This window comes from Uloborus diversus, chromosome 8 (assembly GCF_026930045.1).
Source record: "Uloborus diversus isolate 005 chromosome 8, Udiv.v.3.1, whole genome shotgun sequence".
Taxonomy (NCBI): Eukaryota; Metazoa; Arthropoda; class Arachnida; order Araneae; family Uloboridae; genus Uloborus; species Uloborus diversus.
The window spans coordinates 23,748,853-23,820,941 of NC_072738.1; the positions used below are offsets into that span (position 1 = coordinate 23,748,853).

The 72,089-nt window shown below is 32.6% G+C and overlaps 1 protein-coding gene across 3 annotated transcripts; it reads left to right on the forward strand.

Moving 5' to 3' along the window:
- Positions 1 to 5,775: 5,775 nt before the first annotated feature.
- LOC129227271 (inositol-pentakisphosphate 2-kinase-like) lies at positions 5,776 to 56,362 on the forward strand. 3 transcript variants are annotated; one of them, XM_054861791.1, is made up of 13 exons: positions 5,776 to 5,966; positions 6,668 to 6,712; positions 7,815 to 7,919; positions 16,759 to 16,825; positions 21,036 to 21,163; positions 24,926 to 25,018; positions 27,627 to 27,685; positions 29,371 to 29,526; positions 31,175 to 31,314; positions 44,575 to 44,698; positions 48,008 to 48,113; positions 53,490 to 53,563; positions 56,096 to 56,362. In XM_054861791.1, the coding sequence occupies exons 1-13, from the start codon at positions 5,889 to 5,891 to the stop codon at positions 56,247 to 56,249; spliced, it is 1,329 nt and encodes a 442-aa protein (XP_054717766.1). In that variant the 5' UTR covers positions 5,776 to 5,888; the 3' UTR covers positions 56,250 to 56,362. The 3 variants fall into 3 exon arrangements, with proteins under 3 accessions (XP_054717766.1, XP_054717767.1, XP_054717768.1); XM_054861792.1 differs by having other exon boundaries at positions 31,178 to 31,314; XM_054861793.1 differs by lacking the exon at positions 7,815 to 7,919.
- The last annotated feature ends 15,727 nt before the right edge of the window (positions 56,363 to 72,089 follow it).

Genomic DNA, 72,089 nt, shown 5'->3' on the forward strand with positions numbered 1-72,089 from the left:
CGTGAACACCGGAATTGGAGAGACAATGGATGGGGACGAGTACTCTTTACAGATAAGAGCAGATTCAGTCTGAGTAGCGATTCTCATCGCATACTCATCTGGAGAGAGCGGGGAAGCCGCAATCATCCCTCGAACATCATTGAGAGGGACAGGTATGGAGGTCGCGGTGTTCTCGTTTGGGGAGGCATCATGCTTGGTAGTCGTACAGACCTTCACATCTTCGACGCAGGTTCAGTCAACAGGACCCGTTATTGTAACGAGATTCTTCTTCTATATGTGCGTCTTTTTAGAGGCGCTATGGATCCGCAGTTCCTTTTCATGGACGACAATGCACCATGTCATCGCACAGTTGCTGCCGAACAGCTCTTAGAGAGTGAGGATATTGAACGTATGGATTGGCCGGCACGATCTCCGGATCTCAATCCCATCGAGCATGTATGGGATTTTCTAGGCAGACGCTTGGCAGCTCGTACCTTACCACCAGTAACGATTCGGGAGCTTCGATTGGCGCTGCAAGACGAATGGGCAGCAATGCCTCAACAACTCATTGACACCCTCATTCTCAGCATGGGCAGACGCTGTGAAACCTGCCTAGCAGTCGGGGGAGATCATATCCCCTACTAAAGACCGGATGTTTCTTGCTGGACACCCATCACAGGGATGTTTCGGCCTTCAGTCGCATTGCGCTCCATGTTACTTTTTCAATAAAGCTTCTTTTTATCCCTCTGATTTCTCTTTTAGTAAGTGTTGCTTACATTACACATGTCCTTGCGTATTGGGGATCTTACTGTATTAAATGTGTTGATTTGGAAAGCTTTTGTACAAAGTTATATTGAAAAAACCGTCTCGTCCTTAAGACTTTTACTAGGTACGTTGAATTTTTAAAATAACTATTCAATTTTAAAACTCGAAAAAAGAAAAATCGGTAATCGGAAAGTACCTTTGAAACTCGATAAGGGCCAGATTTACCTCTAATTTTGAAGGTCGTCTTCTCTCTTTTTTCAACAGCAAGAAACATTCGGCAGGTTTTACTCTTCTTTCCGAGCTTTTCGAGGTCTTTTTTTGCATTCTGCAACTTCTGCTTCTAGCAAAAGAGCATTTGCTCTTTGAAACTTCTAAAACTGAGAAACGCAATAGGGCAGAAGATAATAAAAATAATAATGTTAGGGCAAATTTTAATTTTTTTAAAAAAGAAATCCTTGAATTAAAAGTTTTCATTAGTTACGGCTAATTGGTCCCTTGTCCCGTACTATTTATTCCATCGTTTTTCAAGCTCGTCTGAAAATAAAAGTCTCTCCTCCGAACCCCTCCTCCCCCTCCAGTCAAAAACATTACGGAACATCTCAACTTTCACTTCCAGATCTTCAATTTCTCAAAATTTCCATTGAAAATCTCCAAATACCTTACATCATCGCTTGAAATTGAGTTTGAAAATCGCATAAAATTGTGTTTTTGGAGCTTCAATTTCGAAAGATTGCTGTCACTAATGTTACCAAATATGGTCCTACAATCGCGTTTTTAAGACTTAATTTTCAGAAAATATTCGAGCAAAGGCCTCGAACCAACTTCCTTTAACATATCATAAAAAAAAAAATAGGTTTTTGAAAGTCCCATAGCTCCATCCTTTACTCTAACGTCAATAAATATGGCCTATAACCGCGTTTTAAGGCTTAAATTTCTACAAATTTCGCGGAGTCCCCTGCACCCTTTTTTCCCCTAACATCACCAAAGACCGTCTAAAATTGCGTTTTTAAAACTATAAGTTTAGAAATTGAGAGATTTGATGAGCAAATCAATCAAATTGATGAGTTTTTTTCCTATTGTGCAACCCCCTCCCCCTCCCCTTAAAAATTAGTTTCTAGTTGCGCCACTGTTGTGTGTTGTGTTGTATGTACGTGTGTGCATATATCGTTACAAGATCATTTTTTTTAATTCAAAAAATGTCTTCCCATTGTTACACAAAAATTATTACTTGTTTTAAATTACTGCTCATATAGTTTTAAAGAAAATGTGACAAGTTATCAATTACTTAAAGAAAATAAAAAGAGTTCGAATGTAAATCGTTAAGATTTTTTTAAAACTTGTTTTTTAATTTATTAATTTCAGTTTTTTAAAATTTAGTTCATCTATTTTTATTTTATTTATTTTAAAGCAAATACCGAGATGTATTTTCATATTTGTTAAAGTTAATTATAATTTATAAGTTTTACATTTTTCTCTGATCACAATGTTTTACACTTTTATAATTTGGCCTTGCTTAAAATAAAATTAATTTTACTCATTCAAAATAATTAGTTGTTGAAAGATTAAAAATAGTGTTACTATTAAAAATATTAGATTCATTTTGCTTTTTAAAATTTATTTATTTTGAAAAGCCAGGGGGTGAAAGTGGCTCCGTTGCAGCCCCTTACCGGTGCTGCAAGGGCACTGCAGCACCGGAAATCGTACTGGAGATAAACCTGAGATTAATAATTTTCGTGACGTATTTTGTAGCTTTCCCCTATCTGATTAATTAGATTTTATTTTTGAAAGTCTTAAGGTGAAAGTGCACCACTCTGTTGGCAATTAATGGACATAAACACGAGATTAATATCTTTCCTGATTTTCTTAATAATTCAAGTACTATTTTATAGATTGTCCTGTGTTTAAAATGAATTAATTTTATTTATTTAACACAAATAATTATTTTAAGAAAGTTTACATATTTAAAAAAATATTTAAAAAAAAATTCTTTTTGTTTCAAAAACCGGGGGGGAGGGGGAGGAGGAGGCGAGTGCACTAATGGTCTGGCCCCCTCACTTTTTCAAGGCCTATATATATATATATATATATATATATATATATATATATATATATATATAATTTATACATGTTTTGGGACCTACGTCTCGTCGAGTCCTTTTAGCTATGCCACTGCTTTTGGGGGATGTCTTATTGCATTTCATGCACGATGATTCATCATTGTTCATGCTTATGAACTCATGAATTCTCGAACATCAGCATTACTCCTAAGAGCAAAATAAATTCACAGATTATCTGTTGCAATTCAGGAAATAAGTAATAACTCTTTCTTTTTTGCATTCCTTTTATCTGAGAGTAAAAATTAATTATGTTTAAAAGTTATTGTAAAAAATGTTAAACGTCTGCTTCTAAAGTAAAGTATTTGTAAATACTGAAAATTGTAGGATATAACAAGCATATCCGTTTGCTTAATTTCGAATGTGCACATTTGTTGCATTTGCGCTTGGTCATTCTGAAATAAAGCTTCCCTTTTGTTGTCGGTAAATAGTTACTGCATAACAACGTATTCTTTTGAATAACGATTTAAATTAGGACAAGTTTTAGAAGTAGAGCTTATACAAAAAGTAGCCACAAAAATCATGGTAGGGCTTATTTTTTGATTTGATCCTATTTTCCAGGAAGCACAGAAACTCGTCCCTCTCGCAACTTAAAACGGTAAAAGGAAAAATAAACAAATAAAGAAAATAATTTGAACTTTGAAGTCTTGAATTCAAATTATGTTTCTCGCAATCATGAAAAGCGATGGAACCCTGTGGGCTTCTCATTTCTACAAATGGCTCTTGCTCCCTGGTATTGACTTCATTCATACCCGACCCTCTCGACGTATACAATCCTCCGCCGTACTCGACGAGATCGAGGAAGCCGTCAAAGGCGGCTAGTAAATAATTAACTCCTGAATCGATGACCTCGAATTCAGTTCAAGTTCGAGAGTTCAACCTGGCAATTGAGACTTTCACTAACCAATTCGATTGATTCCTCTTTTTTTAAAAAAAGAAAGAGAATCCTTTATTATCCTAAAAGTTCTCTATTGACGTGTCCATAGCATATGTCCTAATTTCTGTGCTTTGGGAGTTGATCCGTTTGCATTGCCACATCCGCGTAAAACCGAAACTCATCCGCGTAAATTAAAATAAAGATGTCGAATCTTAAACCGCGTATAATCGAAACCGCGTAAAGCAAACCCGCGTAAAACGAGGGTCTACTGTACCCCTGATACGCCAATTACCAAAAAATGCTTCACTCGGGCTTTGTAGGCTGTAACGATTTCCTTTTTAGCATTAGATTTTTTCGCTCTGTCTATAGGGATCTTAGGGAATACAGCCGCAGAACCGCAGAGATTGAAAAAGCCAACTTTTTAAAATCTTATATTTGGAAGAATGATGCTAGAGTTCTTTCGTTTGTATTTTGGAAGTTCAATGAATTGTCGGACAATTAAAGCCTAATACATATATTATATCTCAAAACAGTGTTTATTTTATTTTATTTTTTTTTTTTGTGGCAACTCCATAACTTAATCAATACTCAATCAAAATTCATAAGTAGGTCCTGGGTTCGAACCTCGATGGTCGAAGACCCACCGTCGTCATTAAAGGGGACTGGGCGACGTTAAATATGCTCGTGGTCTCAATGTCCTCCAAGTGAAACGATAATTCTGGGAATGCTAGCACCAGGTAGCTATTAGCTCCTAGACTATTTCTAAATTCTCATTAACTGTTCGATCCGGTGATGGTGCTGCCATCTATCGGTATATAAAATAATGGAGGCAAGGCACTTAGTATGCAGTCCTCGACATAAATACAGTTGTAGTCAGTTGTGACTCTGAATAGGAATATGAAATTCATAAGTAAAGCAACATTTTTAAGATTTTTTTTTTTTTTGACGCTTTTGACGAAAAATAAAGCGACAATTTACATTTGGTTATCCCTCCTCCTCCCTAAAGCACCCATTTAATCTGTTTTCTTTACCATGGATTGATGCTTCAATGCATAGTATTCCGAATTGAATTGGTGACTCATTGGCTCAGTTGATTAGCACGTCGTGCTTATAATGTAAATTTTTCATCTAAATTTCCATGAATATAAAATCTCAGCTCATTGATTCTAAGCTGCAGTTTTGCGGTTGTTAAAGTCAGGAAACAAGACATTGACTTTAACATGGCAAATCGCAGTATAACTGTTTAAGAATATTTTAACAAAATAGAGGCATCGATTTTAATCAATTTTGTTATTCATTGCTTTAAAGCAGTGGTATCCGACTTCTTTTTTGACTCGAGGACGGCTCCTCATATTAAAATTGTTGTCTCGGGCCTGAATACAGATAAAATTTAAAAATTGTTCGAGAAAACATAGAAAAGAAAAGAAAATTACCAAACAAGAATTATTGTTATCATTACTAGATCCTTATTTTATTAATAAGCGAAGTCTGAATCTGTGTTTCAGAAACCAATACTTGAAGATTCGCCTCCAATTTTGTTATTTTCCAAAAAAAAAAAAAAAACGTTTTGAAAAGTTTAACAAACCAACAAGCCGCACTGGTCAGCTTCGCGGGCCGTAAGTTGGGCACCATCCACTGCTTTTAGTGTATAACTTTTCTGTCATCCCGTGTTTTCAAGCAGCTTGGGAATAACAAAAACGTTTGTTAGGGTTGGGGATTTAGGGATGCTTAATGCATTTAAGGAGGGACCAGTCCTTAAGGTCATTTCCTCTTTTGGTGAATTGGGTTAAAATCTCTATGATTTTCCTTAATTTTTTTTATAAAATACAGAATGAATGCTTAAGTTTTGCTTGCATCAGCTTAGTATTTATTTCTTTAGCATAACAAGTTTCAAGGAGCAGTACTTACCTACAGGATTTAAAAAAAATGGATGGATCTTTTTTTTTCTCCATAAAAAATAATCACCTCGGGCTAGACATTAACTGTGACTGGAAAAACCGGATGTTCTGTGGAAGGAAATGACGTCAATTGAACATTGATGTAAACAAACATGGCGATCCGGTAGCAAGCCGTTAGCAAAAAACCAAGGTTTTTCCTTGGAATAATTACTTATCAATTTCTTAATTCACTTGATATTATTCTGGTTCTTTCAAATGTCTCTCGATATTTCGCCAGAGAATTGTAGTTACCGTGGCGAAGGAAATGTTGGACTCGTGATTAGTTTGAAAAAGGTCTGTACCTACCCATTTAATCTGTAAAAAAATGTTAGGTAAACTTTTGTCAATCACATTTTTGGTGTTAGTTTTTAATTATCAGTTTGATAATGTAAATCAGCTTATTCATATTATCACAACGAATATAGCTTAAACGTTGACTTGTTAGAGAAAAAGTGGCTTAAATGTTGACAGACTGGAGCAGTTTTTCTAAACAACGATGTTCTTGTCCTTGCTCAAAAAATGACAAATCAACTTGTATAAAATTAAATATGCCGCTATAATTCTTTAATAATGTATTTTGATGCTTGTAAAATAGAGTAAAACAAACTATTTTATTATTATGCTTGTAAATCTATTTTCTTTTTTACATGATAATATCGTTCCCCTGTGTGTCCCTACCTCTGCTTTGGAGCAAAAATACTTCTAGAATTCAGGAATCTAAATATCACGGCTCTGCAACATATGTCGCAAATTGAGTATATAGTATTCTGCTTTCAGGGACAGGGGGCTAGTTAAAGGGATCTAAATAAAACCTAACGTCTAATAAAAAGTAGAGCGGGTAGTGTTTTCAATAATAAACTTGATAATTTTCTTGTTGCATTTTAGAATTAAGGGGGAAAATCTAAATGTTTACAAATTCAATATCATTTTACTGTTAAGTTTATCTTGCCTTTATATTTTATTTCTTAAATTATTAATTTTTTCTCTTCTTTCAGGAAGAAAAAGTCTTAAAGTTAATTAAGCAGGAGAATGGTTCTGTGGTATGTTTTTCTTTAAAGAATATGAGACATTGTACATACAAAGGGCATAACTCAATCCTTTAAGACTTCTGTTTCTTTCCTCTTGTCATTTGAATCTATATTTTAGAGAATTTACTGGGGTACTTTTCGCATTGAGTTCACACTTTTTTTTTCTTGTAATCTGAATCTATGCATTTCAGGGACCCCCCCCCCCTAGACACTCCCCTTGTGTGCGCCACTGGTACAAATGTAATTACCTAAGTGTAGGAAGCACTTTTGGTTATGGTTGAGGCAAACCTGACATGGCAGTGTCAGAACACTGTGATTAGAATCTGCGTAGCCTTCACAAAGCTTCCAGGTTAGGTTTGTTCCAACAATAATTAATTGTATTATGAGTTTTATAAAATGTAGATGAACATTCAGAAAGCAATAGATATTATATTTGGCAATTATTTTCATGGAAAACTTGCTCCCCCTCTCCAACCACCCATATCTAAGTATGTTCTCAATCATCTAGGGCCAGATTAAGGCATGGGCACGGGCCCAGGGCACCAACATTTTGGGGCACCAATTCTGTAGGTAAAGATTATGTTGAATTCATTGCATATCGCACTTTTGCTTTTTTAAAAGTTATATCATAGATAATTTTAATATTTGCGGCTTACAGCAACGGGCAAAACTTGAAAACATCTTATATCATAATGGATAATTATTGTATGCTATATCACTTCTACTTTTGTAGTGTATTGTACATTGTATTGTAATAAAAGGTACCGCCAAATTTAGCATGTGGCTGTGTTAACGCAAAGTATCAAAATATCTTCACTATGGGGGGGGGGGGGATTCTATCATGGGTATCCAATCAAGTAAAAGGAACAGCTTTCAAAATTTTGAAGATGACCAATGCCTAATATTTTGTGATTTCCCTGGTCTAAAAAAGGGCAGGGTTTTTTTTTGAAGATCATTACTTTTCATGTCTTAGTTTGTGAAACTTTACAACAGTTATGAATTTCAGACACATTGATTAAAATATAAAAGATGTATTAAATATTAAAGACGATGAAAAGATAAAAATCACATCTGAGAAAATTTACCAGTTTTTCACTGTTTTTCTTTCCTATAGGTTGTCAATCATGAGGAATCTTTCTTTAAAGAATTGGAAAATCAAGTTAAAATTGTTGAAAATGTTATGAAGCCTCTGCTTGGAAATGCTTTTGTCAATACTCCTGTAAGATTTAATTTAATTTGTTAGTTACTGTTTCAAACAATTATCAAAGGTTTGGAAAACATTTTTTGTCCAAAGGTCCTCCTTCTTTCTCTTTAATCTCCCACATTTTTGTCAATGTTCTGACAAGGGAGACACCCTTTCTTGATTTTTTTAAACAATTTTGTTGGCATTAACTCTCAAAAATGTAATGATCTCCTGAAATTTTTTTGAAAAGATATTGGTTTTGGCTATAGTTCACCAGAAATAAGTACAGTAGTTCAACATGTTCTTTAGTAAAAGTAATCTGAACTCTCAATACAGTCCTGAAAATATCCTACTATAACCAGAATTAACTTTTTGTACAGTCAATGAGAATATACCATGCCTTGCCTTCAATCTTCGAGTTGAACCGAACCATTGCTTCAGTCACTCATCTGGTCAGTGCTAATTCTGTATTAGGTACCAGTTTGTTTGGCACTTTTAGCTTCCTTAAGAGGTTTTTCACCTCCAGTTCAGTCACTCTTATGCCGGGCTGATGAGTGCTAATAAGCACAAAGCTGCAGTCCTCGGCTGGAATGACTGAGCTGGCGGTGTATTTCATGTATTTCTGCCTTAGCCTTGGTTGTAGGTGTAACTTATTAAAAATCTCACATGATGTTTGCTTTTCTTACTGTAACCGTACAGCTATCAATGTAAATTACTTATAATTACACTTTTTTTCTTTTTTGCAATGTCATAAAAAATTCTTGAACCTGTGAAGTTTGTGAGGTATTATGGGGTAAACCACATATTTATGCAGCAATTTGTTTTGCTTTTCTATGAATTTTTCAGACGGCTCGATAGAACTTTTCAGGCACCCCGCACAAGGAACAATCCGATAATGTCCCTATTTTATTAAGGCTGTCAACTGAAGCAGGGATCTGTCCAGGATTTTTGGCAGGGTCCGTTTTTTGTGAAAAATCAAATATTTTGTGAAAAATGGATTAATTTTATAAAAAGTCAAATAATTTTGCAAAAAAAAAAAAAAAAAATGTTAAAACAAAATTTTAGAATTTAGAGATGGCACAAACTGCATCATTCAAACTTAAAGTTGAGTGTTTTCCTTTTTTATGTTGAACATATCTCTCTGGGGTGTTTTTTTAGTATTTGGCTGGGGGGGGAGGCGGCATCGCTCTCTCAAGTATAAATATTTATCCACCATTCTACATTATGTTAAGTTATACTAGAAATATTTCTGTATAGTATTTAAAATAATTGTAACAAAAAAATAAAAATAATAACAAATAAAATTCAGACAAGGGTTCAGCATTTAACTTTTTGACGCAAGACACTTTTAAAAAGTACAGAATTTCTTTTAAAACTTATAAATTCCGTGATTTTTAAAAAGAGATTTTATTTGTTTACCATCCTTGTTAGCATCGAAAAATCAAACCCATATAATTTTCTCTCAAAATAACAGTTAAACATTGCACCGCACCCCTAAAAACGCAAATATTGACAAACTGGTAATATCCCTTTGCAGTTCTAAGTTCATTTCGCTGATACATATTATTATTATTATTGTTTATTAAATCATGAGCAGGGAGAAAAGTGCTTAGCAATGCCTTTTCAGAAAAGTTTACGACAACACCCGCTGCTAATTAGCTGTGATAAAACAAACAAACAAAATTATTTAAAACCAAACTTATTTTCAACTGTTAATTTCTTCCCAGAATACAAACAAAAAGAATTATATTTCTTTGGCAGTAGCAATTACTTATCGCTTGCAGGAGCATCACAAGAGTGCCGATTTTTTTTCTTTGCAAAATTAGCAGATATTGTATAAGCTGATCCCTTTAATTTGACTTTAAAAAAGGTTCCAAAAATTATCGATTTTATACACCGAAATATGCGTTATTTGCTTTCAGATTTGCTCTTTCAATAAATATTTGTGAAAGATCCGTTCTTGTTTCAGAATTTTGTGAAGGGGTTCGTTTTTGTTGATTGGGATTTTGTGAAAGGTCCGCTTTGGTTGATCTGATTTTTGTGAAGAGTCCGTTAACGGACTCAAATATCCTCTGGCCAGACCCCTGTGAAGATGAAACAAAATAATTTTTTTACACACTATCTGAAATTAATATTTTGTAAAATGGCGACCTATGGGGGAGGGGGTATTCACTAAAGCACAAAAATGGAACAAGCATAGGCAGGAGAGGAAGAAGCTGAAGCCGGAGACAAGATCCCCTGGGCTGGCTATTCCTGCATTATCTGAAATTAATATTTTGTCAAATGGCAACCTATAATATATACTTAAACTTATGTTTGTATTAATATTTTAAAATTTAATCCATTATTATTTTTTTTAAAGTTTATGCTACAATTGAAAACAAATTGTGAAAGTCTAGCAGATAGGGCATAATTGTTTTGAGGATGTCGTTTGAGTACATATATAATTATCGTATTAGTTAAAAGTGAGTTTTAATTAGTTGTTTGATTTATTTATGCAGGGTGGCGACAGTTCGGGGAGATCAGGGAAAAGTCAGGGAATTTTATCACTCAGGGAAATATCAGGGAATTTTGAAAAAATAACAAAAAATCAGGGAAAATTGATCAAATGAAATTTTTTCCCCCCTTGCAAAATGAATTACTTTGATTCCCTATGAGTTTTTCACCAATATTTGTTTTAAAGAAGTAAAATTAATGAGTATACAGTGCCGCACATTTGTGTATCTTTTTTCCTCAAGGTCAAAGTATTCAATCTAAGGGTGAGCTTCCCAAGATTGCGGCTGTGTCTGTAAAGTTGTTTATTTTACCTAGCTTGAATTTCCCTTTCACGCATTCCATGCTACATAAAATAAACAACTCCTACTGGCAAAGAGGAAGCGGTCATTAATGACTTGACTCCCTCCCCTTTACTCATTGGGTCATTCCGTGTCAAATCAACACAGTGATCAGACCTCACCTTCTCAGATTTTGATGAAATTTGGTACAGAGTTTGTCTTTATGTAGACATAGTACAATATAAAATTTTTTTTGAAAAATATGAAACGGTTTTGAAAATACAGCGCTGTGAAACTACCAAAAAGGGGTCGAAAAACGTGAAAGAACCAATTTTCAAAATGACCTAGAATCTTTTCTAATTAAGATAGAGAGTTGAAACAAGTTTCATTTGAAAGCATTTTTAATGACCTTTTCAATGATATGCAACATGATTAGGTCTAAGAAAAAAATATTGTAGTTAAATTTGAATTAAATTTTAAAATTTAAATTTCTCAAAATGCGCGTCTTCAATTTTTTTCAAAATTTTTTTAAAAAGTGCTTATGCACTACTCAAATGGCTGTAGAAGTTTCAAGATGGGCTTATAATGGGTTCATGTTTAAAAAAATCATTGAATAAACAACTGTTGGATCTACAACACAATTATACCTTATAATATAACATGATTTTAGTGTTAATAAAATATTTATGAATAAAAAATAAATAAATTATTATAAATGTTTATTCAGTGCTGACTAAAATGTCTGAATGAATTTGAAAGTGGGCTTATAAGTGGTTCATATTAAAATAAATCATTGAATAAAGCAGTGATAGCACAAAATAGGTATTAGATAACATGCTTTAAGCTCTAAGAAATAGAAGGAAAAAATTAATAAAGCCTATTGTAATTATTTTTCTAGCAAATAATTTATTTTGTATTAATTTTAAATATAATTATTACCAGAGCATACCTTTACTTGAAAGTTTTGAATATTTCAATAACTTGTAGAGCTTCAATTTCTGGCAGTGTGTATGCTCTACCTGTTGGAGTCATTGGGTTTACTTTACATAATATTTGAGTGACTGATACCTATAGTGTATCTGGCTGTGTTGGAAAAGAAAAAGAAGATGAAGGTCTTGCTGGATGAAGGAAAGTTACTTTGACTTCATCAGTATCTTCATTTTTCTGAAGCACATATGCAAGTCACCAGTTATGTTCATATATTACACATACATAACCTTGTATTTCTGAAAGTTTGTGCCTATCTTCTGAAGAACTTACTCTCTCAATAACAAATTCTGCTGAATGAGAAAATGTTTTGACTTTGACTTTTGATGTTGTTTTTGTAGACGCTACGGGAATAAATCCATGTAACTTCTGTGTTCCTTTAATGGTTATTGACTTATTGAAACGATTTGCAAGGAATTGTTCAGTGTTCATGTATTCATTTGGAGTGACATAAACGAAATTGACAGATGGAGCATTTTGTACAGCCCATTCATACAATTGTACTGGTGTTGTAATTTGATTATCATAAGGTCTCTGTAGGCTTGCCTTTGCTGCTAACCTCTTTACTGTACCACCAATAGAATCACATGGTCCCTTACCATGTGCAGTGGCTGAAAAGTGCCACTCAGTTTCTATATTAAAATCCTCTTTGTGGAAACACAGGTTGGTAAAGTTCTTCTTGTTTTTGAACTGAGCTGCTGAACCGTCTGAAAAGTAAAAAATCTTCCTAATCTTGTAATCAAATTTTCCTTTTAGAAAATCAATCGGCTTTTTCTGAAAGCAATACACTGCCATTGTATTATGTTCTAAACATTCAGTTATAACAACTAAACTTATGTGTTCAAATTTTCCTGCACTAATATAATAAATTATGAATGGGTGAATTGTGGTTGGTTCACTTACCCAGTGGTAACTTTGAGCTTCATCTTGTAGGACAAATTTATAGTTCTCAGAAAAGTCGCACATTACTATAAATTCTGCATCTACTAATTTACTCTTAATTTCATTCAAAAATGAACTTTGCTGCTTTGCAATAAAATCATGCCGAGCAAGAGCAAAAAGCTTTTCACAAAATAAATCTGTGAAGTCTGTTGCAGATTTCTCTATAGTTTCCAGGTTGCAACGATCAACTGATATCCATTGACGAAAAGTTATTTTTTCTATCATGTTTTCATCAAACGAATATTCCAGCATGTCTTTGATTTCTTTAGTTCCTGGACAAAAAGAGCATTTTCCCAAATAACATTCTATCGATGCAGGATAACATATAATTTTAGCTATGCAATGTTTATAAGTCTTCAGCTCCGTGTGAGTTCCACTCTGGCCAGCAAGTACCTACACAATTTTTCGGCCTTAGTTCAGCAAATTTGGAGAAACTTATCTTTAAGTTGGGATATTTATCTTCATAAGATCTATACGCCTCCATCAAATTACAGAGAATCAACCATTTGGATATTTTTACTTTATCCTCACTTTCGGTGTGAATAGATATACAATCTTTCATTCCTGGTAATATTCTACTAATTTCATCACTTTCATAGAAAGCTCTTATATTATCTGCAATTTTAGGAGGAAGACTTTTCCCTGGTTTTTGATTCGGGCTGGCCAGGATACCTTTATCTTGTAAGAGTTTTTCTGATTTTCTTACCATGTAATTAGGAGCATTGAATTCCTGCATAATTTTTCGTATACTCCATGACTCAGGCAGGCAGGTAAGTATCATCAATTTGTTAACATTAGAAGAATTTGTGAATTTAGTTTTCAAATTATTTAAAAGTGTTTCTTCAGCTGTTTTAGGCTCACTCTCAGAAGATGTTTCAATATTAGTAAACAGTTTGCATTTTAATGCAGTACTAATCTTTTTCATCTTATTTGCTGAATAACCTTTGTTTTCTGATTTCCTTTTATCAATCGGAGACTCTCCCAATTCTTGTAAAGACACATTTAAGGTTTCAACAATTTCCGACTTAGGGGCAAAATTTGGATCACAACTTTCAGAACATCCACTGTCTTCAATATGCTGGCCTAAGTCTTCATTTTTCCTTAAAAGAGACAATTCTTTTCAGCAAGTATGGCAAATTTTAGCATTTTCTGAAACTCCACTCAAGTATTCTGTCATCCAGCCTGCAACTTAACGTAATTTCTTTTTGTCTCTAACGCAGTGATTATCCTTTTTTAAATGGATTAAAACACTGTGCAGTCAAGTATCTTTGATCAGCCATATCTTAAATTTTACATAATATTTACATTTTACTCTATATTTACAAAAACTTAATACTTAAACAGCTTTTGTGATTAATAAATACATTAAATTTGGTATGTACAAAATAATAAGAATTTAAAAATAAGAATTTAAAACTAAAATTTCCTTGTATTCACTATAATACTGCAGTCAACAAAAACTCAATATATTCCCTATCTCTTTAACACACTCCAATAAAACACACAACTGAATTGGGGCTGATCAGAATTGACACTGAGCTTAAAACAAGGAACTGTGGTGATATACAAAATCTATCCAGACATGCACATTATAATGAAGCCCATATGTCAGACCTACATATGCCAGATGTAGCTTAATATAAACAAAGTTCTATTCCTTCTTGCATGGTTATGCCTAATGAAACCTTATGGAGATCTGGTAACTAAATTTATTACTTTTTTCATCTTTCTTTCTCAACTATGCGAGGTCATCTTAATGACTACCAAATAGCTACATACTCCCCCCCCCTATTTTTAAATCTAGCAAGTTAACCATTCAAATAATTGATAACTTGGTTTTAATCAGTTGTATATATATATATATTTAAATAATAAGCAAGCATGCCTCAAAATTAATTTCATTACATTTCATAAGGTTAATTTATGTTTCAAAAAATTTAAAAGCATAAAAATTACTTAGAACAAAATATTTATTGTCTAAATTTCTTACATTAATTTATTTTAAAAAATGAAGTAATGATAGATTTAAAATTTGAGGTTATGCGACTGACAAACTTTTACCCACATTTACCAGTTCAAGTATGTTTCAACAGGCAGTCCTGCCATTTAGGGAAGGTCGGGGTGGGGTGATATTCCTGAAATAGGAAGATTAACCAACTTACATGAAAATGGATGTGGTTTTTGCTGTTTCTTGGTGTAATTTACATTGAGTATCAAAATGAAGAACGTGACAAGTAAATAAATAAAAAAATACAATTAAATAAACTGCAAAAACTCTTAGAATCAGCTACTTGGCATTTAACTAGCAAGTAAGACCGAATTAGTTTCATCGCTTTAATAAATATTTTCTTAAAACCATGCGATATTATACGTGTAATTGTGATGTAGATCCAGCAGAGGTTTATTCAATGATTTTTTTAAACATGAACCCATTATAAGCCCATCTTGAAACTTCTACAGCCATTTGAGTAGTGTATAAACCTTTTTTAAAAAAATTTTGAAAAAAATTGAAGACGCGCATTTTGAGAAATTTAAATTTTAAAATTTAATTCAAATTTAACTAAAATATTTTTTTCTTAGACCTAATCATGTTGCATATCATTGAAAAGGTCATTAAAAATGCTTTTAAATGAAACTTGCTTCAACTCTCTATCTTAATTAGAAAAGATTCTAGGTCATTTTGAAAATTGGTTCTTTCACGTTTTTCGACCCCTTTTTGGTAGTTTCACAGCGCTGTATTTTCAAAACCGTTTAATATTTTTCAAAAAAAAAAAAATATTTTATTATGTCTACATTAACACTACCTCTGTACCAAATTTCATCAAAATCTGAGAGGGTGAGGTAAAATTTTGTCAAAAATTGTGTTGATTTGATGTGGAATGACCCCATTGTCTTGAAGTAATTAGCATACTGTTATCACGATTTCAAGAAAAAAATCTTTGTTTTTTAAATTAATGCTGAAAAAATCATAAAAGTTATCACTTATTTTTAATTTAATTGCTAAAATTGAATTTTGACTGAAAATTAAATTTGCTTTTTTTCCATCGTATTATTCGCTGTCACTTCAGATTACACGAAGGGTTTTTTTTTTTTTTTTTCAGACTTTAAAATTCTTTTATTTTAAAACCATGTACACATAAATATTGAAATCAATTATTATTTTTGCATTTCAATGTTGTTTTTTACTAAAGTAATCTAAGATTTTTTTTCAACTAATGAAATCATTTGAAATTGAATTATAGACATAAGTAAATATTTTTATTGTTTTTTAATTGTTAAAATGCTGTATTCATTCATTAAAACCTAAGTCCTTGATTAGAAAATAGCTCAAAATGACCGGTTGTTGAAAGATTTTAATTTGTTTCACATAAATATGTCTATTCTGTTGTGTGTAGGTCTTGGGCAGTAACTGCACATTTTTCTTTTTCTTTCTTTTTTTTTCTTTTGCATTTTTCTCATCTATTGTGCTTTATCTTTATTGTACATGCTCGCTTATTTGTTTTCCACTGAAAAAAAGGTGTGAAAAAAAAATGTCTAATTCCAACATTTTCCTTTTGTTACTACTGAATCCACCACACATTTCTTCAAATATCTCGAAAACTAATTTCTGCTGATACTGCCGTTTACCTGCACACAGCAGTATTATTTACGTAAGTAAAACTACATTACTTCTATACTTTAACTATAACTTGTTATTCTTGCAGCAACAATTATACTGCTTGAAAATTCAGTTCAAGATTATTTCCATTTAATTTTTTTAGTTTTATCATGATTAGATATGTCTTTAAGAGTGATTTCAATAATTTCTTAGAATTCTTATGTTAACTGTTTCCTGGAAGTTAAGTATTTGTTTTTGATTTCCTGCAATATTTCTCTGTCAATAATTTAATATGCTATTTTTACCAAAATAAATAAATAAATAAAAGGAGCATCTTTTCAAAATATATTTTTAATTAACAGCTTAAACCGTTTTAAACGCAGCATTTTATTTAAATTGCAATGCTTTTCAGGTAGGACAAAGAAAGCGAACCATTGTCATTGGTAACGTAAATCAGGGAAATTTGGTGAACTTAATCAGGGAAGTCAGGGAACTTTTTTTTCTATTTCCGGTCACCACCCTATTATAACTTTAATTGTTATTTTGAAATTCATTACAAAATTTTGTTTTTCAGGTGATAGTACACTTACAAAAAGATGAGATTAAAATGATCAACGGCATGGTCGACAAATTTAGACCAGGTATGGTTTCTCTATAATTGTAACATATATGATGCATATTACTGACCCAGGTTGTAATTTTGTCAATGTATAGTGTCTGTATGAAACTTTTGACGAAGACTGGCAGTGGCACTAAAAAAATTTCATACTTTGTTAGTATATCTTTATACTATTATCTTATTTTCTTTATACTATTATCTTATTATCTTTTTACTATTCTCTAGAATTGTAACATATATGATGCATATTACTGACCCAGGTTGTAATTTTGTCAATGTGTAATGTCTGTAGGAAACTTTTGACGAAGACTGGCAGTGGCACTAAAAAATTTTATACTTTGTTAGCATATCTTCATACTATTATCTGTAAATTAAATAACATATTTTTCCTATATTTTTGTTGTAAAATAAAATTTATACTAGTATAGTACCATACAAGAGAAAAATGTTTTGTTTACTGTACTAAAACTAGCTAAACCTCTCTTCAGAACTTTTGCGCTCTTAGTGTCTTTTCTTCAGTGATAAAAATACATATTTTGTAACCAGAGATATAGCTAGGTTTTTTCCTTAGCATGGAAACACTTGTTAACATTTTTAGGGGCATAAAACTATTTGAAAATATTAATTCTCATAGATTTTATTTTCATTAAAAAAATACAAAAAACTTACTTTATAAAGATGAAATGAAATGAAAGTTGGCAAACAAAAAATAGTACTATTTTGATTTTTAACATTCAGGATGTGTTTACTCCCCCAGTGTCTTACCTCCTTGTCAAATGTCATGCTATTTTTATAAGCATTTTGTTATAAAATAATGCATCCTGGGCCGCGCCGTCCCTATGTGCAAGGTCGTGCGGCGACGACCTTGCACATAGATGGCGCCAGAGTCAAAAAGGCGCTGAGCTCTATCAATCAAAAATGCTCTAAATGTGAGGAAACATCTCCAACCAAAAAAATAAAATGGAACTTTTCATTATATAGTGAAACCTGTGTAAGTTGACCACTTGGGGTGCCCTACTTTAGTGGTCAACTTAAACAGGTAGTCAACTTACAGAGGTTGATTTATATGATAAGGACTAATTCCGTGCCTGAAAAAAGCGGTCAACTTACAAGGGTGGTCAACTTACAGGGAGGGGGGGGGGTCAACTTCGCAGGTTTTACTGTATCTATAAAAGTAGAGATGAAATTATTATATGATCATTAAAACAAGCAATTCTCCTTGTTGCCTATCTAGTAGGAAAAATTGTCTTCTTGTGTCTAAATATGCTATTCAAAAGCGCACTCTTTTACACTGAAAACACATGATGCTAATTAATTAGAATTTTTTTCATATGTAGAGACAGGAATGTTTTCGGTATGTCTATAATTTCACAAGAATGAGCCATACAAAACAGCGCAAGAAATTTGCTATTCCCCATTTTGGATCTTGCTGTGAATATATTATACATATTATAATTCGTGCAATATGTCTTTTTCGTGATTTGAAACTCTTGTTCGTGGTAATTCCACTGCACCATGTTATCATACATTAAAAAATACGGTAAGCACATTTGATATTATTTACTTGTGCGCAATATGCATATATTGTAGACAATAATTTAGATTAACTTTTTAGTTCTGAAAAGTAATGACTTGACCATAATTACTCAATTCCTCCACCTCCTTTTTCTTCAACTATTTTTGTATTAAATTAAAGAAATAGCTTTGGACAATGTTTGTTTTAGATATTAAATTCAATGCCTTTTTAACAATTCATACTTAAGAATTATTCATTTTACCATCAAGTTTCAATTTCAGATTTTAAAGTGGAATATCCTCTACAATATTATTCTTCAATTTATAAACATAATCAGTACCCTCCTGTTTCGTGGCGCAACCAGAGGAGGGTAGGGTAACAGGGCCTCGTGCCCCTTCCTTCCAGAATGCTTAGTTGAATGTTTTTGAAAAATATTTAAAAAGGCGGATTTGGAAAACAAAGTGATTCTAATAAGGAAAATGTAATGATGTTGGGGTAAAACTTTAATTTCTTTTTGAAAAAAAAATCTTAGAGCAAAAAATTCTCAATAGTTTCAGCTAATTGGTCAGCTAATCCCCCTCCGTCCTAATTTCTTTTCTTTTTTCCTTATTATTTTTCTCTTTCCTAGTTCTTTTGAAAATAAGAAAGTTTTCAAAAAGCTACTCCGCCAAATTTCTCTTCCCCACCCCCTCCTCCAAAAAAAGAAAAAAAAAACACCACTGAGCATCTCAGATTTCGTTTTCAGGTCTTCAATTTCGCAAAAGCTGACGAATACGAAACAACATCGCTTAAAAATCCGTTCGAAAATCACTTAAAATTGCATTTTTAGAGCTTCAATTTCGAAAGATTGCCGGCCCTAATGTTACCAAATAGGGTCTTAAATCATGTTTTTAAGACTTTAATTTCAGAAAATATTCGGGCAAGTGTCCCCGAACCTCCTTTTTTAAATATCATCAAAAATTACGTTTTTCAAACATGACTTACGAAAAATTTAAGTTAGTAAAATCTCTGAACCACTTCTCCTAATATCATAGAATGCTGCTTAGGTTTTTAGAACTTTAATTTTGAAAACTTTTTCCAGGGAGGAGCTTCAGAAGGGGGGGGGGTGCTTCTTGTAAAAATCTTCAAAGTTGTCTACAATTGCGTTTTTGGAATTTCAATTTCGAAAATTAGAGGTGAGAAAAAAAATTGAATTCTATCTATTTTTCAAAAAAACAAAAAAAGATCAGTTAGAATCTCAGAGTTCTATCCCTTAATTTAATGTCAATAAATATGGATTATAATCACATTTTAAGGCTTCAACTTCCGTAAATTTCCGCGGAGCTCCTTGTACCTTTTTTCCCCATAATGCCACCAAAGACCGTCTGAAATTACATTTTTCAAACGGGGAGAACCCAGGATCATTCTTATTAAAAGAGATATTTTCTTTTAATTTATGCCCCCCCCCCCCCAAAAAAAAAAAAAACTACTTTCTAGTTGTGCCACTGTTCCTTTTGTCATGTTTTGACCGGCATAAAACTTTTTCATCACTTAGAGATAAGATAAATATTCAAAGAGGCTATGACTTAGATATTAAAATATTTTCTTCATCCAAAACGTATTATTAGCATATCAGAGGAGCTGCTGAACTCGGAATAATTTCGAGAAATGAAGGAGAAACATTCATCATATTGCGAAATTAAATATTCACACAGTTTTTTTTTGTATAAATTAAATGCCAAACATATTTTTTTCTATTTAATATTTGTCTACAAAACCTCCCTCCAGGTGTTAACTATATTTTCCTCGAACGCCAGAGCATAAAGGCGCTCTAAAGATATTTGCACGACGGCACCAATCAGACTTGACGCGGCCTTGAATGCATCACAATTCTTGTTGCCCCTTCCTCTCCCGTGTCATAATTTTACAAGCCTCCCTCCTTCCCTCAAAGCATTGAGGAGTGGACGACACCTAACTTTGTTGAGAGAGTAGCACAGGACTCTCTTAATTTTTTTAAAAGTCTAATGCACTATAAAATAACCAACATGGCTCAAAGTTACCCTGATTAACTGTATTTATCATAAGTATATGAAAATTGTTGACATAATAAAGTAAAATACCTTTATAGTGCCGACCTATATGATGCAATTCTCTATAAAGGCACCCCTTTTCGGAAGTAAGCAATAAGTTTTGCAGTTAAAAAAGCCTTCTGCTCCGCCTTCCAAACATAAAAATTGTTCGGAAAATTATGTTTTTAACAGTTTTTCATATTTCTATCCTAATTCGAAGCTTTTAAATAAAAATTAGTACTCACAGTAAAAATTAAAAAAATTAAAAATTACTCTTGAAATTGCAGTTTTTTTGCAAACTATAAAGCTAGCAAAAGTGCAGAATAATTCACTTTACTTTGATCGTGAAGCATACTTATTTATACTGACAATATATATATTACTGTATAATTTGTGCTTTAAAACTCATTGCAGTTAAAACTCATTCTAAAGGACAAATATATAGATATATTCTGAATATTAGTTTCAAAATTTGTGAAATGATCTGTATAACGCCTAAACCCGTATAATGCAAAAGCTCTGGTCTCAAGGTGTTTATTATAATGGTCTTTTACTGTATGTTAATATTTTTCATTTGTCATAATTGCACATTTCAATATTGAAAAAAAAAGCACTCTTTAATGTGAATATTTAGTTAATTTTTTTACTATACTCTTTTTTTTAAACAGGCAGTAGGCAACATAAAAGTGTTAAAGAAGAAGATTGCCATGTTTTCATGCTACCTGACTACTGCTCCTTGCCTCCTCATATGAAAATGTTTCCCTCATTTGGGCCTGTGATAAGCATTGAAATAAAAGTAAGATTCATTTTGCTTTTAAAGTAAGGTATCTCATCATAAAACTTTGGTATTTTCCACGTGGAGGATTTTGTATGCTTTTATGAACGTTAAAACTAAAGCCAAATCTGTACTATTGTCATAAATCAGTTTCTGAAATTGTGTTCTGTGGAACCAAAGGTATCCATAGAGATCCTTCAAAGGCTCCACAAAACTTGCCTTTCTTCTTTTAATTCAAATTAGTCACTTAAAAATCAATAAAAATATTATTTGTGTGAAGCTACCAATTAGTACTAACCAGAGTTGGGCAAAATTGGACAATTAACGATTAACAATTGACTAATTGGTAAACGTAACCACAACTAACAATTAATCAATTGTAACTGTGGAAAATCACAATTAACAATTAATTAATTGTTAATTATAGTTCACTATAGTTAACAATTAATTGTTAATTGTAGTTTACTACAATTAACAATTAATTGTTAATTGTTGTTTACTACAGTTAACAATTAATTAATTCTAATTGTAGTTTATTACAATTAACAGTTGTCAATTGTTTTGTGAATTTTAGTTAAAACTAACTTTTGAAAAAAATTACTGGTTTTCTTTACTAATAATAAAGCTGAAAGTCTGCATGTCTGGATATACTACAAGTTAAGGTGCTGTTAAAATTTTCCTTTAATGTGACATAATCAATTGTTGTTGTCGTGTGCCAGTAAGGCTGGCAATTTGGGATGCGCTGCTTCACTTTTCTAACTGCACCATAATTTGGTGTGAAGTCCGACTTCCACAGTACATACATGCAAGGCCTAATTACCCAAAATGGCTCAGGAAGCTTGAGCTTCCTCTTGGAATTTTCAGGTGGCCCAAATATGAATATATATGCTTAACAATACGAGTTTCTGCGTTTAACTGCATTTTTAAAGAGATTGCTAACATCAGAGCTTGCTAAGTAAAAATACTTGGAAGAATTAAATAATTATAAAAGGTATATATTTCATTTCATACATTAAATGACACATTTAATGAAATGTGGTCACAAGTTACATTTTCAAATGTGGGATTTTGTTCAACTCTGTTACAATGTATATTTATGCCACTTAGTTTCTTTTGTGAAGTGTTAAATTTGATTCAATTTCTTACTGCCCTTATTTGCCGAGAATTGCGGTACAACAACTGAGGGCCCCTGAAATGAGACCTAGCTCCCCTAATTTCAAAGGTTGGTCCGGCTCTGCAGACATGCCATAAGGACCCATATATGGGATAGGCAACCATTCACTGCACAGAAACACATTCACACAAAGGACAAGAACAGGAGAGAGAAAGTACATCCATGCCCAAGCCAAGATTCAAACCCGGGACCTCCCCATCACAGTCAGACTCCTCTGACCACTGGACAGGACAGGCGATGATATAATCAATTTTCTAGTATTAAAATGTTCTGTATACATTAAATACCTAAAATTAAATAATTAATATCAATAGATTCGGCTTTATTACGAGTAATAAATTATTTACTGCAGCATATGACTTTTCTCAAAAAATCTTATGACTCCAGCAAAATTTCCTCAGAAAAAATATATTTCAATTAAAAATTCAAAAATATTTTTTCCCATACTAATAAAAGTCTGAAGAACATCTGAGAGAAATTACAGAAATGTGTCTTAACTTCACGATTTAAAAAAAAATGTAAAACAGAGCAGTCTTTGTTACCTCACGTCCCATGATATGTCCTTCTTTCTCACCTCTTCTGTTATGGGTTAAACTAAAACAATGATTTATACAAACTTAAAACACTTAATTAAAACACAAACATTCACATGTGGAAAAAGCTTGCCAAGACGAGACTAGTTCACGCTGCGAGCGAGCAACAAACACACTGAACAAAAATATGAAATTGAATAACATTTTGGACTCTGTACTAAATAACACTGTAACCTATTGATACAAAAAGTTAATTGTTAGTTTATTTGTTTAATAAAACAATTTAAAAATTAGTTGCAATTGTTTTAGTTGTGAGAAACAATTAACATATATTAATTCCATTAAATTAATTGCAAAGTGCAATTAATAGTTTAATTGCAATTACTTTTGTAATCAATTAACAAGGCAATTGAAAATGTAATTGATTAATGCCCAACACTGGTACTAACAAATAGCAGAGAAAATATCAAAATGAATTGTGGATTAAAAATCAACTTATTGTCAACCTATGACCTTCAACTAAGTCAGTACAGCAACACAGAATTTTATTAAAATGTCCTTTGAATTTTTCTTGCGACATAAGTTAAAACTAACGCTGTTATTGAAATTCTAATGCAGTTTAAAAGATGTATGTTCTCAAATTGTCACTATTGCTTATACCATTTGCAACTAAACAAGTGTGCAATGAGGTTCTTAACTTGTGTGTCAACAAAAAATAAATACTGTAGCCCTTCATTATATCGTTCTTTTCTTGTGTCTCCCGAAATATTACAGCGTAAAAAAAAGAACTTGCTTTAAGTTTAAAGCCATTGATGAAAACATATGGTATTACTTAGAAAAGGACTCTTTCTTTATTATTTTATCATTGAACAAAAGGAAGATGCTTCTGTTCTTCTGAATTCGCAAGCAGCAGCAATTCCTGTCGTCTAAAACTTACACACCCGCAGAATATTTGAGTTTAAGATTGTTAGCAAACTACTTGACATTTTTTTTTGTATTAATACCAAGAGACAGCAGGCAGGTGTCATACTCGCCCAAGTAAAAGAAAACATACACCCTTCTCTGATGTGCTTTCAGTACAGAAAAGATTTGTTTGGTTGCACAAATCAGGATTTGCATCAAAGAAAAGAAGAATGATCTGGATAGCCAAAAGAGTTTTCTGGAAACAATATGGTTACTTTTTCTTTTCACATCCTTTCTTGAGCAAATCGAAGGGATTAGAAACTCTGTTGGGGATAAGTGGGTATTGAAATGTTCACTCTTATCTCACAGCATCTGAGAAAATAATCTTCATTCGCCATTTGATGTTTGTACCTTTCTGACACTGAAATTTATTTACATTTCAATCTTGTTTAAATTTTAATATGTGAGATAGTACTATTTGTGAATTACATCGAAACCTTTTGAAATTCATGTCAAAAAGAACAAATGCTAATTTACTTGTATGTTGGATGGATAACTATTTTGAATGACCTCGGTTATATTGTGCTTTCCAATACCTGGTGCATTTCTTTTGTCCTCCTAAAAGTGCGATATAATGAGGGATTACTGTAATGCAACAGACATCCTTAACCTGATATAGAACTTCAGCTTTCATCCATAAAGCCTAGTTATAACTATGCCTGTGATAACAAAATAAATATTATTTCATTTCATTAATATTTCAGCTTAATTTTTTTGTTTAAATGGGCTTTTTAAACATATTTTGAGAAATTTTGTTCATTTGAAGTTAATTTTTGTAGTCGATAAATATTTGAAACAATTTTTACTTTAATTGCAAGTAAACTGTTTTTGAAATGCTGTATATAAACTATACTATTGAAGAAAAACCATGAGAGTGCCTTAAAAAAACACACACACACATATTAAAAAGGATTCCACCTTACCTATCAAAGAAATTAAGAAACTCCTAATAAAATATAGATGTAACACAAAATGAAATTAATTAAAACTAAAAAAAATTAATAGTGTAAAAATCAGTGTTAAAAATGTAGCAAAAGGTCTCGGGAATAACCCTTAAATTCATAAATTTTTTTAAACAAACCTATTTTATATTTCATTTTTAATCTGTTTTAGCCAAAGCAAGGATTTGTACTGAGTGATAATGATTCTAGTCTATCTCCAAACTCCTATAGTACCTGCCGGTTTTGCTTAATGCAAGGTTATAAAGTAAGTGATATAATTTAAATAATAATAATAATTGATATTGTGTTTTTTTACATTTTGGTCCAATTGGCAAAATTCATTCAAAACTAATCATTCCTTTTATTGATTAAAAGTATAAAATTAATGTACAAAGTTCAAGTAAAGAGCTTGATACAAATAATGAAATTTTATCAAATTAAGTTCTTTTTAGTTTACTAATGAAACAGGATATTGATTCTGCAAACATCTTTTATCTTTTTGAAAAGTTTAATTTTTTATTTTGTGTTAGTTTGCTCTTTGTTTCACGATTGATTAAAAATGTATGAGCGAAATTCAATTTGTTCTTTGTGGTGCCTTATGTGGCAACATAATAAGTACTTTTTGTAAATTGTTAAGAATAAAATTAAGTAGAATATCTGTCTTTAGCTTGTAATTGAATACATTAAATATGTAATTTTTGCATTGCTAAGATTGAAAATATCAAACATATACAGTAGTGATGTGCCGGATATCCTTATCTTTGGATATTTGAGAGAAAGTAAAGATCTGCACTCATACCCATTATGTTTTTGACTGATCTTTTATATTCTTAAGTTTTAACACATATTTGAATTTTAAATATAGGTAGGTCTAAAAAAACTCTTAAATTACATTTAAATTAGGATTTGTGTTTTTTTTTTTACTTAAATTATGTAGTATCATTTCTGAAATTAAAAAGTCAAACTTTAACCCCCTTACACACCAAGGAGTAATTTTAATTGCTGTCCATATTAGCTAAAAGCGAACTTGGTGTTTTTTGCAATTTTGGTAGTGAACACTTACTTGTATATTAAAAATATTGGTACTAATCTATTTAAAGGTTTTTTTTTTTTTTTTTTTTGCGTTTAATATTAGTTTGGATCTTCCAAGTTATACACAGTAGGTGTTATTATCTGGTTAAGTAAATTTTAGATACAATTCTACTCCTTTATACCTTTGTAATTGGTAACAATTTCACTGTTGAAAGATAAGGAGAAAAAGCTCAATGATTTAAAACTTCTATCAGCTGTCAGTTGTTTTTGTTCTGACCAGCTTGACTTTCTTAATATAGGATTGACTCTCCAGGTCAGGGTTTTAAAAAGTTTTAATTTAATATTAGTTCCTGTTATTGATTTGGGGTTTGTACTATTCTTTACTTTGGTTCTTCTCAGCTTTCTTGGAAAAAAGTGAGACAACTCTCTGTTTATTGTTTTGAAGATATTCCCATCTGTGTAATTTCATGGGTAGGGGCGAGTTGGAAGGAATGGAACAGCGTTGCATTTATGCCGAAATGAAATTATTTCTAGTCTGTCCAATATCAGCTTTAGACTCTTGCTCCTACATCCTACGTCTACCGAGCAAGCTATGAATAATTGTTCAAGTTTTAAACATAAATGCAGCACAATCCCATCCTTCCCAACTCTCCTCCAATCTTAGTGGAGACTTCTTTTAAGGATAAATCATATTCTTGATTATGTTTTCCCCATAGATGATATTAAAAAATAATAATAATGATGCTTTTACCTTGATGGGTACACATTCCATGACAAATTTTACACCTAAATAAATAAAAAAGGGTGAAAAAAATTTGAGATCCGTGTTCATCCAGATCTAGGCAATAATGGTACCTATCCCCAGATCTACATTTTTAACAATCCAACACATCTCTAATATACAGTGTAAGGGACACTAAGGGGACAGGACATTTTGTCCCTAAAACCAAGGTGTCCCTTCTTTGGAGGTATATGAGTTGCTGCATGCAGTGTAGTAACTCGGTTAATTATTTTAATAAATGTAATTTTTTAATATTTAAGTGTAAATACTGAAAATGTTTCATATAGTTACAAGTGGAATTCGGAATTTAAGTATTTTAAAAATTAAAATTTAATAAAAAATTTAGCTATAGCAAAATTATGTAATTTAAGAAATCATTTTCAGGTAATTCATTACGTAGTTTTGTTGGAAGATGTAATTTACAATGCAGTACAATGTAAATAAAAATTTGTTTCACATTTGAATACAGAGCTATTTGTCAGCGCTGAGCTCACATCAAAAAGTAGATTTGAAAAAAAAAGCATTCATGTAGGTTTCAGCTAGAGTTTTAGAGCATACCTACTTTTTTTACACATAAATGTCAAGCTTTCACTAGCTAATTTTTAGACAAAAATGATCCTTGAATTCCAGAAAATTCAAAATATCTTTTTTTTTTTAATGCATCTTTAGCAATTTTCTTCAGTCCCTGAATGAGAGGCAAATACATGGATGTCCCTATTAAAAGAGACTGAAACCAGAAAAAAATGTCCCTTAAAGGCGGTACTACTATATATTTTTCTAATTTTTAGTAAGTTAAATATGCATAGGACTTTTACTTGGGTTTTATAATTAAAACTTTTGCAAAAGATTGTAATGAAATTAAAAGTTATTTTCTTAGTATTCCATGTAATATTCACAGTTTAATAACTGTCTTGAATTGATGTATTTGACAGACTCATTATAACAATACGCAAACCAATTTTTTTTCTATGTAAAATAATCGTTTCATTAAATAATTAATTTTATTCACTTTGCATAATTTTTCTTTCATGTTTTTATTTCTAAATTAGTTGCTTTATAGATGCGAAGAGGAGTAATCTCAAGTCGAAGTGCATATTGTCCAACAGATTTATTTTCTGGGTGAGAAATTTTTAATTTTTTCATTTTGTTTATTCAGTTGAAAAATATTAATATATCAATATTTTGCAATATATGTATAGTACAGTTTCAAAAATCCAACTAATTGAGGCTCATATCATCTGAAATTGCTGAAAATTCTGATCACCAGGAAAAAATTTCTCAATTAAAATTGTACACTATTCGGGCGGCATAAATAAATGTACCTTTTATTTTATTGTACAAAGAAAGGGAAGTAATACTTGCACAACAAATTTATCATTCAACAGAAATTTCTATTTTTAATTGCCCCTAAACAATTTTTATTTATTTATTTATTTATTGTTACAGGTTGTCTCTACATATATGTAAATTTGTAGGCAACCAAAATTCATTTTGACCCTCCCCAAATCCATTTTGATGAGTTTTTTGTCGTAGCTTTTATGTGTATCTCATATAACACAAAAATGGTTAGTCGTAGGAACTTCAATTTACAATCACACAACTTGCACGGCTTCAAGTTCTGCACCTATTTCTTTGAAAACAAAGGTGTATTCCAAATGGGATTGTATACATATTATTTGCTGCAAATCAATATTAATTTCAAGTAATTTTATGTATCCAGTTATTATCTCCAAGACATCTCTCAATTGGCCTCTTGTGATTAATAGCTTGTGCCACTTGAGGGATGTTGTTGACATTATCCTCTCAATACTTTTTATTACATCTTAAAACATAAATGAAGCACCTCATATTTAACAGAACCTCAAACTTTAGAGACTCTATCATACCTTTTTCTAAGTAGAATTTTGATATTATATTTATAATTACCCTAATTTGTGACCCAACATGACACCCAAAAGTCCCCCGCACTTACCATTTTTGTGGTTCATCTGTTTTAGATGTCGGGGAGTTCCCCCGACAAATGGGACTTCAGGAACAATTAAACGCTGACTCTAAGCATTTAGTTGGGCCCTTAATCTGTAAGCGGGTTACACTCTGGACATCACTGACAATGAAACTTGTACCTAGCACTCAAGGCAGCATCATTTAAATTTTGCAGCACCTGGAATTCATTGTTTTTGTTCGCAGTTCAATAATATTTTTTGGCAATGTTTGACTAGCTGAGAAGTGCTTTATTTTGACAAGGCTGAACAAGATCCAGTAACTTTACTCTTTTACTGGCCAGGCTGTGCATTTTGAGAAAATAAAGAGTTGGAAAAATGGTCAATAATTAGTGTTGTTACAGTTTGGGTTACTTTGGAATATGTATAAAAAAATTTCTACTCTTATTTATCAAAACGTTTCATTATTTTATCGTAATCTATGGAAAATTAATGGTAACGTGGTCGTGGCGAGTTTTAAAAAATCCTTGGTGCGGCAGCCATTCTAAAAGTTCCATTAAAACGTACAAATTTCACAATCAAAACCTATTAAATGTTCAATCAAACAATTTGCACCCATCACACTTTTATGGATCTAGAAATTAAATATTATCCAGGAAGTATTTACATGTTCTGTTTCTCCTTAGTGTTCATAGGTGGGGTTACGTGAAATATTTTTCTGTCATGTCGATATTGCACAACCCTTATCTATGAATACATCAATTGAGAATTAAACCTCTCATTTTTTTTTATTGTTGAATTTATTCCTATTGCAAATGGTCCTTTTTAAAAGTAATTATTCATGAGTTTCATTCCAATTACTAGGTGCTCTTTGCGTATGCTCCATGCTTTAAAGATGTTGCTCAAGTCTCCCCAGAACAATTTTCGAATGTTCAAAGACCAAAAACTAGTCTATTCAGAAGAAAAGAAGGAAGACTTAAACAAATTGCTCTCGGATTTCTTTGATTCAGAAAAGAAAAGGTAACATCCGTCTCCCATTCTAATATTAGTAAAAACTTTAAAGCTATGCTAGTACAATTTAATCCTTTAAAATTGAGCTTTACAAATCTATATGTGTCAAAAAACACACAGTGCAAAAAAAAAAAAAAAAATTAGTTATTAATTGCTTTTAAAATAGTACAACTTATTTAACTAAGTGTTCTGTGTTCCTTTTTCTCCAGAAGATGAAATTAAATTGCATAGCTGCTATAACTAAAAAATCTGTTTTTTGAGGGCTTCCAACTGTTCCCTTATTTATTTTTTCTCTTGCATTATTTAATTCTGATGCACTATCAGGTAATTGCAGGTTTTGAATTTCGCTAATTTAACCGCCTTAATCCTGGCACCGCCTGCAGAAGACACTAACCACCACCTACAAAAAGTAAATAAAATGTTTCAATGCTAAAAAAAAAGGTGTTTTGTTAGCAGATTTTTATTCCTTGCTTACAGTCAAATGAAAATAGCATTCTAAAATACAAAAAGAAGAAGAAGAAGAAGTTTGCATGTATGCACATTAGTTAAGTATTTTTACTGAAAAAATTATTAAATCTGCTGACGATTTTTCTTAAGTATTGTGTTTTTTCAAGTAAGATTATTAGTTTCCACTCAAATCTTCCTTCTTTTGATTGACACCATTAACTTAGACTTGCCCCTCCAGGGGACACTAATTTTATCAAAAATAAAAATAAGATAATTTTGCAAACATTTTTTCTGTACTTTTTTATGTGTTTAGAACCAATTGATACAAACAATTTTGGAAATTATCATCTAAAGTTGGTCTTTGATCTGAGGAGAATATCACTCTCAATTTATACAGAGAACAGTAACAGTCAATTTTAACACTTGTACATGATATACAATTTTGTACATAATGTACAAATGCTGTACAACAAACCTGTAAGATGTTTTTTTTTTTTTTTTTTTTTTTTTTTTAAGACTAAGACAGTAGTTTCCAAACTTTTTACATCTGCACCATCTTTTTTTTCATAAAGAAATTGCTTCCCACTCCCTATCTTCATAAATAATAATCCAATTTCATAAATATCCTGAAATTGCCATTTATTTAACAGGTTAAGAAAACAATACCATATTTTATATAAAATAGTTTTTATGCACCAAAGCATATTTATTGTGGATTGTATTGTAACATGAGTATTCATACAAAATTATCGAAAAATAACACATGTGTAAAATATTGATATAATGTTAATGCAGTGAATGTCTTTGAAAATATATCTATGTTCTTAGAAATATTTGAAAACATAGCTATGTTCTTATATTTATGTTGCTCAAACCCAAATGGCGTAGCTATGAGATATTGCTCATTTTCTGACACTTTGACTGTTTTCTTATGTATGTAGCACCCCCCCCCCCCCTCCAAAAAAAAAAATGACTCTATGCCTCCTTAGAGCACATGCCTCAAAGATTGGAAACTACTGGAGAAAAATATGTTTAAATGAATTTTTTCTCTCTTTTTGTGATTTCGCAACAAGATTAATGTCTTCCAAATCACACTAAATTAAACCTTAGATACAATTTTTTTAATTTACAAGTGTGTTATAATATATATTGTATTTTGAAAAGTGAAGAATTTCCACACATCGTGCATGAAAGTATTTTTTTCTTCTAGTAGCTACTCAGACATGTTGTGCAATCTAGTCATCAAAGCATTGCTGGAACCTTTTGAAGAGGGATCATACAAATTTCTAGTCCACCTATTGAATAAAATTTCACAAAGATGTGCCAATTCTAACCCATGTGAAGAAAACGGTATTTGTTTTTGAATTTTTATTAAGATTGTGTAAAGTTTTTAATTTTAGGTGTGTCAGGTTCCTCGAAAATGCTTTACTTCTGTGAGCTGTTACAAAAAGTCCTTTTAAGTGCTTAATTTTGAATAAAAATTCTTAATTCTTTTCACATGGTGCTTTAATCTAATTTTTTTTCCTTCATCAAATATTCTTAATAAAGGAAACTGTTTTCCTTTTTTTTTTCCGTCCATCTCTCTCTCTTTAAAATATCAAAGATTTCTCTTACTAAAATTAGAAATTTTAACTAATTACTGTGAAAAACTACTGATGTTTGTTAATGTTTTGGAATTTTTTTCTTCAGAATATTTTAAATACTTATAATTAGGGTTTCCCCTCCTGTTTTCTCACTTTACTTTTGTTTTATTTTCCAAACTGATCATGAAATTTTAATTGCTAAGGAAATTCAGTCTTTTTTCATGGATTGAGCAGTTAAATTTAACAATTGCCTTTATGCACAAAGCTTTGGAATTTGACATTTTCGCTCTTAAGTGTGCATAGTCCTATTTTTTCAAAGTCCATTTTGTTAAAATGTATAATTTTATGTATGTTCTCATTTGTTACTGGAATCTTTGAACCAAGTGTAAGTCTCATAGAGGTCAAAGATACATAGAGGTCAAAAAAAGGAAACCACTCAATTTACCCTGAACCCAGGGAAAAAGCCTCAGTCATGGTGCTGGGAGTGGAGAAAAAAAGGTGCCTTTTTTTATTTTGGTATTCCTAATAGTCTTTAGAGACAGGGCCGATCCTAGCAGGTGTGCAGGGTGTGCACCGCACAAGGGCGGCCAAAGCAAGGGGCGGCCGCGGGCCGCATCATATAGTTCTAATAATCAAGCAAAATTTCTCAAAAATTTCTCACAAGATAACTTATAATAAATCGAATCAATATGCTGAATTTTAAATGTTCAATTATCAAAGTACGTAAGTTTCGATTTCCTGTCAAAATAGCATAATTTAAGAAAAATAGAATGTTAGGGAACATTTTGTTGGTTTATTGTCCATTAATATCTACTCTTTACACACATGCTTCATTTTGTTGCAAAATTTGTGACAGAACCGTTAATCAGGCATGGATACAGGGGAGATGAAATGAGGGAAATGCCCCCCCCCCCCCTCCTGAAGCATGAAAGGGTGCCTTCTAAAAGGAGCACCGAGGGCGGCCACTCCCCGCCCCCCAAACTTTTATAGACCTAAACAATGAAGACATATTTTATTTATAAAAAAAAAGAAGCTATACTGATTAGATACTCTCGCAAGCATTTCAAACAACAAATTCTGTGTTTAATAATCGTAGGTGCGTGGAGAGAAAGTGGAAAATTGCGACTCCCCTGGGAGTCAAACATATTTGAATGACAAACAAAAATTTTGTAATTTTCCCCCTTTACGGTATTTTTTTCTAATTAAGATCCCGAATGAACTGCCTGGTTTCTGATCAGGTAGGAGGACAGGGCTCTTGCATCGGGAAGCAAATTTATATGTAACTCCAAAACGAAGATCCAGAAGAATGCCATGTCCTCCTTGACGAGACTAAAGAAGGCTTAAAATTGCGTTTCTGAGACTTAAATTTCGGAAACTTTCGCTGGTTGAACCACCGATCTTAAGGACCCAATGTTGGCTCTAATGTCCAAAATGTGTTTTCAGAGGACAGCTTTTCCTAATGTCATCAAAAATTGCTTAATGACATTTTTCGGATTTCTTTTTCGAAATTTTTGCGATGGAGGGCCCCGAAATCCATTCCCAAACATTACTACCAAAGACAGTCTCAATTAGCATCTTTAGAGAGGCCTCTAATCCCACCCCCTTTCACTTAACGTACTGAAAAACAAACTAAAATTGCGTTTTTCAACCATCAGTTTCAAGAACTTTTGGAGAAGGACCCCGGATCCCCCTTTTCTCCAACACTATCACTATACACCCCAAAATTTCGTTTTTAGACGGTTCCGTGGAACCACAGAACCCTTCCTGCCTAAACTACCCTGAAATTGACTTCAGTTTCAAACAACAGTTCGTCAGGGGACACTGAACCCCCGCCCGCTCTTTTAGTCTCATTGTTCTCAAACAATGCCTGAAATATGACTTTGGGATTTCAATTTCTACGAAATTCCGGATTAGAACTGCCTGGCTTATTTAACTTTCACAGCTTTAGGGCATACCCATCAATGGTCGAGGTGAGGTGGACAAAAGTCAATAGTTGTATTTTTTAGATATTAATATCGAAAAATATTCGAAAGATCCACCGAAGCTTCCCAATTTCGTTAACGTCACCAAAGATAATATATAATTGCGCTTTTAGAAATAACCGTTTGGGAGCCCCAAAACCCTTCCTTCCCAAAAATAACCCATAATGGATTTTAGTTCCGAAAAATATTTCGGTTCAGAACATTTTCACGTTACCTCTACCGTTTTCAAATATAGCCAACAATGGGTTTTTGAAACAATAGTGCCGAGAAACACCCGGAGAAAGGCCGCCATTTCCCCTACCGTAAGCAAAGGCAGCCTAAATTTGCGTTTTAAACTTCAATTTCGAAAACTTTCGATGGAATACGATTGAATCTCCCTCCCTTTGGCAACGTCAACAAAGGTAACCCAAAATTGCGTGTTTAAAATTTCAGTTTCGGAAAATTTTCGGGAAGAGCGCCGATCCTTTCTAAGCTACGGTCTTAAAAAATAGCTTCAAATTGATTTCAATTTTGAAAGAATTTTAGGAAATAACTGCAACATTACTTTCACCTAAAGTCTCGAAAAAGTTCCTAAAATTACGATATTTGACGTCGAATTCCGAAAATTTCTCCATGCACCTTGAATATACCCGACTCTTTCGTCCTTGCAACCGAACACAACCAAAGATGAACTAAAACTATTTTTCATACGCCAATTTCAATAATTTTTTCGGAGCAATCCCCCCTCCTCCATCCTTCCTCTGATGTCACCGAAGACAGTTTATAAAATGCGTTTTTGCGACGAGTAAATTTTGGCATCTATTACTTTCTTCAAAGTATAAATTGTACCTAAGGAGTTTCTTATTATAAAACTTTTCTTTCTTCTTATAAGTTCATCATTCTTCTGCTTTCTTTTTTCTTTTTTTTTTTAATTAGAACTTCGTATAGAAGTTTGAAAAAAGATTTATATGGACAAGATTTATATTAGTCAAAATATGCAAATTACTCTTGAGGGGCGGCACATTAAGTCTTTGCACACGGGCGGCCGACACCCTAGGATCGGCCCTGTTTAGAGATTGTCTGCAAATGATGTGGGGGGGGGTGGAGGGTGGGCATAACAAGAAGTACTGTTTCATATCAAATAGAGCCCAGGTGCCTCCATCAAGTGGGGAAACTGGGAGGCAAAATTCTCATGGCAATGGCATCCCACTGATAGTGGTACCATGTGAAAGAGTTTTTGCTATGCTGGAGAATCGCACTAGGTCTGCAAAAGACACTACCTCTACTGCAGCCCCATTAGAAAAAAACATTGCTAAACAACATGCCTAACAAGCTGTTTGGTATCTGCTTGCGATTCTGCCTTAGCTCAAGCTATGCTGCCGTGCTAAGCACAGATGTGGTATCTGCAGTAGAGCTCAAAATGAGAAATTGACGATTAAAGTTTTACAACTTGTTTTTTTGATTTATGACTTAATTAAATGCTCAACTTGCGGTAGTTGTTTCGTAAATAACTTATCTAAAAACTGTAAGAGAGTATTTTTGTAAAAATCTTAATTTAAAATTAATAAATGTAGTTACGACAAATTTTCTTTTCAAAACCTTTTCATATACTAAGCTATTTTCACCGTAAGTGACAATTACTAGGCATTTTTGGGGTATCTGCACAGATACGACAAAAATAGCTTAATAAAACGTGCTCAAAGTATCATTAAATAATACTAAAAACATCTGCTTTCTTTGGACTTAGCTGTTTCGCTTTATTTTGTTAGTACAAATCTAACAGAATCTGCCTTCTGAAAGATACCATTTTCAAAACTCTGGACACTGTAATCCATAACAATTTTCTGTTTTTTTATATTCAAAAAATATGTTTTTTATAATGTTTTATTTTCTAGATTCATTTTTACCGAGCATGAAGATAATTTTGACAGCAGACGATACTTAAATAAAAATATTACTGGCCGTAGAATGAAATGCGGTTTGTTTGCCTGAAAGAATTAGATATGAATATTTTACATGCATTTAATTTATAGAATTGCATTTTAAATAAACATTTAAATAGAAAAAGCTGAATATTTACTTTAACAATTATACAAAGTTGTATTAGTTTTTATTATCAACCTGTATCAACTATTCAACGGTAAACTAATTTTAATATTCTGTGTTACAATAAGCTGCTACATTATTAAATATGCTGCTTTACTAAGGAATAAATTCGTATCTACAAAAAATACTAAGGAAAAAAGTGGTAACTGCGCAGATACCACTTTAAAGGCTTAGTATTTGTCACTTACGTTCAAATTGCCTTAGCAAACTACACAAACTGTGCAGTTACGACTTTTTTCTTAAAGCTTTTTTTAATATTTCGCGTTCACAAATCGCCAAAAATCTTGACATTTAGGTAAATTAAATTACTAACGATCACCTGGTAACAATAACTCAATTTTGATAAAATGTGCAGATACCACATCTGTGCTTAGCACGGCAGTATGGGGCACTTACTTGTGGCTTTATACCCAAGTTTGTATCCATAGGTTTTGAGTTGAAGCTGTTTGCTGAATACAGTGAAGCACTGTTTATACGTTTTTGAAGGGACTGTATGAAAAAAGAATACAAATGTAAAAAAAACATATAATAGGTATAGGTTAATGTGTATTAGACTCTGTGAGGACCAATTTTAAAAAATGCGTAATTGACAAAAACGTATAAAAGAGAAACGTATAAATGGTGCTTCACTGTATATTGTGCTGAAATATTTTAGCTATCAGTGTGAAAAAACATTGAGCTTCTAAATGAGTTTTTTTTTTACTTTCAACTTTGTTATGACTATTCCAGAATGATTAACCACCATGAAAAAATAGGGTGCCTGTAATAAGCTGTTTGGTGTTTTGCTTGCAGTCATTTCTATTTTTAACACTAGAAAGTCGCCCATCAAGGTATGATGCCTGAAAATTGCTTCTACATTTGAACGAAGAAATTGCCTGTTTGGGGATACTTTGATACTTGATATTGTAACCCTAACTCCAGTGGATTAACCCTAAGCTCCAGTAGGTAGTGTTCATTGTTGACCATTTTTTCGTTTCTTCATTCCCCTGAACTGACAGTCTTACCAATAAAACTGTTAAGTTGACAGATAGAGTTCAGCCTTGTAGCAATAAAGCCTTTCCCTGCATGTTAACCTTTAGGCTACGGCAACTATACAATTATCTTTTCCCTCTCCCTACGGCTCAAAGCTTTCTTAGTTCCTTCCCCCCCAAATAGGACAGCATAAAGGGGGCGATGTCCACTTCGACCGCTGAGCTCTCCGCAATACAGGGTTACTATAGTGGGACACTATACTTGGCTAGTCATCACTTATTCAATGGTTTGAAAATAATTTTTTTCCCTCCTTGTTCCTTATGGGGTTCTCTAGGTTTAGATTTTCTGTAAGTATGTTTGGTTCAGTTTTAAAATTGAAATCACTGAAATAACGCTTCTCATCTAACCTAAGGCTAACGACAACAAAATAATAAATATCAAACTCTATTTGTGAGGTAGACCACTGGATTCAATAAATGCCAGATGTCCTTATCTATGCGCTAAAATGCGGAGGTAAATAGCGTTCAACTGAGACAAAGCCATTGTAAATACAATGTAGAATACCTTAGATTCAAGGGGGACAACTTTGCTTTTCAGCTTGGCTATTCAGAAAAATGATGACACTAATACGTGTGTCCAAGAAAGAATCCACAATAATAGCGAACAATTCCTTGCTTTGCTTTTCTGAGCAGGTTGGCGTTTCAAAGTCAATCACTGTCGAGTGAGATAATATGGAGAGACAGCCTACAAATCCCCTGATATCCCCATTCACTCTTTCTTCTAATTGTGGTTGAAATACCTCTAGTAATTGTTGAAGGATTAAGTTCCGCTCCCTTCACAATGCACAAGAAAAATATCTGGGCAAATTTGTTTTAGATTCCAAGTCTTTCCTCTTTTCAACATTTCCTATTTATGTACTATCTTTATAATACATTTTCACTACCCAGTACGTTGTTATTTGTGAGTAAGAGAAGATAAGTAAAATAAAAATACGCATGAGTAAACAGAAAACCAACCTCTTTCTTCCATTTTTTACTAGCATAAACAGTTCCAAATGTAAGAATTAATTAACAGAAAAAAAAAATAAACAGACATTAGACTCTCATTGAAAACTGAGTAAGATATATCAGGTGCTCTTATAAATCTTTTCACTTAACCTCTTTTTTTTTTTTTTTTTTGCGCAAGGAAGAAAGAGGAGCAACCGACTTTGACTTAAAAATTAACATTTTAAGCCCCTTAAATACAAACAGGGGGAAAACTGAATGCACAAATTTATACTTTATTAACTGCTTTATAAGGCCATAACGTTTAAGAATTCCTAAGTTGAACCATAAAATTAAAAAATTCAGCGAAAAAAAAATCCTCGTAAACGTGCCCCGGTGTACCATACTTATTTTGTTTCATTCAGCATATCCTTAGTCCTTTTGACTTTCTACTGAAATAATATTCGCTATAGACAAAATATCAAGGAAATACATTTATATTTTCTAAAATATCAAAATTACAGGGCTCGGAGTTGTCCTGGAATTCCTGATTTTTTTTTTCATGTCCTGGAATGTCCTTGAATGTTTAAAAATGTCCTGGAATTTCTGGAATTTCAAGCCTTTCTTTTTGTTTGAATGAATAAAAAATAAAGTTTTCCCCGTTGAAAAAAAAAAGCGTGAAAACTGCAATCCCATCGCCGGGCTGTATTTATTTGCCGTCAACCGTCTCCTCAGCTGATCACGTGGGCCATCTAGGTTCAGCGCATGCGCTGTGTGCGAAGCGATCGTGCGCCTCTCGAGGATTGGAGGGTTCACGTTCACACCTTCGCCGCTGTAAAAATACTGGTAGAAAAGAAAGTTCTACGGAGGGAGGGAATGAAGCGGTGCGGGGATTCAAGATGTTCCCTGAATTTTCTATCTGCTCTGCGAGTGTAGGTGCGCGGTGGCGCAGAATGAAGTGAAATGAAATGAACCGTTGTTGTGCTCAATGGTAGATTATCGCCATCGCAGCTTCTGAGTGCTGTCCGCGTTGCTCGTGGATGTTCTTGAGAGAAGTGCTCGATGCACGTGGAGATTTTAGTTTGTGCTCCCTAATTTAACCTGCCAATACATACGGAGCATTGGATTAGTGACTGAAAAAATGCCAAGAGATACCAAATTTTCTTCTTCTTGGTTGGATTGCAAGGACAGAAGTGATGTACTAATAAAAACATGGTGTTCTGCATCAAAAAAAAGTGAACTTTCTGCCCATTGCTTCGTTTGCCTGAAGGATTTCAGCATCGCTAATATGGGATTTGCTGCAGTTCTATCGCATGCTGATGGTGAAAAGCATAAAATTAAAGTGAAAAGCACAGCAAACCAATCCTTTTTTACGTTTAGTAGTCAGCCTGGAAGCAGCTCAGGCGAAGTTGCAAAAGTAGCTTTAGTATCAAAGAGTGGATCAAAATTTATACCAACTTCAGAGGCTGACAAGATTCTCAGAGCTGAAGTACTTTTAATTCTGGAAGCGATTAAAAATAATTTTTCTTTTTCTTCGCTTGGGGATCTTGCAGGACTTTTTTCATCTATTTTTGAAGATTCTGCTATTGCAAAAGGCATAAAATTGTCTGAAAAAAAGGTGAGATATGTTGTTAATTTTGGTTTAGCACCATTTTTTAAATCTCACCTTTTTCGAGACATAGGCTCATCGTTTTATGTTTTGCATTTTGATGAAACAACCACAAGTCAAATAAAAAAACAATTTGACTTACACATAGGCTATTGGTCTGAAACTAAAAAAAAGGTGATTGTGTCATATTGCCATTCCGAGTTTCTTGGCCATGCTGATGCCAAAGTGATTGTGAGAGTAATATTGGACTTTATTTCAAGCAATGGTCTTGATGCAGAAAAACTTTTGCAATGTTCCATGGATGGACCTGCTGTGAACTTGTGTGCGTTGAAGATGTTAAATGCATCGTTAAATTGCAAAGAAATTTCTAGCATCATTGATTTTGGATCATGTGTTTTGCATACAATGCATAATGCTTTGAAACATGGTCTCGAAGAACTAAATTTCAATATTGACAACTTTGCAATCGATGTCTACACATGGTTTAAACTTTCAGCTGCACGGCGAGAAGATTTTCACCATGTACAAGTGGACAGCTTGAATGAGTGTGCAGCAAATCATTTTTTTCTTCGCCACATAACTAGCAGGTGGCTCACTCTTGGTCCAATATGTGACCGTATTATTGAGCAATATTCAGCTCTGACTGAATATTTCTTAAAATTCCTCCCAAAGCAGAGTTCATTCAAGCCTACTGAGAGGTATACTCGCATTGTAACCCTTTTGAAGAACCCAGATACACTTGCATATCTCGAGTTCATTTCTTACTTTGCAGGAATTTTTATGCCTTTCCTAAAACTTTTCCAGGCAGAAGAGCCAGTCATTCATATAATGCACAGCAAATTAAATGAACTTGCTCAGACTGTTATGTCTAAATTTTGCAAACTTGAAGTTTTGCAAAAAGAAAACACAGAGTTAAAGATCATGAAAGAAGGACTTTCACTTGTAAACGTTAGTGTCAGTTCCGGAAAATCGTGGAGTAAGTTGCAAGAAATGGATGTAGGCTCTGCCACAAAAAGAGCATTACAGGGTAACTTAGAAAATTCCAAAGCCTTATTACAAGCTATAAGATCATGTTACATAGCAAGTGCGAAGTATTTATTGAAAAATTTACCTTTAGCAAACCCTTTGCTAAGAGATGTACAATGTCTGCATCCATTATGTCAAATGGAAGAAAATTCAAAAAAATCAATTGACCGTCTGTGCAAGCACATGTCAAAAGTGATAAAAACGGATGCAATGTGTGACAAAATTGGCTCGGAGTGGATCAATTATATGTGTCAGGATTTGACTAAATATCAGGAGGAGTTTAAAAAAAGTAATGATATTTGTAAGTATTGGGCTGGTATTTCTGAAATTAAGGATGCCACTGGTACTTATAAATTAAAAAATTTGTATATATTAGTAAAGTCGTGCCTTACTTTGGCACATGGACCTGAGAGGGGTTTCTCTGCTAACAATTCTATTGTCACATAAGACCGAGCATCACTCTCAGAAAAGTGCATTAGGTCTCTGAGAATATGTAAGGATGCAATTCGTTCGTATAACAATTCCGTAGCAGCTGTTCCAATAACGAAGGAGATGTTGTCTTCTGTTAAAAAATCCCATGCAGAGTACGCCTCCTATCTCGAGCAAGAGAAGGAGAAAATAAAGCAGAATGACCTGAAACGAAAACTTGAAGAGGCAGCCATTGCTGAGAACGATGCCAAGAAGAAGAAAAAAATTAAATTAGAAGACAAGCTTAAAGAACTTTCTGGAAAAGAAAAAGATTTGCTGGACAGTCAGGCCGCAGCACAGAAAATTCTGATAGAATCGTCTGAACGACTCAACAACGGCATTAAAATGAACAATATGGAAGACATTAAAGTAGCTCAGATGTTATTATCAACTGGCAATGATGAACTTCATAAGATAACTCACCAGTTAAATGTGACCAGGGAGGCCATATCAGTTTGCCAGGATAATATTAAAAAAATTTGGCCAAAGCTTAAATGATTTTCCCCTCTCAAATTTCCTTTTTAATGTATGTTCATTGTCTATTTTTTCTTGGCTTAAGCGGTCAAATTACCCTCAAAACAATTTTTTTAGTTTTAAGTAAAACATGTATTTTTTTTAAACTGTTGCATGTACACTTATTTAACAATCAATAATTTATTTTCTAAGATTAAAAAAGCTGCCCACTTTTTCCGAAAATACGAAAACTTGAAAATTTTAATTTTTTAAAAACCCTAAGGCTTTTTGGTTTTAGCATTTATTTCAAAAATGTTTATTGCTTAATGATCACAATAATTATGTCGAAATATCTCTGCATTCATTTGCTTATATATTGGTTTGAACATTTTTTGTGATCTATTATGTAAACAATCTTAATTTCTTATCTTATGTTTTATTAAGGTTCAACATGCTCTAAAAATTTTAGTAATTTATAAAATGCTTATTCAATGCACAGTTTTGTTAAACATATTATCCTGAGTGCAAAAAAAATATTATTTAAAAATTACTTTCTTAATAGAAAAAAATCCTTAGTGATTTTGCTAACATGGAAGCACAAAAAAGGATCATTCAGAAAAAACACTTCAAAGTTTTGCTTTTCCATTAAAACACATAGCGGGAATGAACTAAAATCATGCATAACTTTTTAAATAATTGAGCTAGATTGATATTTTTTCCGTGTGTTCAAAGCAATTTTAAAATCCATTAAAATTTTTTTGGGTCAAAAGGTCATTTTTGAGGTTATGTGACTCCTTAAAGCCCATTGCAATTATAGTTTTTTAGTTGGCAAATATCACTAGGTTCCTAATTTTTTTTCTAAAATTTTGGTCATAATTTTTTTTTAAATGTTAATTCAATTTCAAAAATTTATTTTGTTGGAAATTTCAATTTGAATTGTTTTAAAAAAATTTTTTTTTTTTTTTTTTAAATATTGTTTTAGTACAATTGGGGATTTCCCTGAAATTTTCATTTACTAATATTGTTCCGGCAAAGGCAAGCTTAAATTTTCCTTCCTTTGTAATTCATGTTTATTCCTCATCTTTGGGTTACAAAAAGCCTGTTAATAACATTTGAATAACTTATGGAAATTTATTAATCTTTGGAGAACATATAAATACATAACATTTGGAATATTCTGCTTGTGTATCCTACTTTTTCAATTCACAGTAAAGCTCAGTGATGTTTTTAATAGGTAAGTTGCTAGATTGTTCATTTTGTTGGTCCTTATTTCATCAAGATCTTTGTAAAGTTGTTAATGAATTTAAAAAATCAAGAGAATTGCTTCTCATTAAAAATGTATTAATATATAATATGTTCATGAGTGTATAATGTATATATGTAACAATGTTTCAACAAACATCTAAACTAAAATGTGTTGCTATCATAATTATTTAGAAAATAGTTTGACATCTCATGAACAGAGTATTTTTTGAAATTTACATGCAAGTTGATATTACTTTAGCTGATAACTTTTTTCTTCTTTTTTTGAGAACTGTTAAAAATACTGAATTTTCATGGGTCTAGCAGCTGCAGTTGCTAGTTTTATTTCATTGTTTATGTCAAGGGTTCCCAATCTTTGCTGCGGCACCCTGGGATTCCCTAGGAGAAGACGAAGTGTCCATGGTATCACTAAATCTGCATGTAACACATAGAGTAGAGTGCTAGGAGGAAATTCTAATTCCTCATAGTACCCTCTAATTCCTCATATAGGGGTACCAGAAATCGGAAGAATTTGCGAACCCCTGGTTTATTTTCCTTCTAAATCCATCTTATGGCCTCATCTGCTAGCTGGAGATCATAGTTTTCATTTTATAGTGATGAAAATTAGTAGATATACTTATTGCTGGGACTAAGCAGTATTGCCAGTGTTTCCTGGATAAATAATTAAGTAAATAAACAGATTAAATTAACCATTTATTCTTCTGTGCCATAATAGTTATATATTGAAGGTTCCACTTGCTCCGAAAGTAATCTGTAAAGTCATGATTGATGTCCTGGAATTGTCCTGGAATTTTATTAAAATTATGTCCTGGAATTTTTAAATTTGAACTCCTACCCCTGAAATTAAGTTTTTATGCTTTTCACTCAATAAGTGATCAATTAGATAGATTTTGAGGCGTAGCGAAGGGGGGGGGGTGTAAAAACACCCCTGAGAGCCCTTGATTTTAACATTCTTGCCATCCCTAGTGCAATAACTTTTATATATGAAAAGGCTCGTTTTGAACAGAAAACCCCCTCCAGAAGATAATTCTGGCTGTGCTAGTGACTCTTTTTATAAAAAAAAAAAAAATGAGCATTTAGTCTAACTTTCAATTTTCAAACCAAAAGATTCACGACACAGATTCTTAATTGAACCTCTCTTTCAAATTTATTGATTTTAGAATGTTTTCCATGTTTTGTTGAAACGGTATTACAAATAATTTTCAGTTAAAATGTAAATAAAGAAATAAATGAAACGTGGCAAATCGCAAATTGATAAGTTGTTTCTTATTCAGCATGATATTCATTTTCGAAAAGTTAGCAAAATAAGATATGCTTTTCAAGTGTTTAATTATTTTTGTAAAACCATAACAAAAGAAATATTTTGGAGAATGATGTTTCTTGCGCTCTGCTCCCTAAATATCTACACTGCTTAAACTAAATAGGTGTTTTGTACTCAGTAAAATATGCTGTTATTAATTATAGGAAGCCTTACTATTGGGTTATTAAACAGAAAAAGGCTATCAAAAATTTTTCTTTGATTCAAGTATTTTACTTCTGCTTAACTTTCTCCCCTCTTTTTCGAAACTTCGCCACACATTCCTCACTGGGAACAAAACTATGCCAAACGCCTCTGATTGACAGACCCCCAAAAGGGGTGTAGTGCGTTTCATTCATTTTCTCCCTGCGTAGGCGTGTGTGAAAGGATTATCAACTGCGGGAAGTAACTGGAGGGGGAAGGGAAGGACTGGTACAGACGTTGTACCACAGCCGTAGGAAGAGAGCACTTTTTGTCGGTACAGCATATGTACCGCCGTTGGCTAAAGGTTAAACATTACCAAAACATATTATCAAATTATCATGCCCTGGCGTGAGTTCCATGGTTGAAACACATGAGTTACTCGACAATTGGCTATTATTTATATGAGGATTTTATATTTTCTACTTAGCAATTTTAACTTTCAAAATAATGTGCGTTTTGGACGTTAAACTTTTACAATGACATATTTTCTCATTTAGTAGGGAAGTACTGTAACTAAATATGACAATAATTCCAAACGCAAAGAAGGTTGTTCAATTTTTTTATACTATAAATGTTTATTTTTATATTTCTGTCAGTAGAATAAACTATGTGCTCCAAAAAATAAAAATTTTATCTGTTGAAAGTATAATATAGCTACAAATTTACCGACTTTAATATTTTTCAGAATTTTGTCATAAGTTGCCACGTGGCTGTGTGCTTGAGAGAATATTAAATGTTCAAAGTCTAGACACAATGGAATTAACAAAGTTGTACCCTTTGTATCGCAAAATCATTGTCAATTCGGAACAGTAAGTATTATTTTGTTTTAAGTTGGAGATTTTACACTTATTCACAATTGATTTTTACTTGAAACAAGACCTTTAATTTTTCCTTGTTGATCCATGTTATAATTCTAGTGGAGCACATAATATGGATTGAGTTAAATGTATTAAAAGCTACTAATTTTTTCCCCTTTCATATAACTCAGCTGCCAACCCTCCAGATTCATTCAGGAAACTCGTGAATTTTCAGATCTTTTCCTGAACTCCCTAATCTCCCAAACTTTCATCAAAACAGGGTAAATTAAAATGTAAATTGTAGTCGACATGTAAATTGTAAAATGGATATTGTGAGTTGATGTATGATCAGCGAATACATATAAACTGAAAGCGAATACATACAAACTGAAAAAAAAATCTTTTGTTCCATTTAGAGTATTTGTATAAAACTTATTTGGTGAGGGTGGGGTCAGTTGGTGACAGACACATTTCCCATTTTCGTAACCATCTGCTTCGAAAAAAGAAAAAAAAACTTTTCAAAATTTTTTATTGTAGATACTTGTTTTACCTATTTATTTTATTTCTACTTATTTTTAGATTTATTTTCACAAAATACTACCAATAATATGCCTATTTTTTATTAAAACAAAAAACTTGGTAAACTAAGCAAGCAACTGACAGATTTGTATTGAATTTTGAGTATTACAGATACACTAATATTTGAAGGGAAAGTACAACAGCTTGAGTTCAAAGATAGTGGATGTCAGTCTTAATTTTTACGCTCAAGAATTGATATTCTAGAAAGCAAGGCTTTTATCTTTGTATGGACACATGTCTTTCAATCTTATGAAAAGTAATACAGGAAACTATTTACGATGTAGGGAAAATGGTTAAGATGACCAAGTTTATTCAAAATGTACGAATCGGAAATTTGTTTTGAAAATTACAGTACATTAAAAAAGAAACAATCTTTTATAATAAAACTTGCGTTGAAACAGTATTTTTTACTTTTGGCAGTAAATTTGAGTTTTAAAAAAAGCAGAAATTTTTCACTTTTTTTCCCATGGGGCAAAGTGAAAAATAAAACATTTTTCTAAATAAAAAATTTTCTATTCGATTATAAAACATAATTTTTGATCAAAAAAAATCAGAAAATAAAAGGTTGAATGAATAAATGAAAAGATAATGAAACAAAAAATTAATAATTAAATGAATAAATCAATTGATATGTGAAGAAAAATAAATGAGCAAGTAAAAAAGAGTGAGCGAATAAGAAAATAAGTGAATGAATGAATATAATATAATAAGTGAATGAATGAATATAAGTGAATTAATACATGAAGGAATGTAAATGAATTCATTAATAAATGAAAATGTAAGTGATTTAGATTAAATGATTGAGTGAGTAAACAAAACAAACTATTTCACTTTGCCCCGTATGTACTTGACTAATTGTACAATTTGTTTAAAATACAAATAAGTTAATATTGACTAAATTTTTGCTGCATTGAATGCTAGGAGGTCTCAACTAATGCTTCAAATGATAATAACAAGAACTTTATCATCTTATAGTAACAAAAGTGATTTTTGACTTCCAACAAAATGTTGCAATATGAGTATCAATTTTTTTAAATTGTCTGTATTACCAAATGTTTTAATCTTCAGCGGTATTTTTTTTCCGCGACTGGAATAGACTACATATGGTACTTCATAGTTAAAATAATACCTGATCGATGGAGCTAAAAGCAGAGTAAATATTTCATCATTTCACTTTGCCCCATGTTCCCCTACAAATATTTTATACTGAATCAAACTTATATTTTTTATTTATGATACAAATTTAGAATTTTTTTTACAAGAGTAGATAGTAGAAATTTCTAAAAAATTTGGATGAGGGTCTCCGAAGATTTTCCTTTGTCATCAAAGATAACCTACTACTTACATTTTTGGACTTAAATTTCAAAGAAATTCCTTGGGGTTACCCCCAATCCTCTCTCTCACCACATCATTAAAACTTTTCTAAAATTTCGTGCTTGGATTTTCAATTCAGAAAAAAATAAGGAGGGGAGGATGTGAATAGAAACCTTTCTCCTAACATTTTTAAAGATAGCCCATAATTGCGTTTTTAGAACCTCAAAATAAAAAAAATTCCGAGGAAAGGTCCGAGTCCTTTCTCTCACACAATTTCAACTAAGATGGTCTACAACTGAGGTTATTTAGGACATATTTTCATTTTCGAGAAATTAGAAAGCATTCCTAATCCTCCTCCTGCCTATCCTATTGTCAAAAGCGTTTGAAACTTAATTTTTAGGACTTCAGTTCTAAGAAATTTCGAAGGCAGTCTCCAAGCTTGAACCGTTCATAGAAGTCCATAAACCTCTTCTCCTCACCAGAGATCGTGTAAACTGCAGTTTTAGAACTACTGTAGATTCATATAGTTAATTCTCTTTCTCCACTTATATAACTCAATTCCCTTAGTGTGATTTCTCATATGCTAGTAATGACGACCTGCCCCCTTCTAAGTAAAAATCTGACTCTCTCCTGTCTTGCTGAACGTTTGAAAAAAAAATGAGTGACTACCAAATGCCCTCCTAACAATATTTAACCACGCGACGGCCTTGTTTAAAGAAAACGCCTTCATTCACTTCAGTGAAAGGCAGACACTAAGAACACACACACACATGTGTATATATATATATATGTGTATATATATATATATATATATATATATATATATATATATATATATATATATATATATATATGGGGGCACATAGGGTGTTGCAGGTTGTTTAGTTGGTGAAAAAGGGGTCGAAACGTGAAAAAGGTTGGGAACCACTGACCTAGACCGTTCAGCCGATTTTCTTGAAATTTGACACAGAATTAGTTTGTAGCATGGGGGATGTGCACCTTGAAGCGATTTTTCAAGCATTCGATTTTGTTCTTTTTCTATTCCAATTTTTAGAAAATTTTACCGAGCAAATTATCACAATGTGGACAAATAAATTATGAAATTATCATAACATGGAACCGTAACATGGGCAAGCAAATGAGTATAGCAAATTGGCGAGAAAACTAATGGCAAAGCCGTGCGGATACCACTAGTATGTTATAAAGAAGCACCTCATGACAATAACTCAATTTTGATAAAAAGTACAGATACGATTTTTGTGCTTAGCACAGCAGTACTGCTATTTATCAATCACTTGTGGAAAGTACGTTAAAGGCAGGAATGTGATTTTGAATATGTTATTTTGTTATCATTATTGTCTTTAGTGTCTTATTTACATTATTTTGGAATTCAATAGAAGTTATTTATGCTTTTTTCCCCTATGATAGATCATCAGATTACGTTGGATGTATTTCAAGGTATTCAATTCCTTCACATGTAGGAGAAAATCTGAAGCAGTCAAATGAATCTGATTATCATTTTGCTTCTAGAAAAGTAAGTTACTGCATTTTTTTGTCATCATTGAATAATAGTTTTTTTATACTGTAGCTGATAATTTTCCTGCTGGCTACAATTGAAAAGATGCAAAGAGAAATTTGAACGGAAATTAAATAAGTAATGAAAAATCAAGGAGGGATACAAAAGAGGGGTGATGGGGGCGATTGCTCCTCCCTTGAGGGACCTTTCACCGTCATTTTTTTCCAAATTGAGGTTCTAAAACGAAAGTGTAGGTCATCTGTGATATAATGTCAAGGAAAGAAATCGGGTTTGAATCTCCCTCTCAGAAACTTTTCGGACAGACGATCCTAAATGATTTTAGGCGGAGGACTTTGGAAGCCTTCCTTCAGGTATTTCTCAAAATGTAAGCCCAAAAGACGTCATTGTAGACATCTTATGTGTAGGCAGGAATGGGTTCAGTGACTTTACACCCGTAATTTTTCGGAACTTAATTTAAAAAAAAAACGCAATTTTAGAGTTAGTGGGTTTTAAAACATTCCACTGGAATTATTAAGAAATTGATTTTTTAAAATACAATTTTTAAAAAACTCTATCAATTGAAAAGGAAAGGAATAGGTTCAAGAACCACCTTGGCTAAATGTCTATATTTTAGTTGTTTTAAATACAAGTAACTAAAATTAAAAATCTTAAAAATTGCCCAACCGACACGCAAATGTAGAATTAAGAGGGAAAATTGGAAATCCTTTTAAAAACCTTATACTATTAAAGTCAATAACAAGTGTTTTATAGTAACTGGTAACAGATAAAATTTTAAATCATTATGTTTTCTTTTCTTGACGGCCAACAATGAATTCAGTTACCAATTGTGTGAAACAAGAAGTTCTGTCTAGAACTAGACGAGCCTACTTTCCCCTACTTATACTACTTTCTAGTACCTGATCAATGTTCTCAAAATAGCTAAAATCGCAAATTGTTTCAAACATATTTTTCCAATATTTTAAGCTACTTTCTAGGAATAAAATATTCCTCACTCATCTAAAAAAATTAGATGCGTAAAAAAAATAAAAAAAAAACAAAACAAACAAATAAAATAGCAGCAACTTTTAAACAAAGCAGCTAATACACTTTTTTCCATTAAAAAAAAATTCTTCAACAGCTTTCAAAACGAAAAAAAAAATAATAAAAATTAATAAGCTCATTAAAATAAATACATCCAATCAAAAAAAAAACGTTTCTTTTTCCCCTGTTGCCAAAAATAATTTTTTAAATGAATTAATGCACTTCTCAAGATAAATAAAAACGATAAAATGTGAACGTAAAGAAATACTTTTCATTGTCAAAAAAAAAAAAAAGAAAATCGTCTGCGCGTATCTTTATGTAGAAACATAAATGACTTCGAGTTTATTCACCGAAAACTGAATACCTAAATAAAAACTTTAGCGTTAGAATAAAAACAAATCACATCAACAATAATTATTTCACAGTTAAAACCATAACGTCGGAGTCGGAGTCAATCTAATTTTGGGATGAAGGAGTCGGAGTCGAATATCCAAGAATCGGAGTCAGTCATTTGTCCGTGTATAAATTTTTGCCAAAGCTAGGAAGTCATAGTCGAAGTCGGGGAGTCGGAGTCCGATTAATTGTCGGGCACAGGAGTCGGATTCGGATTCAGGTGCCCCTAAATTGTCGGAGTCTGGAGTTCGGCGTCAAGAGCTATTTCCAACAAAATTTGTTTGAAGTAAATCCGCCTTCAAGTACGGAATCTACATTGACTTTCAGTTTCCCCGTAGGCGCTAATGTTAAGGGATTTGAACTGTTCAAAATTGAACAGAAAAGTGTTCAAATCAAAAAGATATTTTATATACAAGTTTTTCATCAAAAGCTTTTTCCTACAAAGTTTGTTTGAAGCAATTTCGCCTCACAGTTTGGAATTGCCTTGAATTTCCCCGTAGGAGCTAATGTTAAGTTTTTTTGAACTGTTCAAAATTGAACAAAAAATAGTTCAAACCAAAAAGCGAAATAGGGGAATGAGGTGTCCTTGCCGAGATCTTTCGAACAAAAAAAAGTTTGTTCGAATCGGACTATTCAATCAAAAGTTATTAGGGGGGGACAGACAGACAGACCGACAGACAGACATTTTTCCCATCTCAATACCCTACTTTCCAATTTTTAATTTTTCGATATTTATTTATTTTATTTATTTTTGACTTTTTTTTGTTTTTCGGGATATTTTTAAGATGCATTAAGCCTTCTTTCATGCTTTTTTCTTCTTTTTCTGACTTTTACTGGGAACGTAGGCTAAAAAGGCTTAGCCGTGCTTAAAATCTACTTCCAAGAAACGTCATAACTCGAATTTTATATAACATTGAAGTTTCAAACACATTCTATCAGATGCAGAAAAAAATTACTCTTTATTTTAGAACTAAATTTTTAAATTGTTAAATATGTTTTCACTGCAAAAATTGCTAAAACTGTTTTATAGTTTTTTTTAAATAAATGTTTTCATTAATTAATGTCATCCAAAGACGCAACCTAGCTAATAACACTCTCGATCAACTCTCCTTTCGAACATAAAAAAGGTTTTTCAAAATTGGTCCATCCATTAAGCGCTAGAGTGCCACAGATACATAGATACGTAAAACTTATAACACACTTCCTTTGTGTGTCGGGGGTTAAAAAATGATGCTTCAGCCCCCCCCCCCTTTGCACATTTTCCGGATCCGTTCTTGTGAAAAATGCAACTAACTTTCAGATAAATGCAGTTTGCATTACAAATAAGTGCCTTACTATAATGGATTTCTTTGATTTATATAACATTTTAAATTTATTTCTGTTTTGAAATGTAGTGTAATTTATATGATATGATTTTTTTTTCATTAAGTTATTAAATGTATCGTCAACAATCTTCCCTTCTGTTCTTACCCGTGAGCTTACAACAGTGGTTCCCAACTTTTTTTCCTCTGGGAAACCCCTTCTAAAATTCGAGAGAAATTGGGGAACCCTTAAAAATAAAATAAGTAACAAGCAAAAAAAAAAAAAAATGCACACACAATAAAGTTTAGGAGAATTTTTTCAGTAATAATGCTTAATAGTTCATGACAAGGACAAACGCATAACTGCAAAATATAAATGCACAAATATTTGTACAAACTAAAATAATAGCTAGAAAATGAATCCAAAATAAATTCAGCAAAAAGCAACCCCAGTGATTGTTCTTTGTTAAGGTTTAACTTTTAATGAGCTAGTTGTGGAATAAAGCTTGATCAAACTTAGACTCAAAATATCTGCCAGTTTTACATTATGTTCAGCATTTAATTTGCTTCTGTATTTATCCTTTTTCACTTAGAAACGTTGTTCAAAATGGTAATAAAATTTAATAAGTCTTTTTTTGACATAAGAGATGTATATGACAGACATAAGAGATCTCTATGACACACATAAGAGATGTCAATGACAGACATAAGATATGTTTAAAGCAAATGTCAATGAGTATATCAGGTATGACCAATACGAAGACGGGTTATTACAACTTGTCCTCTTCTGGTAAACTTTGATGACTTAAAACCTTTTGTGGAAGGCTAGGTAGAGTAAGAAACAAATAAATGATGAATAAAAAATCCTCAGCAAGCATATTAAAATCCTGCCATTACAATATCATTTTCGCGAACCTCCTTTATATCTCTCGTGAACCAACAGGGGTTTGTGAACCACGGGTTGGGAACTAATGGCTTACAACATCAGTTCCATTTGATTATGACCCAACCGACACATACAAACATTAGAATGTGGGCTGTTTCTTCAAAATGACATTAGGCAGCATTGTTAAGAACCACTTGCAGCCAAGTTAGGAACATTAGCTTTCTTCAATTTATGTGGGTTTAAAAAAAAAAAATATTTGTCAATACAAGCACAGGTGCCATGGTGCAGTCATGGTTTGATGTTTTATCCTAAGTTTGTTATTTTAACTCATAAATGTCTAAAATACTGAATTAAAAAAGATGATTCATTTTACTGACTTAAGTTATGCTGCATTAAAACTACACAAATATCTAAATCTTAAACAAAAGGTTGAGGAAAGTAACTATTATTTCTATAATTCACTATCTTAGTATTGTTTTAAAAACATTTTTGGTTTTTATAATTATACTAGTACCAAGATTCACAGAAATATATATCACAATATATATCTGATATTTATTTTGAAAATATCACGATATTTTGATATTTTCGATACTTATTTTATCAACTCGATATTTTCAATAAAAAAAATTATATTAATCATAGTAATATTGTTCATTTATTATTCAAAATTAACGATAACCTATGTACTATATTTTTATGATGCATTAATACATCATTAATATAACGAAGTAATATAATATTCCTTTTTTATTTCATATTCTTTAAATTATTAATAATGTGTCAATTTTAATTCTGATTTGAAAGTGCCTAATTAAACATTAAACATCAGTTAGTAAAAAAGAAAATGTCTCATGACTGTGCACCAACAATGCATATTGTTTATTTTTGAATTATATAACTGTAAAAGTAGCCAACCAAAGAAAAATGAGTAAAACATCTAATGCTAAATTAACTCCATTAAAATTGATAAAAATGTAAAATGAAATATTAGATATAAATAATGAAAGAAACCTTAATTAAGTTTAACATATTGTAATAATAATACAAAAAAATATTGAGGTTGCATTTACTATTTTGAAGATTAGTTTGTGCTGGTTGAAAATATCGGATAAATATCAAAATATCTGATACATATCAAAATATCGGATATTTTCAAAAATATCATATTTTCGAACCCTGATGAGTATTAACCTTTATGTGTAATAATAGAAATATACACAAGCAAATACATTTTTATAACGGTACTTTTGTCTCTGGAAAACTTAATCAAGCTTTTTTTTATTATATTCTTTTTGTGTTTTCTTTTCTGCCTGGTAATGGATATTTCATTGCACTAGATGAGCTACATTTCAAACGAAACAAATATATGTTGCATTAAATATATATTTTTTAAAACTGGAATTATGTAGTAGTTCGTGTTGAATCGGCAACTAACAACTAGGGAGGGAAGGAAGGATCAGTGTTTTTTAATACAAATTCTATTTCAAATATTTTATTTGAAATCATTGATTTCCAAATGTTTTCTAGAGTTCAAGCTAGTTCATGGCTTCATAAAATTCTCACAGTTTTTTCCAAAATCCTACTTAAAAACATTGATTTGCACTATATTTCCACATTAATCCAGCTTAAATTTTGTTGAAATTTTTCCTAGTGTGAACTCTGAAAATATAATTATATGTCTCACAGTTAATTTTCTCTTGTTTTACTGAAATTCTGTTTATAATTATTATTTTTTTTAAATATGAATCTGAAATCATGTATTTTTTTTAGGTCTGGGAGTTTCTAGTAGCATTAACAATGAAAGACTGCTCAATTATGCTTGCATTCAAAAAGGTGCTAAATTGGTGAGTAGTTGAAACTTTTCTTTTATTTAATAAAATATTTTTATGACCTTTTAGTGATAATTTGTGTCCTATTGAAGTAAATAAATAACTAATAGTTCAGCAGTAAGTTACCGCCCCTAAGCCAGGGCTAAGGCAGAACTACATGCAGTGCACCTGACAACCCAGTTATCTCATCCAGTGACTGCAGTTTCGTTCTTATTAGTCTATATATCTTCAGTCACTGAGGAGACATCTGCCTCCAGCTTGGTTATTCACTATTCCAGACTTAAGAGTTCTAATAAGAACAAAACTGCAGTCACTGGATGTGATAACCGAGCTGTCTGGTATATTGCAACTAATATTTTACGAAACACTTGATTATTTTTAAAAACATATTGTTATTCACACAAGACGAAAGCTTTTTTCAGATGAAAAAGGGAAGTTCTCAAAATAGAGTTAAGAAGAAGATTCATAGCTTAATTTCAGGGCAAACACAAAGGGGTTCTTTGTAGTTCAAGTTCCTATAATTTTCATTACTGAAAAATAGTTTAGTCCGCTTGTTGGAATGTTGCTTAAAAAAATATCACGCTTAATGCAATAAAGTTTTGATGTAACAAACAGTTGATACGTGTCATTTCGATCCCAAGTATTGGAATATACAGATTGTTAAATTAATTTTTTCTCGCCAAATTGGCTATTCCATTAAGCAGGGTCGACCGTACTAGTATTCATCTAGGTTAGCGGTTCCCAACCCATGGACTGCGGCCCACAAGTGGACCGCCAGCAGTGTTTTACTGGGACATGGACACTGGTTGAGAATGTTAACCAAGACAAATCTTTGGGTGTCAATTTCCATTTTTTTTGCGAAAACTCACCTTTTAGATGTACCGTCATTCAAAAGCTCACCCTGGCTCATCATAGCCAATAAGGAACTTTAAGATTAAGATTTTTCATCTTTCTTAGGAACTTTCCCATATAACTGAAGAGATGAAATCTAATGAATCAGAAACTTCTCTAAAGAAAATTGCTTTAAAAAAAACTAGAATTAGCTTCAAGCTTCTAGTTAAGAATGGTAGACCTGGCATGACTAACCAGTGAATTGAGACACTTGAAGTGCTTTTTGACAATATATTTATTTGAATGACACTTTTCATTGCAATCTAAAAAAAAAAGTTGAAATACATAGAATGTTGCGAGTTATTTGAGACTAAAACTATCTAGTTTTAATCCAGATATCAACTCCGTCGTAAAGGAAAAGCAGCATCAAAAATCAAATGGAGCTTTAACTTTGAAAACTTGTTTTTGAGCTTTTTTACAACTATGCCAGCGAAGTGAATGCAACGAAGTTATTTTCTTAAAAATTATTTTGCAAATTGTTTTTATACAATTATTTACATTTAAAGACAGTTATGAGCAGATGCCACCCCATACCCCCTCCAGAAAGTAAATTTTGGCTGTAAAAGTATTTAGTAGTCCTCAGAGCCTGGGTTATTATTAAAAAAATTAACACAAAAGCACTTATTTCTTAAAAATTAGGTAGCAGCTAGAAGTTGAGGGGAGAGGAAGATGAAGTGGCCTTCTCCCAATAAGAAATGATCAATTCCAAGGTCATCTTTTGCAGACCATAAGACGATGACATGATCTTTGTTCATTTAAAAATGTTAAGGTTTATCAGTTCCAGTGATTCTTGTTTTTCTCCTCTGTGTAAAGGAAACATCTCTTAGTATAGATGACGACAGGTCTTCCATTTCAAATATTTTCAGGTTTGGGGGCAAATGGCGTGTAATGTAAATTTTATTGGAAAACAACAAAAACCACTCCCATTTATAAGAAATGATTAATTTTTCAAAGCCAGGGGAACAGTTGACCCTCCCTGGCCCCTCTAAATGACGGGCCTGGATGATAATCAAAAGTTTGTGTAATAACAAATCTTAAATTATTAATAAATGAAAATTTTGCCAATGGGGTTGTTTCCTTCAGTCAAAAGTAGTACTTTTAGTCACTGAAATTGATAGAATAAGCAAAAAAAAAAAATAACATGGACCCAGAAAATATCTTCATTTTCCCAACAGTTATTTTTAAATTAATTTTTCAAAATGTCCGATTTTTCAAATGAGGCGTGGTCTTGATGTCACAAATGATGCTCTTTGGCGCATCTTTCAACCAATTTTCCACGTGATGATAATCAAGAAGCAAATTAAAATTGCGCGCTACGCTTGCTATCAACCATATCGTTGCCAATACACGTGATTAAAGATGCAAATTAAATATTTTGCTCTGCGGATGGCAACACTGAATGGCATTTCATCATTTGTGATGTCATCGGCAGAATCATAAACAACGGAAACGCACAGATTTAAGTAATATTTAAAAAAATATTTAACTTAAACAAATTATTTAAAAAATGGTCAGATCCTATGTTTTTAAGCGTGCTATTTCAGAAAAAAATACTTTTAAAATTTTGGAAATGACACCATTACAACTATGCCACTGATCTTTTATTATTTGTTTTAAGGAGCATTATTGAAGATAGGTTTATTTGTTTATTTTCAGCGGATTAAAACTACGTAACCAGAATGTGATCTCTGATGATTATGGGAATTCATACCTGATGTCCATTGCCATTGCAGATCTAGACATTAAGCACATCAGTAAAGTGGAAAAACTGTATAAGGAAAGACCGTTTCTTTTAGAGTCTTGTGCTTAAACAACATCTGTGATGTTAAATGTGTTTCATTACATTAAATCCCATAAAGTATAAATGTAAGCCAAGTATTTTTTTATGTTAGTTGCATTCAATAAACAGTTAATGCACTCCAAGCACATATTTAGACATTCACTTTTTTTTGGGGGGGGGGGGCGGGGGGCAATCAATGAAAAAATATTATTAAAGCTTATTACCCAATTAAGTACAAGTAGTACACTAAAAATTAATACGTCTGTTTCTCCTTCCCATGACATTCAGTCCTTCCTCTAGATTGCTGTCTTGATTCTAGCAAATAGATAACAGAGCAAGGCTGGTTAAACGCTCAAGTTTTGTTCCTTAGATATGTTTTAAATCGTTTCATTGTGGAAAATGACCTCGCAGCGTTAGCAGTTGAGACAGGGAGGGTGGCAAATATTTTGAGGAGACAAGGAATTGTACGATATAAATCTACAGGACAAGCACTCAGAGAATTTAGAGAGAAGAGAACTCAGAGAATTATCTGGTCCTAATTATTTTTCTATTAATTTCTATTTTTCTTACCACAAACTGTCCTCAACCTCAAATTTTGTGTAACTTACATATTCATTGAAATAAGATGATAAACTATTTACTGTATAAAAATAGCTATTCTGAAATATTCTTCTGGTGTTTCTGCCTGATAATTCTCTCTCATTGTTTGTTTTCCTGCTAGTCGAAGAATTTTAACTTCACAATCAAAGATATTTTGCATTTTGGATTAACTCTTCTCAAATATTTTTTGAAAATCTAAGTCGTCATTTTCGTCAAAGTTTTCAGCTGCTCTATAACATCAGTAGCATACTCTAGTGCTGAAAAAAGATCATAGAGAAGGCAGGATTTTGCAAATAATGTTGATAAACGGACTATACATGACACAGTTTCTCACATACCAATAATGATGATGGAAATAAGCCTTGAAGATGAGAAATGATCATCCTTTCTACCTTGAGGCAACAAAGATCGACTTTTGGCAACAATGTAAAAAAAGAATCAGATTTTTGAATTTTAAGATGAAGTCGACTAGAGATCCTAAATACGGAGATATTGGAGAACTTCAGAACGGCGGCCATCTTATGTCCAAAGATGCTCACTCCCCGTAGACCGTAATGCATCTTCTACCCCAAATATGACTACATTGTATCGAAGAAAATAGAAGCTGGTTATGATATTATGAAATGTGCAGATCACAAATATCTGTTTGTTTTCTATCTTTATGAACAAATTTTTGAGAAAAATATTTTTCTTCCTCAGTTCTATGACGATACAAAACGATTGGCGCCGCATTGCCAGACTTGGCGCTCACTCCATTTAATGAAAATATGTAGGTAAGAAAAATCAATCTTTTCTTTAAAGATTTTATGTCCTATATTCCATGGGAAAGCTAGAAATTCACACAGTGCAGCATTTCAAGCTGACAACACTTGAACTAAACATGGCAGACAGCGACGCAGCGTTGTCCAATCTCTCCGTAAATAGGATCGACATGAACAAAAGGTTCAGTCCCATTTTAAAACCCATTAAGATAATGCATAAAAATTCCCGTTTTGACAAAACAAATTTCTTCAAAAATTCATTATAACAAAATATTTTTCTCAATGTTAGTAAGAATATTTTTTACTTTATGCTGTTCTTGGAGATTAAAGAACGACTTTCACAAGTTGTAACATGAAAACTCTGTTTGTACTTTCGAAATTTGGCCATTCAAAGTTGGAAATCTGCCCACGCTGAAACATTAGCTGATGTGTGACAACAAACGCCAGGGTAGTAGATTTCTGCGCACCAAACGTGAGGCACCCTGCAAATTTGCCAGGGGTTGGCAAGATTTTCCTGTGGTCAGTATAAGTGACGTTCATGAATTAGAATCTTTTATAATGTCCTCTGAGATCCAAATATCTTGTAAAAAAAAGAAAATAACATTTTTAGTTAAAGACCACCAATGAATAAAAGGTGAGTGTTCAATATTTTAGTTCATTAATAGTGATGTGGATCGGGTAAATACCCAGTGGGTAGGTAAATATTTTTTGGGTATTTACCCGGGTATTTACCCACGGCCTGGGTAAATACCCAAAAACTGGATATTTTACAAAAAAAATGCAAAAAGTGAATGAGAATTTTTTTTTTTAAATCTAAATAAATATGAAATAATTGGTAAAACTGATACATACATATGTATTACACAGTTTATAATAGTTTTTATCGAAAGACTTAATGAAATTATGAAAGAAACATATCACGAACCAAAGGATCTTTCTTTTCAATGCCATAATTGAAGAAGATGTTTGCTTTTTTTTCTTTTTTTTTTTTGTAACCAGTTAAGCTTTTTACTTTTTTTAGAATTGCTTTTTATGTGTGAAATTTGGCTATCAACATTGATTAGGCATATCCAACACATTTAATGTGAATATCATATTAGATTGCTGAGTTGTTTCACACACTAATTTTTTAAATATGTGATCAAAATACAAATTTTAGGGAAAAATTTATTGTTTTGTATATAGTTGGTTACACAAGGTGTTTCGTTTTAACCTGCAAGACCTTTATTTTTGCAACCGTTAGTCCTAGATGCTTACTTCCAATTGCACAAATATTCAGATGCAGAGTAAAGATATTGGAAGTTTAAAGCAAAAATAAAAATGAGTCAAAAACTACAAAATTTAACTTTTTATACAGCTCTAGGTCCCCTAACTTATATTTAGAGAAATGATCTGAATTTAAAACTTACTGACACAAAAAAACTTGACATTTGTGCAATGAAAACTCAAGGAGATATACCATTTGAAAGTTTTAAGGGACCATGCAGAAGATGAGATTAGAACTTATTACCCTTTCAGAATAATGACAGGTTAGCAAATTAAAAACACACGGTATTACATTTTTCATTTCTACTCAAAAATTAATGCAAATGTTATGCCGTGATACGCAAAACATGCTGCAAAACCTTTAACAATTTGAAAAATCACTCTGCACACATAATTTTATATAAACACTCATTAACTGCTATATTTTCCCCCAAAAGATGTTACTGACGGCGAGTGTAAAATGGTGTAAGTTACAAAACGCTGCGTTTCATATCTCAGTGAATATTGGTCGTACTAATGTCAAACTTTTTTTGTAATTGTTTTTCAGTGGAGATTATTTCCCTAAATATCAATAAGTCAGAGGATCTGGGGCCCGTGTAAAAAGTTAAAATTTGTATTTTTTTACTCATTTTTATTTTTACTTCAAATTTTCAAGATCTTGTCTGCATCTGATTTTGAACATTTTTGCAATTGTAAGTATGCATCTAGGACTAACGGTTGCAAAAATAGAGGTCTTGAAGGTTAAAACAAAACACTCTGTATATACACATAGTGGAATACATACAGGAAAGTATTTTAGTTGAATATAAATTTTTAAAATAAATACCCGGGTAAATACCCATTTTGGGTATTTACCCCTAAAAATAAATACCCGGGTATTTTACATCACTATTCATTAATAACTGGTGCAGATTTAATTATATTAGAGTAGTTTTCTAAATTAATACTTTTGTTAAAGTACAGAAAGTTTTTGGATGATTCCATTACAATGAAATTTTTTATCAGTCCCTTGGAGTTTGTTGTAACAGGATTTCACTGTATTGTTAACATAATTGTGTATACAATTTGTTCACTAACTTAAAAATGTGTTATGAGAAGGTAACAAATACACTGAGAAGTAAACTTTTCTCCCTTGCTGATAATAATTGTTGGTCAGTATGGGAAATAAATTTTGAACTTTCTGAAAGAATTGCAAGCTATCAACAGTAGAATCCAGAAACTCAACGAAACTAATTACAGAATCATGTATTTCTACAAAACTTGTATTGCAAAGCCCTATCAGTCTGGACCAGTGGTTGGAAAAACTACATTTATTTTGTAGCGAACTACAACTACAACTACTTCGTTATAAATGTAGTTAACTACAACTACAACTACTTTTTTTTTAAATGTAGCAACTACAAACTACTTTTGAAATGTAGCCGCTACTTCACTACTTTTTTAAAAAATAAGTAAATAAAAAGCATACAGACTAGGGTGCCCAACAAAAAATGAAAGTCGATTTTTCTAGAGGCATACCCTCTTATATTTTTCTTCTTATGTTAAAACAATTGTAAAAAAAAAGTTTCATGCAATTTGAACAAAGGCAGCCCGTGCCGAACTGCATCTGAAAGGTTAAGCTAGCACTTGTAGGTACGAGTATGCCAGGACAAATTGAAAAAAAAAAATCTTTTTTTAGTAGCTCGAAATTTTTGTTGATAAAACGTTGCCCCTATATCCCACACTCCACATGCACCATAAAATCAATTATTCAAATTAAAAAAATATTTAGATATCCCACACTTGGCATAAAATTTATAATTTTCTTCAAAAAACTAATTTTTTATTTCTATTTATCTACATATTAATTGAAACAAAATATCAATTTCAAAAATTATTAGCAAACACATTTTCAGATCAACATTTGTAAATGAATAATAATATTTTTAAAAAAAATTAAAATGAAAAATTTAACTTAACCTTGAAAAAATGCATATTTTTGAGTACTATGTAGGAGATTTAAATATTGCAGGAGAGCAAAAATTTCTATTTAACGCTAATAACCTACTTTACTGCTCATATTTTTTATTTTGATAATTTCGTTAAATTTACCTTACTTTTTTAAAATATGTATCAAAAAAAAGGTAAATAAAATTATAAATTTTAGGCCAAGTGTAGGATACCTAAAAGTTTTTTTTAAAATTTGGATAAATATGTTTCTGGTACATGTGAGGCTATAGAGCCAACGTTTTATCAACGGTGAAGTTTCGAATTTCGAAAAAATATATATATTTTATTCGGTTTAGTGCACAGGTCTGGTTTTTACTCTCAGAAGAAAGCCAGTACTGGTTGCCGTTGTTCAAATTATATGAAACATTTTTCACAATTGTTTTGACTTTAAAGTGAAAATACCGAGGGTGTGCGACTTGAAAAATCAACTTTTGATTTTTCGGGGGCACCCTAATACACACACACACACCGTACGAAGATTGAACGGGAAAAGGTTTAGATTGATAAATTATAACATCTGAACACGGAATATTACTAAGAATTATATATTATTTCTTTTTTCTTTTTTTCCCCAAAAATGTCCGTTATCGTACTTTTATGTGGATGCTTCACTTGCCAAATCGATTTACTTCATAAAACAGAAAGTCGAGAAAAGTGATGAAGAAGATTGTGTTATCCATAGGAGTGAATGGGCCCTCGTGTTACATTTTCTACCATCGCAGGATCAGAAATGTACTGAGCCAAATGTTTAATATAAATTCACATTCTAAGCATTGATTAAGCACTATTAAAGCAGAAATGAGGATTTTTTCAAAAAGTGGAGTTAATCGATTTGGCAACTGAGTGATCCATATAACACTCTAATGCTTGTAATTATTGTAAGCCGGTCAGGTCAGTTTAGTAACATCTTCTATACATTTACAGCTTCTTTATTTGGTGAACACAGTAGAAGCATTATTTTTACGAAACTTTAATTTTCCCGTCGTAATCACGAAAATTTAAGCCTCGTGAAGTACTTTTGTTTTTCAACTTTCGGTCTGTTCATATAAAATTCACGAAATTTTCAACTCGCAAAATCACCGATGCCTTAGTTTTCGCGAAAATAAGTGCTTTTACAGTCTGGGAACAATAATCTCTTTAAAATCTAAAATGTTCATCCATGGGACATTCTCGGCAGCCAGAAAAAAAAAACAAAGGAGTTACAAAATTAACGGTTACCTCTAATTCATACTTTCTTTTTAAGTCAAGCTCTATTCAATATAAATATTGGCGAAATATGAAAAATACGATGACAAACAAACTAATGGCGTCAAACAGATATAACGTATGGCGTCAAAACGATATATCTGAAGTTAGCTCGTATTTTTAAGAGCTTTATTTCTCATTGTATCCGCTAATGCACTTGTTTAAAACTTGCACCAGTCAAATTCGTTTGAACCTTGATTCTTTTTTTTTTCTTCGGAAGTTTATTTAAAAGTAGTTTCCTGAAATCACTACAAACTACTAATTTTTTGTAGCGAACTACTCGCTACACTACTTTTTTTAAAAAGTAGTGCACTACACTACAAACTACTAAAAAATGTAGCTACTACAGTAGCGTCGCTACATGTAGCGCGCTACTTCCAACCACTGGTCTGGACTTTTTGCTAGAAGGTAAGAGCTCATTCATTTTATTTTTCAATGTTAACCCACAAAAGCTACGCTTCCTGAATTAATTGCAAACATCGCCGATAGTGCTTAAACAATTGCGAATGTGAGTCACATTCAAGGCTCTGGAGAGAGATAAATTAAGTCTATGATTTGCACAGTGTACTCACAAAGCTTTCGAGTTGAGGTTTTAAATTTCAGCTTGGACTCCCTTGAACTTGCCAGCGACATTGAACTTGCGAAAATTGCCTTCTGGAAGGGATTTTTCTATCAAAACGGGGCTTGCATGTAAAAACATATACTGTACTAGGATTGGCAATAATGTTAAAATCAAGGTCTCTGGGGGGGGGGGGGGGTTACCTTCAAAAACCCCCTCTACTTCGCTACTGCCTTGGCCTAATGTGGTCATATCCAAACCTAACTTTCCACATTCTTTAATAATTGTAGTAGCAATATTCTTTCTACTAAGGTCATAAATAGGTATGAAACACATAGTTTTCCTTTAACATATAGCTAACATACAGTAGACAAAGGCTAGGACGGATATAAGGGAGGGGCGATTAACCCCATCTCCCCTCCCTTGAGGGACCCTGTATTGGCAATTTTTCCAAATTGAAGTTCTACAACTCAAGTGTAGGCCATCTTTGAGGACATTAAGGAACGAAATAAGGTTCGAATCTCTCTCTTGGAAACTTTCTTGTAATTGAAGTTTTAAAAGGGCTATTTCAGACTATCTTTTAGTGATGTTAAGAGGATGATCTTTGAGACCTTTAACGGGGTATTTTCCAAAATTTAAGTCTTAATGACGCGATTGTAGATATTTTAGATAGAGACTTTCCTCTGGTAATTTCTTGAAACTAAAGTTCTAAAACAGTGGAATTTTTGACAACCTTCGATCATGTTAGGGCGAGAGGGTTTCAAAATATTTCCCCGGACCTACTACAAAATTGAAGTTCTTAGACGCAATTTTAGAATAATTCTTTCACCAGAAAAGAAAAGGAATAAGCGGTGTGACCCCCTTGGACAAATAGCTGTACTTTATTTGTGCCAGATAAACATGTTGTGATGCGCGCCCCCTCCCCCCCTCCCCAAACATTGTAAATTAGATTTGTAGTAGAGCTCAACTAAAAAATAAACCATCCCCTCCTTGAGAAATTTCTGGATTTGTCTGTAGACAAAGGTAAATTTGTTCTCTTTTTAAAACATCTAACGCTTCATGTGCAATAACATTGAAGTATTTGATTTATTTATTTCAGTAACACTTTTTTTTTTTTTTTTTTTTTTTTTGTTCAATTTCCCCACAAATGGGCAGAACTTCATTTTGTATCACTGGACTAATGTATGTAGCGTTTTTCAAATGTTTTTCTCCTGGATCCCCCCCCCCCTGCCATAAATACATTCTTGATGCATTCATACCCAATAGTGAGCAGAAATGTGACTTTTTTGGTTGTTGTTTGCTGATATCAGTGAAAAAAAATCTTAAAAAAAAAAAAATGATGCCTTAAGTTTGATAAAGGATTAAGAAAGTTATGATGTACCCACAAAAAATAAATAAATAAATAACACCCTTGAGAAATAATATGATGCTGCAATTTAACATGTTAAAATAAATGTTTTATTTTCTGATTTTAATGTAGCAACATAACATTTCAGAATTGTAAATTTTTTTCCTCCTGCTAGACACCTAAATATTTTTTGATTTGAACAAATATTTTTGTGGTTAACGTGGGGTTAGTGACGTCCCTAGGGATTGACAGAAGTGACTCTCGCCAGGGGCGCAACAACAAGAGGGGTGGCAATTTGTCAAGCTTATTTTGAAAAAAAAAAAAAAAAATGCTACGATTTTTAGGTGAAATACGTCGATTATGTTTTCGTAGAAAAATTAGTAAGAATAGAGCTAGAAGGGGGGAAAAAACACTCCCTAATGCCCAAAAAGAAAAAAAAATCAAGGATGGCACATTCCTGTGGTCAGTTCAATAATCCTATACACCAGTAATTCATCTGGGAAGAGTTGGAACAACTTTTGGCCCCCTCGTTTTCTGAAAGGCGGCAGCATTTTTCTCTTGAGTTGAAAAGAAATAATTTGAAACATTTTTTTAAAGATAAATATACAGTTGGCTCTCTATTTAATGACTTTCAAGGGACCACAAAAAATTGTCCTTAAGTAGAAAGGGTACTTATATAGAATGCTTTTAACACTATGGTAGACCATCTGGGACTGGGAAAAGCTGTGGTTAAATAGAAAAAGTCATTAAATAGACAGCCAACTGTATTCAAAATGTTATCTATTACAATTGAAAAATAAAGAAAACTTCACCTTCAAACCTTACCAAAGGTCGTTGAAAACTGCACTTTTAAAGTAAAACTACTTCAAAAACATTTCGGAGGAGTCCCCCCTCTGGCGAACAACATTTAAGATAGAGAGAGCCCCCAACTTTTATTCCTAACATTATCGAAGGTCGGCTAAAGTTTTGGAGCCTTCAATTTCGATAAGCTTCTGGAGAGGGCTTTAAATCTCTCCTACCTCAAACAATACCTAAAATCTTCTAAAACTGTTTTTCGAACTATAATTTCAAAAACTTTTCGGGAGATAATTCCCCCCTACCCTCTTCCAATTTTAAGACCTAAATTGGCTGAAGGATAATCAACAATTGTGTTTTTAGAGTTTCAATATCAAAACATTTCCAGGGGAGGGTCCCAAACCTCTCCTCCACCATCATCTCGCCGAAGATCGTCTAATACTGCGTTTTAAAACTACAATCTCGAACATTTTCTTTAAAAAAATCGCCTGAACCCCATTTTTTTGAGTGAATTTACGTTAGATTCTTTTTTAGCAGTAAGTTACCGCCCCTAAGCCAGGGCTAAGGCAGAACAACATGCAATGTACCAGAGAGCCCAGTTATCACATCCTAGACTGCAGTTTCGTTCTTATTAGAACTCCTCAGTCAGGAATAGTGAATAACCAAGCTGGAGGCAGATGTCACCTAATTTCAAATGATTTTATTATTTATGGGGGGGGGGGGGGATCTTAGATTATGTTTGCAACAAACAACTATGAAATGCAAAAAAAAAAAAAAAGCAATTAATTCCAAAACATAAATGTAAAAACTTGGTTTTAAAATAAAAGAATTATTAAAATTTAAAGAAAAAAAACCCTTTTACAATCTGCGGCGAAAACGAATAGGGGAGAGTGCTGTACCTTGGGACACTTTTCATGTTTTAATTTTTAATCTCAATTATTTGAATCAAATTTAAAATCTAAAAGTCACATTAGAATGCCTCAACATACTTCTATGCAATATATTTTTTAAAATTCAGAGAGTTTGTAAAATATTGCCAGCCATTTAAAGTAAAAGTTTCAATCTGTCTCAAGGTATAACATCCTGTTGTACTATGGGAAAGTCTTCATGCTTCAGGAAACAAACCAATTTTGCACCAGAATTTTTTTTTTTTTTCATGGTTGTGAATCATGAATAATTAATTATGAATTATTATCTAATACTAAACATGTTTAGAAAACTACATAAGCTTAGAACATTGTTCCATGTTCCTAAACATATCTTAATTATTAAGAACCATGCATATGTTGTACTTTGGAACGTGTCTTAGGTACAAAATGTTTGGCTGTCCCAAGGTACAATCATCACGTGGTTTAAGATAAACCAAAATGATAGTCAATCTAGATGCACTATGATTATTTTCTCATAAGCAAAATATTTAAAGTACTTCTCTTTCATAACAAAATAAAATTCAGTTGATTAAATTTACAAATACAAAGACAAACTAGTATGTTGTGGCCATCACGAAACTTTCTTCTATATTTTTCTTTTTTTTTTCTGATCCCTCCCCATGCTTGACGAGGAAGAAATATTCCCAACAAAAACAAAATTACATATGCAAAAACTTGACGACCATCCCAATGTCTGATCTTTTTCAAAAGCAAAGCAAAGAGTGAAAATTGAAAGTTATTTTAAAAGCCTTGCTTGAATTAATTACAAATATTTTATTTGTTAACAAACATAAGATGGCAACAGTTAAAAATTTTAAATCATTGAGATAATATTTCCATAAACTAATAATAAGAGTAGACGGAGCTTTCTCATTCTTGCTGATAAAGAAAATTGGTGCATTGATGTATCATGTGACTAGTGGAAGGGCTTGGCGAAGACTTTGGCAGCATGGTTGCTAGATGGCAGCATTATCTATAGTTTGGCACTCGACATGTATTTTAAGACAATGTGTTTTCATTAAAAAAAACTTCCAAGTGCAGAGATTGAACTGTTTTTCTTTTAGTTATGCATTATTTTGACATTAGTAATAGTTTTTGATCAGTTTTCGGTAACTTTTATTTCATTTGGAGCTGTCAGCGTTGGCGTGAACGAAATGGCGTAAACGTTTTGCGTTAACGCAAAAATGTACTAATCGGTATCTTAAATTGAAACTGTAGGTAAAAATCTTACCGTTTGCTGATTCTTCTTGGTCGCTTGCATCTTTTATTGCTTTGAGAGTTATTGAAATTGACTAAAGAAAATGCACAATGCTATCTAAACGAAAAACTCACTATATTAACAAAATATTTACAACTTAGAGTAACAAATTTTACAAATCGGACTCCATAAAAGATCATTCTTCCGTGTTCCATCAATTCTATTTATTTTATTTCGCGCTGGCGTTGATCGTCTGCTACGATTAACGCCCGCTGTTGCTAGGATATCCACCAGTCACATGGTTTGGTTTATGAGCAGCAAAAGGGTTGCCATAGCTCGGTCTACTTTTATTATTAGTCATGAATATTTCCGATCATTTCCATACAATTAAAATCACGAGAAATGCAGACGACAATCTATTACGATTTATCTTTCTTATTGTTGCATTAATAAAGCTATTTTATTCGAAAAAAAAAAAAAAATCAACACCTCTTGGAGCGATCGGCGTCAAAATTGAACCAAAGCCTGTTTACAAATGGATTCACATATATTCCAAATTTCAACCAGAACGTAGCATTACTTCTTGAGATAGGGCACTCACAATGGAAAAAAAGAACGGGCGATTGCGCTACCCCCTTTTTAGCTGTTGACACCAAAATAAAATCAGCTCTTATACCCACTAAGGGCTACTTGTTGATAAATTTTTCTTTCATTCCGTTCATTATTTCTTGAGATACAGCAGTCACAATTGACGACAAAAAACGTTCTATAGCTCAGCCCCCGTTTGAGTTATTGACACCAAAATTGAATCAGCACCTGTTCCTGTTAATGGCAACATATGGACCAAATTTTGTTCGATTCCGCCAGTTACTTCCTGAGGAATAGCAAGCACGCGTAACTCAAAAAACGTCCCATTGCTCCACCCCCCTTGGAGGAATTCGCGCCAAAAACCAATGGGCACAAGTTCACATAGGGGCACATATGTGTACCAAATTTCGTTTGATTTCATGCGGTAGTTTTTGCTGTAGAGCGGCCACAAAAAACTGGTCACACACAGACGTGACACACATACACACACACACACACAGACAGACAGACATTTTCCAAAAATAGTCGAAATGGACTCAGCACACCTCAAAACGTTCGAATCCGTCAAAATTCGAAATTCGAAAATTTGCACGAATCCAATACTTTCTTCTATATATTAGATAGAAAAAGTAAAATGAAACTAGTATGTTGTGGCCATCACGAAACTTTCTTCTATATTTTTCTTTTTTTTCTGATCCCTCCCCATGCTTGACGAGGAAGCAATATTCCCAACAAAAACAAAATTACACATGAAAAACTTGACGACCATCCCAATGTCTGAATTATTGTAAAAACAAAACAAAGAGCGAAAATTGAAAGTTACTTTAAAAGCCTTACTTGAATTAATTACAAATACTTTATTTATTAACAAACATAAGATGGCAACAGTTAAAAATTTTAAATCATTGAGATAATACATAGACTAATAATAAGAGTAGACCGAGCTTTCATTCTTGTTGATGGAGAAAATTGGTTCATAGATGTATCATGACCAGTGGAGGGCTTGGCGAAAACTTTGGCAGCATGGTTGCTAGATGGCAACATTATCTATAGTTTGGCACTCGACATGTATTTTAAGACGTAATGTGTTTTCATTATAATTTTTTTTCAGGTGCAGAGATTGAACTGTTTTTCTTTTAGTTATGCATTATTTTGACATTAGTACACTTTGACTGGGGTTTCGGTAACTTTTTATTTCATTTGAGCTGTCAGCGTTGGCGTGAACGAAATGGTGTAAACGTTTTTGCGTTAACGCAAAATGGACTATTAATCGGTACCCCAAATGTAGAAACGTAGGTAAAACTTCTGCCTTTGCTGATTCTTCTTGGTCGCTTGCATCTTTTTATTGCTTAGAGAAAGCATGAAATTGACTAAAAGAAAATGCACATCACTATCTAAACGAAAACTCATTATATTAACAAAATATTTACAACTTAGAATAACAAATTTACAAATCGGACTCCATAAAAGATCATTCTTCCGTGTTCCATCAATTCTATTTATTTGATTTCGCGCTGGCGTTGATCGTCTGCTACGATTAACGCCTGCTGTTGCTAGGATATCCACCAGTCACATGGTTTGGTTTATGAGCAGCAAAAGGGTTGCCATAGCTCGGTCTACTCTTATTATTAGTCTATGAGATAATATTATAGTGCCTAGAAAGAGTAGTGTGCCGATCGGCGGGGAAAAAGTGAGGTCAGATCTGAGGAAAATCCAGGTGGCGCTACACTCGAGTAGTACGTTATGCTCCTCAATCAGACTCGTTTTAAATCAGCGATTGCATGCTGATTTCGCAGTTTAAAAGCCCCGTTTTTCGGATTAAACTTATTTTTGTAATAAGTGCTAATTGTTACATGGGTGTTCGTTTATTTTTTGAAGCATATAAAATTACCTTATTACCTTATTATAAAACTACCTTACTTCAATGAAAATAGTAGACTATAAGGGCCCATTCATTAAATACGTAAGGGTCCCGAGGGGGAGGGGGGTTGGAAAAGCCTCTACGTACCCTTACTTGGGGGAGGGTCAAACTCATTCTTACATAATATTTTCCAAGTCGATATTTCACATTAGAAATTGCGCGGTCAAGTGATTTGGCAGAGATTATGTTCCATTTGCGTCTGGAAGGTAAGAAACGTGTTAGGATAAGATGTTTTTTTATTTGTTTTACAAAGAATTTATAGTGTAAAATATAATAAAGGAGTCGCATTGCGTACGGCATGTTTTATTTGTAATTAATATTACATCAAAAAAAAAAAAAGTCGAAAAAACATTCAGTTTAGATTCTTTTCAGTAACTATTTCTTTACGCAAAAGGTTTAATTTAATAATGTGAATTTAATAACGATTCCAGTGATGTAACGATTCAAGATTTGTTATTTTATCATTTTGAAAAACAAAATGGAATCTTACATAAAAATGGGGGGGGGGGTGAAAATTCTTACGTACCCTTACATGGGGGAGGGGGGTCAAAAATTGCCAAAATTATCCTTACGTAATTAATGAATGGCCCTTAAGTATTCAATAACAGCGCGTCTCTTATTTCTCTACTAATAATAAAAATGAGTCTCTCTGTCTGGATTTCTGTCTGGATTTTTGTCTGGATTTCTGTCCGGAATTCTGTCTGGATCCCTGTGATGCGCACAGCGCCTATACCGTTCGGCCGATTTTCATGAAATTTAGTACAAAGTTAGTTTGTAGCATGGGGGTGTGCACCTCGAAGCGATTTATCGAAAATTCGATTTTGTTCTTTTTTTTATTTTTAAATTTTAAAAACAGTTTCCGAAGTTAACTGTAAAGGTTTCGAAAGTTTCGCCTTATTCTTAATTTCCTTAACTTTTAATTTGTTTGATAAATCCATTGATTTTTTCTTCAGACGGTAAGTTACTTGATGCATATTTTTAATTTTTTTCGCAACCATACTTCTTTGTAAATTTGCTATATTTCTTTTGTTTTTCAGAGCTCTCTGTGTCAACAAATATTTACGTTTCTTTTTACAAAAATTACAACTTAATTTTTCACTCAATACAAAACCTTGACATTTACAGTGTCTTAAAAATGAACCATCAGCAAAATATTCAGTTCGTTTCATTACAGGCAACAAAATTTTGAATTCCTCTGATGTACCCATCCCATTGCACCAGTTTCATCTGCGGAAAGATCAAGTTCTATTTTTTTCAAACAGGGAACATTTTTCTTAACTGCATAATTTCTGATGGACCTTTGCTTTGGTATTTTTTTAGTAAAGTATGTTGGCAGATTTGGGAAAATTGTCGGAATCGCCTCATCTTTCAAAAAAGGTTTTCCTCGAGGAATCAAAACTTCCTCACCATTTATAATATGCTTATAATGCGTTTCAATAAAATGTTTTTCGAAATGCAGAGCACAAATTGAGCAATATTTATCAAAAACTTTATCTAACCTGGGAATTAACGAGTTCCACTTTAGTTTTTCTTCATCTGCTGGAGCTTTAAAAAGCGAAACTTTTTCTTTGCATGTTTTGTATCCATTTTGCACCCTGGTACGAAACAAGATGAAGCTTTACTTCTTCTAATATTAAACTTTGATGCCTCCATTAAAAGCCTTAAACGCTGTTTCATGAAATATTCACGAAATAAAGGTAAAAAAGAGAAACGCGGAACTAAATTGTAACAAAATCCCGCGTCTACTAATGTAAACACCGCGAAATTGAACGTACACCTCGACCGCACTGCCCTCTAGCGGTTTTCATACATTTTGTCTTCAAGAATCGAAGGGGAAAAAGCGCCGATCGGCACACTATTCTTTCTAGGCACTATAATAATATATTCCGATCATTTCCATACAATTAAAATCACGAGAAATAAGCAGACGATAATCTATTACGTTTTATCTTTCTTATTGTTGCATTAATAAAGCTATTTTTATTCGCTAAAAAATAATGATAATAAAAATAAATCAGCACCTCTTGGCGCGATTGGCGCCAAAATTGAACCAAAGCCTGTTTACATATGGATTCACATATATTCCAAATTTCAACCAGAACGTAGCATTACTTTTTGAGATAGGGCACTCACAATGGAAAAAAAGAACGGGCGATTGCGCTACCCCCTTTTTAGCTGTTGACACCAAAATAAAATCAGCTTTTATACCCACTAAGGGCTACTTGCCGATAAATTTTTCTTTCATTCCGTTCATTATTTCTTGAGATACAACAGTCACAATTGACGACAAAAAACGTTCTATAGCTCAACCCCCGTTTGAGTTATTGACACCAAAATTGAATCAGCACCTGTTCCTGTTAATACCAACATATGGACCAAATTTTGTTTGATTCCGCCAGTTACTTCCTGAGGAATAGCAAGCACGCGTAACTCAAAAAACGTCCCATTGCTCCACCCCCCTTGGAGGAATTCGCGCCAAAAACTAATGGGCACAAGTTCACATAGGGGCACATATGTGTACCAAATTTCGTTCGATTTCATGCGGTAGTTTTTGCTGTAGAGCGGCCACAAAAAACTGGTCACACACAGACGTGACACATACACACACACATACATACATACACACACACATACACATACACACACACACATACACATACACACACATACA

What these genes read in the sequence shown, in the direction of transcription:
- LOC129227271 (XM_054861791.1), top strand. Translation starts at nt 5,889, where the DNA reads ATGTCTCTCGATATTTCGCCAGAGAATTGTAGTTACCGTGGCGAAGGA. An exon ending in GGTCGACAAATTTAGACCAG is followed by an intron (nt 16,826 to 21,035) that starts GTATGGTTTCTC and finishes TTTTTTAAACAG; the next exon opens with GCAGTAGGCAACATAAAAGT. An exon ending in TAACCCATGTGAAGAAAACG is followed by an intron (nt 31,315 to 44,574) that starts GTATTTGTTTTT and finishes AATATTTTTCAG; the next exon opens with AATTTTGTCATAAGTTGCCA.